The sequence below is a fragment of the Poromitra crassiceps genome (assembly GCF_964638095.1).
Source record: "Poromitra crassiceps genome assembly, chromosome: 1".
Lineage (NCBI taxonomy): Eukaryota > Metazoa > Chordata > Actinopteri > Beryciformes > Melamphaidae > Poromitra > Poromitra crassiceps.
This window is the reverse complement of record NC_139623.1, coordinates 96,845,589-96,917,677: the sequence shown is the minus strand read 5'-3', so window position 1 is coordinate 96,917,677 and position 72,089 is coordinate 96,845,589. Positions and strand designations below refer to the sequence as shown.

The 72,089-nt window shown below is 45.0% G+C and overlaps 2 protein-coding genes across 2 annotated transcripts; one reads left to right on the top strand and one right to left on the bottom strand.

Annotated features, from left to right (window-relative positions):
- Positions 1–5,081: 5,081 nt before the first annotated feature.
- LOC310774810 (organic solute transporter subunit alpha-like) lies at positions 5,082–12,447 on the top strand (the record flags this gene model as incomplete). Its single annotated transcript, XM_083634948.1, has 8 exons — positions 5,082–5,157; positions 5,608–5,759; positions 6,821–6,894; positions 10,466–10,624; positions 10,950–11,061; positions 11,200–11,346; positions 12,066–12,171; positions 12,281–12,447. The coding sequence occupies 8 exons, from the start codon at positions 5,082–5,084 to the stop codon at positions 12,445–12,447; spliced, it is 993 nt and encodes a 330-aa protein (XP_083491074.1).
- Positions 12,448–29,722: 17,275 nt separating this feature from the next.
- phldb2a (pleckstrin homology-like domain, family B, member 2a) lies at positions 29,723–69,884 on the bottom strand (the record flags this gene model as incomplete). The annotated part of the gene is made up of 16 exons (XM_083637279.1): positions 29,723–29,863; positions 30,100–30,185; positions 30,876–31,095; positions 36,716–36,862; positions 38,165–38,255; positions 38,613–38,808; positions 45,619–45,718; positions 46,828–46,965; positions 47,954–48,043; positions 48,134–48,244; positions 51,023–51,169; positions 53,761–53,898; positions 54,216–54,350; positions 57,233–57,571; positions 59,454–60,400; positions 69,830–69,884. The coding sequence occupies 16 exons, from the start codon at positions 69,882–69,884 to the stop codon at positions 29,723–29,725; spliced, it is 3,081 nt and encodes a 1,026-aa protein (XP_083493405.1).
- Between the last annotated feature and the right edge of the window lie 2,205 nt (positions 69,885–72,089).

Sequence of the window (72,089 nt, the reverse complement as noted above, 5' to 3'; positions counted from 1 at the left end):
CCTTCTCCCAAATGACATCAGTTATGACATCATAAATGACATCAGTTATGACATCATAAATGCCCTTCTCCTGGTACTATATAAAGCCCCCATCCTGCTCAACCCATTATCTCTGCATTCTGCTTAAACCTGTCAGCCCACGTCCCGAGAAGTCAGTCCACATCCTGACAACTTGCTCAACCCATTATCCCTGCATCCTGCTTAAACTTCAGTCAGCCCACGTCCTGACAAGTCAGCCAATGTCCCGACAATCTGCATAACCCATCATTCCGGCATTTGCATAAACCTCAATCAGCCCTTGGCCCCCTTTTCCTCATCTCTCCCCATCATCACATGACAGGATCCTGGTTCATCCTTCACTTCAAGACCACACTCCAGAAATGCAACATCCCTGCAGAGAACTATTCCAGTCACTCCTTCAGGATCGGAGCAGCCACATCAGCAGCCATGCAGGGGGCGTCCTCCGCCTCCCTTCAACAACTGGGGCGCTGGTCCTCATCCGCCTATGCATCTTTCATTCGACCAGAGCAAGACACCATATTATCAGCCCAAAGATCCCTCCTTCCATGACTAAAGAGGCAACAAGCACTTCGTTGGTGGTGATCAAACTCTCCTTTTCCTCATCAATGCGCCCATGCCCGGGCTATCCACATCCACGCCCTTGCAAACCCCGCTTTGCCTTAAAAAACCCCGGTCAGCCCCTCATCTCCCGACATGCCTAAATTCTCCCCCCGTCAGCCCACGACCTGACTAAAGCATACCCCAGGCGAGCTCCATGACCCCCGTTTTCACTCTCCCAGTTCCTGAAATAACTTTAAATTCCTTTGGGGGATGTCCTATCTCATACAGCACTGACGCCCCTCTCTCATAAGCAAGAGGAGCGTCACATCATGGAGTCATACGCCATACTCAAACTGTCTATTCTGATTCAATAAAGTTTGTTAAAATTATATTACGAGTCTCTCATGATTGAAGTGTAGTCGCAGACTGTAGTTCAATCATGGAAGACCAAATAAGGCATTAATAGAGCACCCCATGCTGTCATAACCCTAAATGACGTCACCATCTCCGACGTCACCTTCTCCATGACATCAGTTATGACATCATAAATGACATCATAAATGACATCAGTTATGACATCATAAATGCCCTTCTCCCAAATGACATCAGTTATGACATCATAAATGACATCAGTTATGACATCATAAATGCCCTTCTCCTGGTACTATATAAAGCCCCCATCACCACAGCTTAAATCACACTTGTGCAGTCATCACTCACCTTGTGTCAGCATCACGCATTCATCCAGCATCTCCAGAGCAAAAAGCTTCATCCCACCACCTCCCCAGATCACCACCAATGTCATGACTCCTGTTGGAAACAAATCCCCTTAGGGGGGATGTCCTATCTCATACAGCACTGACGCCCATCAGCCCAAAGATGCCTCCTTCCATGATTGGTAGGAAGTATTAATGCATTTCGTTGGTGGCGGTCTTCTCTCCCAATACCCGTTTGGTGCCCATGCCCGGGCAATTTGCATATAACCCCATAAGTGTCCTTGCCATTGCTTAACCTCAGTCAGCCCACGTCCTGACAATTTGCACAACCCATCATCCCTGCATTCTGCTTAAACATCAGTCAGCCCATGTCCTGACAAGTCAGCCCCCGTCCTGACAATTTGCTCAACCCATTATCTCTGCATTCTGCTTAAACCTGTCAGCCCACGTCCCGAGAAGTCAGTCCACATCCTGACAACTTGCTCAACCCATTATCCCTGCATCCTGCTTAAACTTCAGTCAGCCCACGTCCTGACAAGTCAGCCAATGTCCCGACAATCTGCATAACCCATCATTCCGGCATTTGCATAAACCTCAATCAGCCCTTGGCCCCCTTTTCCTCATCTCTCCCCATCATCACATGACAGGATCCTGGTTCATCCTTCACTTCAAGACCACACTCCAGAAATGCAACATCCCTGCAGAGAACTATTCCAGTCACTCCTTCAGGATCGGAGCAGCCACATCAGCAGCCATGCAGGGGGCGTCCTCCGCCTCCCTTCAACAACTGGGGCGCTGGTCCTCATCCGCCTATGCATCTTTCATTCGACCAGAGCAAGACACCATATTATCAGCCCAAAGATCCCTCCTTCCATGACTAAAGAGGCAACAAGCACTTCGTTGGTGGTGATCAAACTCTCCTTTTCCTCATCAATGCGCCCATGCCCGGGCTATCCACATCCACGCCCTTGCAACCCCGCTTTGCCTTAAAAAACCCCGGTCAGCCCCTCATCTCCCGACATGCCTAAATTCTCCCCCCGTCAGCCCACGACCTGACTAAAGCATACCCCAGGCGAGCTCCATGACCCCCGTTTTCACTCTCCCAGTTCCTGAAATAACTTTAAATTCCTTTGGGGGATGTCCTATCTCATACAGCACTGACGCCCCTCTCTCATAAGCAAGAGGAGCGTCACATCATGGAGTCATACGCCATACTCAAACTGTCTATTCTGATTCAATAAAGTTTGTTAAAATTATATTACGAGTCTCTCATGATTGAAGTGTAGTCGCAGACTGTAGTTCAATCATGGAAGACCAAATAAGGCATTAATAGAGCACCCCATGCTGTCATACCCCTCAGCCCAAATGACGTCACTAAATGACGTCACCATCTCCGACGTCACCTTCTCCATGACGTCCCAAATGACATCAGTTATGACATCATAAATGACATCATAAATGACATCAGTTATGACATCATAAATGCCCTTCTCCCAAATGACATCAGCTATGACATCATAAATGACATCAGTTATGACATCATAAATGCCCTTCTCCTGGTACTATATAAAGCCCCCATCACCACAGCTTAAATCACACTTGTGCAGTCATCACTCACCTTGTGTCAGCATCACGCATTCATCCAGCATCTCCAGAGCAAAAAGCTTCATCCCACCACCTCCCCAGATCACCACCAATGTCATGACTCCTGTTGGAAACAAATCCTTAGGGGGGATGTCCTATCTCATACAGCACTGACGCCCCTCTCTCATAAGCAAGAGGAGCGTCACATCATGGAGTCATACGCCATACTCAAACTGTCTATTCTGATTCAATAAAGTTTGTTAAAATTATATTACGAGTCTCTCATGATTGAAATAGGGCTAGGCCAAGTCCAATCAATGGACTTTTTATTTTATTTTTTACTTTGCAATAGTTCCCAGAAGTAAGGTTCTGGATTAAGCAGTGCAGTAGACTTGCAGCTGAATGGACCGTTTGTGATGTACTGTACTTTGAAACTAGGGTCTAAAGTATCAAATTGTGGATTATCTGCATTGTTTTATGCATTCAAACATACTTCCTGGATCTATTCCCAGCACACAGATAGTACGTGACTATCAAGCATTTTGGACTTCCGTTGGCACCACTCTCTCTTTAAATCACTCTGACTCACCCATCCCACAACCACTACTGTTAAGTGGTTCAAACCACAGCTGCTCCAAATTAAGGCAGTACTCCATAGCCACCAGTACAACACTGAGGTTTTACTGGGCAGTTTTCAAGTCAATAAGTATAACCTCCCTCTGTGCCCCCTAGTCCATTGCCAGCTTCTTAGGCTATGATTTAGTCTGGTTAAAATTTATAGTTGCTACTCTACTGCTGTGTGCAAATGAGCAAAGGCTCAAGTACCAAGTACCAACCAATATGTGGTGTATACAGTAGATGCAGTGAAACTGTAATATATAAGAAAAATACAAATTCCTCACTGTTTGACCATTTCATTATTTTTATTTTTTTATACTTAGTTTTTATTCAGTTTTTCCATTTTTAAATGCAAAGGAACAGACATACAAATACAGTACACAAGACAGAGACAGACATTAGTGGAAGGAACGATTACGAATTCAAATACAATACTAATAGGTCTTGAAGGAGCACATCCATCTTCCTCACATCTAGTTTACAGAATTGCTGAGTTGCTGTGGGTTGCATACAAGACTACAATCACATCCCATGGGGATTATCACATGGAGAGAACGGGAGAGGAAAAATTAAACAAAAACAAAAACAAAACAAAAAACACAATATACAGAGTATATGGATCAACTGTAGGTTACCCCTCACAGAGGTCCCTTGATCTACCCAGATACAGAGACCATCTCATCCAGTGGTTGACAAATTTGTCCATGCATAATCTCAAAGAAAAGGTCATACTTTCCATGTTATAAATTTCCTTTACAATCCCTATCCACTCTGATTTTGTTGGAGGTTCTACATTCAACCACTTCCTCGTTATAGCTTTTTTACTGGCTGCAAGCAGTATGTGGAGAAGGTATCTATCATGTGAATTGAGCTTGTGCGGTATATTACATAAGTAAATTGTACTAAAATCGTGATTAAGCCTTAGGCCCATTATTGTGTTTATCTCTGCTACTACTCCCAGCCAGTATGGTTGAATTACAGCACAGTCCCAAAAAGTATGAAAGTGGTCGGCCATGGTGTTGTTACATTTCCTCCAGCAGTGACCATGATCTATGTTGCCAATCTGTCTCTGTTTTATCTTTGGGGTGATAAAAAGACCATTTCATTATTATTAGTTTTATATTTGCTAGAAAGGAAAGAAACAACTCTGTCAGAGGTCATTTCCCCTGACACTCTGAAACCCCACTCTTGAGCTTTCAACCAAAATCCACACCTACACCTACCTCTGTCTGAATGAGTCTAAGATAATTCTGTGAATGAATGAGAGGCGGTTACTTGAAGAAGGGTAGGCTTAGTCATGTGCAGAGGTGCTTTCATAAACCTGGAAGCTCATCCTACTTTCATTCCTTGAGTCACTTGCAGGGTAAAGTGCACTAGCTGAAGAATACATTCACCTGCTACAGGAATCCACTTAAATATAGTGAAAGATAAAGTGGAAATAAATCATTCAAGCTTAAACTTTATATTTCTTTAAAACAAGCTACTGATCTGGTTTGATTTATACTTGGAAAGAAAAGTTAGTCAAGTTACGTTCAAACTTTCTAGACTATTCTTAAAGAAAGTGTCTTGTAGTCCAGGGTTCAGGAGGAATTTCTATATGCCATGGAGGAAGACTTCAACAGCACTATTGATCCTGCTTGTTTACAAGAACCCCCATTGGCTATGGAGGTGATAAAGCGTAAGTGACCCATATTACTTTATCTCACTTGCAGATAATGTTATCAATTGAGCTGACCTAAAAACACAAGGAATTCAATCAGTAGCTTCCTGTAGCCTACTACACGTCCAACTGAGTCTGAGGGTTGTACTTGTCAGAATTTAGATTAATGAATAATTGAATGAATGAGGAAAATATAATTTATTTAATTATTCATTTTAAACTATAGCTATGGTCAATGTAATTGCCCCTGGATACGAACAGGGAAGTTACACTTTATAAGGAATATTCCACAATAATAAATAATCTGATTGTAGAGCTGGCTTTCATCCAAGAAAATAATCAGGAGCCGATTAGCTTAATAATAAAGATAACAGAAGGTGGAGAAGATCATTTCAATGGAAATTGCCTTGTGATTGTCAGTTATGTTAACTAATCTGAACCCTTTGGCTTCCCCTCTTTCTGAACCAGAGTTAGATGTGTTTGGGGTTTGTCTCTACTCCATGCTCACCTTCATGTCCTCCGTGTCTCTGCTGCTGTACCTGGAGCAGTGCGTCTATGTGTACAGAAAACTGCCCCACCCCAAGAAGACCACCATTATTTGGATCAATGGTGCTGCACCAGTAAGCATTCAGGCCTCTTTCAATGTTATAATCAAATTAAACTACTAACAGACCTGGGACCTTAGAAAATTTGAATTTAAGTTTTGTCATGAAAAACTGTCAGAATTTTAAACCAAGTTAGGAATGTTTTGAGTCTACCAGATGTACTGTATCTGTTCAGACGCCAATTTGTTTCAATCACTTTTTTTGCTCCATGGTTAGACAGAAACTACCATGCCTGGAGTGAGAATGCGCTAGTTTCCATAAAAGACTTATACATAGATGGCATTTTGCATCATTTGTTTTACTGAAGAGGAAATTTGAGTGCCTGGCACAAACTGGCTCAGATTCCTGCAAATCAGAAATTATGTTCGATCCAAGATTCACACCTTTGAAGCACTCCCAAATGAACATGCTTTTTTGATGTTTTGCTGAGCCCTCCCTACTCCAAACACCTTTATCTCTAGATTTGTATATCTGTTTGACAACTGCAACACAGCCTCTACCGAGAGGATTAGAGAAGCGTGGCAGGGGGAACTTGGTATCTGACATTATATGAAAGGAGTCTGTCTGTGGTACAACTTTGCTCAGTGAATAGCAGACACCAGCTGATCCAATTTAAAGTCGCTCACCGTCTTCACTACTGCAAGCATAAATTGTACAAGATCTACCCTTCTGTCTCACCACTGTGTGACAGGTATCAGGTGTCAGAGGGCACACTATCTCATGCCTTCTGGTTCTGCCCTTCACTGACGGGGTTCTGGGCCAGAATATTTGACTGGTACTCTAAGGCCTACAAAATAGCCCTGCAACCGGAGGCAGAACTCGCCATCTTCGGCTGCTCAGAGTCCTCTCTGAAGTTCCCTACAGCTGTTCAACAATCTCTGACACTCGGGACAACTGTCGCCAAAAAACTCATTCTGAAGGAATGGAAGTCCGCCTCTTCACCCTCTTTTTTAACTACTAACACTAAAATGCCCTTGTTTAATGTGACTGATAAGTTGGCTAATTAACTAAGAGAATGCAGTGCTCTGTTTATATGGGAATAAATATAATAACCGTACTGTATGTCTTTGTTTCAGGTCATTGCCACCATGTCTTGTTTTGGGATGTGGATCCCCAGGGCCGTCATGTTCACAGACATGACTTCCAATTGGTATGTTTTCTCCAGCCCACCTCCCACCCCCATGTACACTAAAAATACTCATGTCCATACTCCCCAGTACAGGTACATCATATTCTCTATCTATGCAATAACAATTTAAATTGTTCTCGTGTCTCACTGAACAAGTATCTAAAAAAAATTATTCTTAAGATTTTACTGTTAGACAATCTTGAAGTTGCACAATACATTTTGTCAAGTGTCAAACACAAAACAGTGGGGCAAGAAGCCTGCTGTCTTTCCCTGTCCCATTCCCAAACAACAGTGACTCTGCACTTGAATAATTCTGCACAAGTATTTAGCTCCAGTATATGGTTTGATGACACCCTGTCCTCCCCATGTTTGGTTAAGGTGACTGTGACACTAGATGCCCTTTACTCTTGAAACAGCTATAGATGATACTGCGGTGTAGCACTAACTCTATTGCAGCGGATTGGGCGTGATCAACCATTCCGCAGGCAACGTTGCAGACAGAGTAGGAAGGCTGATCCGTGAGTGGCTCCTTCTGGGACGCGGGTCGGGGTTTTATCGGCCTCGGCTGGGTCTACTGGGCGTCGTGGGCGAGGGTGTATGATGTTGAGAGACCCAAAACACTTTACAACCCCAGCTAACATCACTGATGACGCGTCCCAGCGCATGCTGTAGTATTTATTTTAAATCTAGATCTATGACTCCACCCTTAGAGTTACCACACGTGCACCAATCCTAAAGACACACCACTGCAATTAGTATTCCACTAAAAACTGTCCAGATTCAAATACGTCGTAAAATTCACTGGCTGACACTCATTTACAAAACCTCTGAGCTTTAGTGCAAGCAACAGTGTGTCCTTGAGCAAGACACTAAATCACCCCATGCTAACCCATTGCAAACTGCGCACTGCAGGAATACATTCGCTAAGTTAACAAAATAAATTACAAAATGAGAACATGTCATAAGTTGCCCACGATATTTGTCTACTCAATGAATGATTATACACTCTCTGGGTGTGGGACAGGGCAAAGATCATACTACATCTTCAAGAATGTGCAAATGCAGGCAGTTTTTAGAGGATTGTGTCACATTATGCATGCAGCCAGTTTTCTGTGCTTTATGATTCATGTGATTTATATACATAAATCATGTGCAGCGGTGCTAGATGAAAGGAAATTAATACAATAATAGCGTAATTTAATTTAATAACAGCATAATTTTTAAAAGTTATGGTCCTTTGCTGTAAAAAGCAAAAAACAAGCAAACATAAACAACATAAACATTCTAAATTTACAACAACTTACAACTTACTTCCTGTTGGAGTGTTTGCTAATAAAATAACTGGCAGGACATAAGCTAGCTTCCAAACAGGTTTTACGAGTGAGAACAAGGATTCTCATATATATGCTGAAGCCTGCCCCAGCACCGCTGAACTGAATGCCTTTCTTTTTACCTCTGAAAAATACTTGTAAAACCACCGAGGTGCCCTGACGGCAGCCTGGCACACCTCAGCCGGTGATTGGCGCAGCCACCCACAACCGCCCACGTGTCTCTGACACGATCTGCGCAAACCGGCTGAGGATCGTCACTCCAAGACAACCCTAAGGTTTTACTTCGTTTAGAACTCGGATTCTCACATAATATGCTGATGTACAACCATCCTTGCTGCAAGGGAGCACCTCATGTGACCCTGAGACCTACCGATGGCAATGCGGGGCACATAGCCAGAGGTCATGGTAACCCGGACAGCACAGTGAGTGACCGCAAGGCGCTAACGCCTGGAGCCTGACAAGACAGCGTGCGTGAACGGCGCACTGGTCACATCCAGACTATAATACTTCACAAAGGTTTGGTGAGTGGACCATGATGCCGCAGCACACACGTCCTCCACCGACACACTGCGCAAAGGCACTCATGATACCGTGACACCTCTTGTGGAGTGGGCCTTAATATCCTCCGGGGGAACGTTTCTCGCGGCAGAGTAGGCCATGGCAATGGTCTCCACTATCCAGTGCAACAATCGCTCTTTGGACAGGGCCTTGCCCAGGGCCCGGAACCATACCAAGAGTTGGTTTGAGGTGCGCAGCGCGCGCGTCCCGTCCACATAGGCTAGGAGCACCCGCACAGGGCACAGCGCCTGCAACGGCTGCTCTTCCGTCGCGTCCGAAGAAGGAGGGCAAAATACCTTCAAGTCTATGACCATAGACCTGAATTGGCATTGATATTTTAGGCTGATAAGCAGGGTTAGGCCGAAGCGTGACCCTGCGTCTGTTATCAGAGAACATCATACAGGACTGTTGCACCGAGAGGGCAATCAAGTCACCAACCCTTTTACCTGAAGACAGGGCCAAGAGCAGCGCGGTCTTCAGTGATAGGTGTTTCAAATCAATGGTGTTGACAGGCTCGAAAGGAGGACCAGAGAGTCCCTCCAATACCGTGACCAAGTCCCATTTCGGAAAAATGCTCCGCGTCCGCGGGCGTAACATGCGAACACCCTTCATGAACCGAGAGATCAGGAAGAGGCTTCCCACCGACCTGCCAATTTCCATGTGACAGGCGGATATCGCAGCCATGTAAACCTTCAGGGACTGAGGGGACAGGCCTACAGCGTGCAGGCTCTGAAGGAAACAGAGAATGGGAATACACTGGGTCCACCTCCCGCTCCCGCCACTTATATGCGTACTGAGAGCGAGTAGAGGTAGCTCTAGCGCTCTGTATAGCGTGCACCACATTCAAGGTAGGCCTTGAGCTAGCAAGCGGTCCCGCTCAGGAACCAAGCTGGTAGCTTCCACCTGTGGAGGGAAGGGTGCAGTATCTCACACAGCGGGGCCACCAAAATTGCAGGCTCTGCTCCCTCCCTGTCCAGCACCTGCAGGATCAGAGGAATGGGGGGGGGGGTGGGGGGACGGACGCGTAGGCCCCTCCCCCGGCCAACGTGCGCCAGAGCGTCATGGCCCAGAGGGGGGCTGTACCCGTGGATGGAGAACCACAGGGGGCAGTGTGCCGTGCGAAGAGATCGACGCGCATGCGGCCAATCCTGGCCCAGATCTGCTCCACCACCTGACATGTGAAGGTTGTCCCTTACAACAGATCGGCACCGGCCGGAGATGACTCGAGGGCCAACGTTTCCCGCCCGCTGGTCTTGCGACGGTGGGTAGTGAGACGAACGTTGGCTAACGGAGCTAACGTTTGGAACGTTACAAGTGAGCTAATGCTAGGTCTCTCAGAGAAGAAAGTGCGACTAGTCATCGAGGCTGAATGCGCGCAAAGACGATCCTCAGGTGAGGTGTGCCAGGCTGCCGTCAGGGCACCTGGGTGGTTTTAAAGGTCTTTTTCAGAGGTAAAAAGAAAGGCATTCAGTTCAGCGCCACTGGGGTGGGCTGCAGCTTATGTGAGAATCCGAGTTTGAAACGAAGTAAAACCATTTATAGCATAGGCTTACTTATGTATAGAGAAAGAGAAAAACAATAAGTTGAATGCTCCACTAGTGCACCTAAAACCTATCACCTATAAACAAGTTTAAGTTGCCGGTGTCTCTCTCTGTAGTTACTTTGCAGTAGTGGTGTATAAAGAGCTGTGTTTCTCTCTGTAGTTACTTTGCAGTGGTGGTGTATAAAGTCTTGGTTCTGATGATAGAGGAGCAGGGGGGCAGCAGTGCGTTCCTCCAGCACTATTCTGGTGAGACCTTCAAGATCAGCACAGGACCCTGCTGCTGTTGCTGCCTCTGTTTACCCCGTGTGCCTCTGACACGGTATGCACCTCTTTAGTGCTGCTTATATTGTGTGCTGCATTCTGGGTAATGTTTTGTCAGAGCTGACACAAGCCTACTTTATCCTTGATTACTGTCTGTATATTTGACTTTCTATAATGATAATGATCATGATAATAATAATAATAATAAATAACTTCATTTACATAGCACTTTTGAAAACGGAGTTACAAAGTTACAAAGTGCTCTTTATTTTTTTTATAGACAATCTCTCTGTTCTATACTGTATCTGCTGTTATTGTGGGTTGGTTTTTAATGTACTTTTAACATACATTTCTGATGTGGATCTTTGGGATATTTCATTCAGGCGAATGATGTTCTTGTTGAAGCTGGGAGCTCTTCAGTATGCCATCTTAAAGACAGTGCTCTCAGTCCTCTCCATAATATTATGGACCAATGGATACTTTGATCTTTCTGATGTAAGTTTTTGAAAGGCTTCCCTTCTCCTCTAAATATCTGACTGTAGTACTGAATATTATTTGAACTTTACATCTAATGCTTTTGACATCCATCTCTGCAAGGCAAATTTAAATATTCCTTCACTTCTTCTTGTGCAGCTAGAGATCACTGGTACAGCTATTTGGATCAATCCCTTCATTGGTGTTCTGACCATCACCTCCCTCTGGCCAGTCGGCATCGTGTTCATGAATACCCGCCAATCGATGCGCAAGGTCAAGATGATCCCCAAGTACGCCATGTACCAAGTGAGTCAAGACAGCCACTATACAACCAATATTCCTTTACGGCAGTTTCTGGTCAGGTACCACAGTTACAATCTTAAAAGTATACCTGCATATTTTGAATGTTAGCTTGCAATTCTTCATCAGACAAATATTGCAATGTGTAAAGAGAAAAAGGTAAATCCTCATTGAAATGCATTGGTACCGCTAGCCGCAAGCTATCTAATTTCAGTGAGACATTTCTTCACTTTCACTTGATTCAATTGCAGGGTAGATTTCTTTCATGTAGCCCACAGTCTGTTAAAGTTTTAAAGGTGCTGTGTGTACTGTAACATTATAACAATAATATCTCACTACAACATGAATTCTGATGCATTACTGCAGTATAATTACTGTAAACATTCACCAAGAATATTGGCAGCCTCTATACTGCATTATACATCATGTGCCACCAGGAAAAATCACTTCCAACATGTTCGTCTTCAGTAAAGCGAAAGAGAAAACCCTTGACTGATGGAAGAAAAGTTGGTTATGAGAAATGTAGTCTTAATTAAGAAAAACAAACTAGCAATACCACTGGTGTGAGATAGAGGCTACTTGACCATTGATTCATTTGTTTATGCTAATAATACCAAGGCATTGCATTTAATTTGACAATGATATTTAAATATATCACTAAATATCACTACATTGATATTTAAAAATGCTACATGTAACTCATCTAGCATTGGCTGTCTCCATAGTTGGTGCTTGTACTGAGTCAGCTGCAGACATCCATCATTAACATCTTGGCCTTGGACGGAACCATTGCCTGTGCCCCTCCCTTCTCTTCCCAAGCTCGTGGATCTAGTAAGAACCATCTGAATACATGAAAAATAACTCAATCGAGTATCTCTCTGCATCGGCTGAAAGAGATTGAAACTGTCTCCAACTCTGTCTGTTTTTGTCTGTTCTGCAGTGTTGAGTCAGCAGCTGATGATCACGGAGATGTTCCTCATCACGCTGGTCACGCGCTTTCTGTACCGCCGTACGTACGAACCCCTACCCTCCGCTGCACATGAGGCTGACAATGACCAGAACGCCAAAACGTGGCTGCAGGCTGCTGAGGTGGAGCATGATGTGTGAGAGAGAGATAGAAAAGAAGGGAAAAAGAGGTTGAGAGGAAGAGTGACAAAGTGCAAACGCAAAATATTGCTCTATTGACGATAATGCTGTAATCTATCAGATTGTCTAAGTCAGGGGTTCCCAAACTTAAGAATGCCCACTTTGAAATGTGAAATTCTTGACAGAAGTGATGGGGGTGGTGGAAGATGCTTTTTACACGATGCCTCAATTTCAGTAAATAGTACACCTATTTATTTGTGTTACTGTGTGTGTGTGTGTGTGTGTGTGTGTGTGTGTGTGTGTGTGTGTGTGTGTGTGTGTGTGTGTGTGTGTGTGTGTGTGTGTGTGCGCGCCTGTGTGCATGTGTATGTTTGTGACTCATTGAGACTATGGTCATCACCATGAGAGTGATATTTTTGGCTAGTTGTTTGAGATTCTGAAACCTGTTTGATGTTTCTTGTTGTGAGACAAAATAAAATGTGGCATTAAATAATGATGACACCGCATACTTTAGGTATTCTTAGGTAGAAATACAGTTCAGTATGCAGGTCTATGCATCCCCCTATACTGTGTTAGCACCAAAAAAATAAACAAATGACATTAGCAATTGATCACCACTGTATTATGTCCACTTTGTAGCATTGACGTATCTGTGGTGCATGTTTTGCATGTGTGACTGTGTACAAAGTTATTAGGAAACAAAGATCTCAACAACTTCATGACACAGAAATGAAGGCTAGTGTTCGGATGGTTAGCCAAAATGTTAACACTCCTGTTGAAACACAAGCTTTTTGTCTAACCTAGAATCATGATGTGGGTCTTATGGTAATCTACATCATACTAGTAGTGTGAGTGCATCCTGTTACATCCACTGGAATCAATTAGTGTCCCTGAACACTGCCTCAAGGAAAAGCCAGAGAAGTCCATAGTCTCGCTGAATCGTTCTCTACTTACAGTATACTGTATGAATCATAGTCTAGCTGAGTAGTTCTCTACTTACAGTATACTGTATGAATCATAGTCTCGCTGAGTAGTTCTCTACTTACAGTATACTGTATGAATCATAGTCTCGCTGAGTAGTTCTCTACTTACAGTATACTGTATGAATCAGGGATATAGTCTAGCTGAGTAGTTCTCTACTTACAGTATACTGTATGAATCAGGGATATAGTCTCGCTGAGTAGTTCTCTACTTACAGTATACTGTATGAATCAGGGATATAGTCTAGCTGAGTAGTTCTCTACTTACAGTATACTGTATGAATCAGGGATATAGTCTCGCTGAGTAGTTCTCTACTTACAGTATACTGTATGAATCAGGGATATAGTCTAGCTGAGTAGTTCTCTACTTACAGTATACTGTATGAATCAGGGAACACAGGTGTTGGATGAGATAGCAGCTTTTCCAGACTCACAGCAGAAGCAACAGCTCAAAGTAAATTAGGCAGTTTCTTGAACTGCCACCAGAGGTCATGCTCACTCCATCCGCAAAAACCTCATTCACTATAACACTTCTGAAGACTTATAATGAAGAGCTTGCCCCGGTGCTGACCCACCTCTTTAATAGCTCTCTAAAAGAAAGTTACTTCCCCACACAATGGAAGGACTCCCTCGCCTAAGCGAAATAACCCCTCATTCCCTCAGAACTACCTCCAAATATCCCTTCTAAGCTGTATTGGAAAGGTGTATGAGGGGATCGTGAAGGACATACTACTACAGGAAACCGAGGGCAAAATACACATCTCACAGCATGGCTTCATGAAAAACAGATCTACTGTCTCAGCTCTGCTGCACATCATCCAAGGATCGCACGACGCTGTTGATGCCCACCCTAAATTAGACGTACATGCCTCCTTTATAGATTTCACTCGGGCATTTGACACCATCGACCATTGCCAACTCTTACAATCACTCAAAGGTCTTGGCATCTCACAGCACATCTGGCTCTCAGTCTCCAGCTACCTAGATCAGTGGTTCTCAAATGGGGGTCCGCGGACCCCCAGGGGTCGGTGGCACTTTGCCAGGGGGTCCGCGAAAAGTTTTCAGGTAAAATAAATAAATAAAAATTAAATTAAATAAAAAAATAAAATGCTACATGTTACTTATTCCTTCTCAAACTACTTCCTACATGGTGCTAGTCTATCAAAATATCTTGGCTGTCATTGATTGTGTTGCATAGTGGTTTTCTGTACTGTTGACAAATTGTGATATTGTAAGTCGCTTTGGACAAAACAAAAGCGTCTGCTAAATGACGTAATGTAAATGTAATGTAATAAAAAATATATACCGGTATATAATTTTTTTTTTGCAAAATCTTCATAGTTCAACGAAAATAGTTTATGCTTTAAATCTAAAATGGTTCATGGATTACATTCTAATATCAAACCTATCAAATTAAAAGTCAAGCACGTTACCGTGCAAACAATTAAGCTTAGCCCAAAATCACAAATCAGAATGAGGGGCTCCCCGGTATATTTTATATCTTGTAAGGGGTCCTTGGCTGAAAAACATTTGAGAACCTCTGACCTAGATGGCAGGCAGCAGGCTGTCAAGTGGGGTAACTTCCACTCAAAACCTGTGTATGAACTCTCTACAGTATGATGCCATGCAGCGTTGACCCTGTAAAACACGCTAACGACTTGACCCTCACTGAAAATCTCATGGGGTCTCTTCCTGGTCAGATGCAGGCAGCTGTGGATGGAGTGGCTGCATGGGGCCAGACCTGCCTGAAAGCCAATGCCCTGAAAACTAAGGACATGGTCATTAGCCTCAGGAAGCCTCAAAATCAACCAATCCCACCTCCTGTTGTTGTTGATGGCCACGCTGTGGAGCGAGTGCACACCTTTAAACTCCTCGGGGTGCAGCTCTCCTCTGACTTGTCATGGGAGTCCCATGTTAACTACATCATCAAAAAAGCCCAACCCCGAATACACTACCTGAGTGTCGCCAAGCGAGCTGGGCTCCCACCTGACGTCCTGTCCCAAATTTATGTGAGCTTCATCAGACCTGTCTTGGAGTATGCTTCTCCAGTCTGGGGAGGGCTGAACAAAAACCTAATTCAGGACCTGGAAAGTGTACAGCGGAGGTGTTGCCGTATTATGTGCCTACCAAGTGGAACGTTCCCCAGCCAGGTGAGAAGTAAGCAGTGCACTGCAGACATCATCAGCCTATCGGAGTCTGTCATAAATCACTGATGATGACATCACATTGCTTTAAGTGACTGACGCTGATGTCACAAAGTCTATGACATCACTCAAAATGTCACAATGTATATGACATCAGTGGGACATCGTCAGTCACCACTGGCCCACTCGATGATTGCAGGATGTGACATAATCAGTCACATCACTCGATGATTGTGGGGCATGACATCATCAATGGGTATGACATCATCAGTCGGGGGCGTTTGCATGCTCAGTTGATGGATTGTGTTTGTTTACTAATATATGACATCATCAGTTACCACTTGCCACCATTCGACAATGATGTCATCACTCTGGCCACCAATGAGGCCCACAGGACAGAGACAGACTGTGCCATAACGGACGGAAGGATGGAAGGACAGCCCCACCAATCGACGATTGTGGGGCTGGTGGAGCCCACAGGACAGATGGTTCATGCCATAATGCAGTGGTTCTCAAATGGGGGTCCGAGGACCCCCAGGGGTCCTTGAGGGGGGGTTCCAGGTGGTCCCCAGCCAAAAGGGGGGTCATTTATTTTCGCTATAATTCCATTCATAAGTAACACAATGACTATTTTGGTCAAGGGTTTTATACAGTTTCTGTAATAAAACATCTAAAAGCATCAATCTTATTATCATATGGGCGACCGTGGGACAAAATCCTATCAAATGGGGGTCCGTGGTCAAATTTTTGTCAGTTTAGGGGTCCTTCATGTGAAAGATTTTGAGAACCACTGCCATAATGGACAGAAGTATGGCCCGTGCATAACGGAAGGACGGACATACAAAGTCAGTTATAGAAGATAACTTTATCAAAATAAGCCCGAGTCCTCGTCTCCAACTTCCGAGTCTGAATGCATGAATGCGAGTCCAAGTACAAGTCTGAGTCATCAGTGTGTGTCCACGACTCAGAGTCGAGCCGAGTCGGACTCAACTACAACACTGCGTCTCAAATATGCTTTCTGTTTTTGTTAAAAAAAAAAAAGTATATAATCATCGAACAAAGCGCCCTTCGGGCGTTTCTACCTTCCCCCCTAACCTCTTCCTCCTGATCCTTCTGGCCCCTCACCATATAGCCCTCCCCACTGGCCCTTTACCCATGCCATGCTGTTGGCTGACCTTGCTCTACAAATGTGCCTCAAGGAGCCTTGAGGTCCACCTGGAAAGTTTTTGAGATATTTTGAAAGTTTTGGAAAACATATTTTTGACATCTCCTCCTAGCCCGCTTCACCGATCTCCACCAACATCGCTATGTAGCATCTATGGACCAAGCTCTACAAGTGGTCTTTTCAGATTTTTGAAATCTCCTTTCGTTTCAAAGATATTAAAAGTCAGGCAGCTTAACAAATGGATGTATAGATGCAAGCGGCCACGACAGGGGTTCAAGCCTTTTCTGAATGGTACTGAGGTGGCAAAAAAAATTCGGTGCTTCTCATGACATGGTCTACATATATCCTTTGATATATCTGCCAAGTTTCCTGATCATTGAACAGACAGATGTGGAGGTTATGACCTTTTTCTTTTAGGCCACCCACATTTTGTTGCACACAGTTTGCAGTGCCCCCTTTTGGTTGAAACGCACAAAATTAAGTACCAATGGTCTTTGATTATATCTCTAAACATGTTCCCAAATTCGATAATCGGTCATGAAATTATGACAATTTTGCTGACAGGCCACATACTCTCACAACTTTAAGAGTTAATATCTTCGAAATGAAAGATTTCAAAACTCCTAAAAGACAACTTGTAGGGGGCTTGGTCCATAGATTCCATAGCGATGGTGGTGGAGATTGGTCAAAGGGGCTAGGACGAAATGTCAAAAATGTGTTTTCCAAAACTTTCAAAATATCTCCAAAACTTTCTGGGTGGATCTCGAGGGTCCTTGGGGCAAATTTGTAGAGGAAGGTCAGCTGAACACGTGGAAAAAAGTTGCTTGCAAATCGGACAAACAGCGTGGAAGTTATGGCCTTTCAAAGTTTGAAAATTTAAATTTTAAATTTTTTGAAGTGGATCCTATCAAAAATGGAAAGCTATGGCTATGGGTAGCATTTGGGTAACATTTGGTGCTTTTGTCAGGAACGTCCACATCCAGCTCAAATCCAGTGCTAAGCCGCCTGACTGTGTGAAGTGTGTGTCAGACTTTTATTGTGAAGGGCTGTGAAGTGTGTGTCAGACTTTTATTGTGAAGGGCTGTGTGAAGTGTGTTGGACTTTCATTCTGAATGGCTGTGTCTGTAGTGTATGTTGGACTTTTATTCTGAAGGACTGTGTGAAGTGTCTGTGTTGGACTTTCATTGTGAAGGGCTGTGCGTGAAGTGTGTGTTGGACTTTTATTGTGAAGGGCTGTGTGAATGCAGAGTATACGTAAAATATTGCTGTAGCGCCCCCTATGGGCACACTTTGTGTGTGTGTGCGTGTGCAAACAAAATTATGCCAGCCCCCTGAACAGTGTTTTGGCAAATTTAGGGGTCGGTGGGAGCAATGGTGTGCCCCGCAACTCCGGACAGACATGCCACCAATTATAGTAGTAAGATTGCACTTATGTAATCATTCTCAATGGCTTGTTTGTCTTCAGGTCTGGTGTTGATGGTTAAGCTGAAAGGGTCAGGGTCTTGCCTGGTTTGCTCTGGCTCTCAAATTGATTTGATGATGACAATACAATAATAATCCACATTTACACTTTACTGGAAGCACTCCACACACATGCACGCAAAAATGAGTTAAACTCAGCTAAACATTGCTGTTTTACAAAATAGACAACATGCAAACTTCACAGGTAATCTGTAAAAATGAAACATGACTACAGTATATTTTATTGGCAGTCTGAAATCATATGCAGATGGCCAAATAAACTGAAAGATGGAGACATTAGATTAATTTCTACTGAATGTGACTGTTCCACTGTTGACTGTATTAACTGTTTATATCTGTGAGAAAAGTGTAATCATCTTTACCTTTTTTTTTATCAGACTGGGGAGAATTACGTTGCTCTAATATGGTAGATGTGAATGAGGTCATTTAATTTAGGATACAAGCAAATCCATTTTTATGAACAGATTATAGGCCTGCATATACAAATATAATACACTATTTATATGAAGCCAGTTCATTTGGAGGACATAATTGAGTCCTATTAATGGAGTATTTGTCTGTGCTGCTTATGTAAACATAGTCATCGGACAGAGAGGGAGAGAGGAAGAGAGAGAGAGAGGTAGGGAAAGCTGTGTTGGAGGGTAGGCTGATGATGACAGCCTCTGGCCCTGCATTGCTGACGAAAGCTGCTTAGCTCTTCAGTTGCTATGGCAACCGGTGAGAGCAGCCAGAGAAAAAGGGGAAAGGGGAGGGGCCTTCACAGGAGAAATAGAGGAGAAAGAGCTGGATGGGAAAGATAGACAGAGGGAGGGACAGAGACGACTGAAAGAGACGATCTGGAAGCAACAGAGGCAAAGTCAGTCTGAGGCACAGGGATACAAAGATAAAGGTGGGGGCATACATGCTCAGTCCACTGACTGGAGAATAATAAGTGCAGCGAGTGATAGGAGGACACAGAGAAAGGTGCAGTGAGAAAGGGGGAAACGGAGAGAAGATGGATGTACAAACAGAGAACAACGACCCCCCGCCGGGTGAATCCCAGCCAACTGGAAAAATACGAAAAGGATTCAAGCTGTTTGGCAAACGCAAGCCAGGTAACATATTTTCCATACGCAGCAAAGGCGATGGAAACAACAAGTCGCCTACTGCCAGGAGCAACACCCTAGAGGGATTAACGGAGACCACTGCGCCAGATCTGGAGCAGGAGCCGGAGAAGGGGACGGAACAAGAGGCGAGTCAAGGAGAGAGCGGGGAGGCAGAGGAGGAACCGCTAGGTGAAGATGGCCTTCTGGCTGCCGCTCCTCCTCGCGCCTCCATTTCCTCAACCACATCTGTCAAGTCCCTCAGCTTCCTGTCCTTACTGCGGGGCGGCCGGAGAGGAGGGGGCGATCGGCGGGTCCAAACAGTGTCCCAGCCGGTGGGGCGACAGCGTCGGGGGCTGAAGGGTCTCTTCGACAATGTCAAGTTTCGCCAGAAGGATAAGGACAGCAAGGAGGAAGGGCCGCCGAGCCCGCTTCTCATGTCGTCCCGCACGAACAGTGTGGAAATCATTAAAGAGGACCTCACCCTCACACCCAAAACCCAGCCTCGCACTCTGCAAAGCCCCGAGACTGAGAGGTCTGAGATGGAGAGGTCTGAGTCAGTCAAGAGTTTGACAACGCCAGCCAGCTCAGCCACGACCCCATCAGAGACAATAACTCCCCAGATGACAGCAGGCAATGTGAGTAATGAGCATGTGCCACTTTTCCCCAGTTCCCAGCCACCTATGGAGCCCGGTGAGACTAGTCTGAGCTGCTTGCTGGCAGACATCTCCTCTCTCCTCACCTTTGACTCAATCTCAGGGGGTGGAGACATCATGGCCGATGTAGAGGCAGAGTGGGGCAAAGCCAGCAGTGCCATCAGTGCAGTAGAGACCGAGGAGAAGCCTTCATCAACAACTCTCTCATCATTCAAACCTGTCCTCTCCTCTTCCCCGACTTCTACTCCCGCCATCAGCTCCACTGCAGCGAAGCCCTCTCCTTCAGCCGTCCGCACCACAGCCCTGACCCGACCCTTTACTCCCGCCACAAAGCCCACTCTAACCTCTTCTCCCATTTCCCAACCCACCTCCATCATCACCACTATTTCAACCAAATCTTCCACTTTCGCCACTCATTCAGTCAAATCAGGCTCAGATCTTACTCCAGCCCCTCAGCCTACTACTACCATTACAATCAAATCAACTCCACCTTTAACTTCCCCCATAATGTTAACAAGCTTTTCGACTCCACTGAGGTCTTCCCCTCTGGCAACAATGAAATCAACACCCTTCTCCACCTCTATTATTACCTCAGCTCCTCCTATCCCCCCAGCCACTGTAGTGAAGACTCCCTCCATCAGTGCAACATTTAACTCTATGGCTGCCAAACCAGCTCCAGAAACTACAGCAATGACTCAAAGCATTACTCCAGTGAGTAAACCTCTCCCTGTTGCCAGTCCACCTCCTGCTTCAACTAAACCAATGAATATAACCCCTGTTGCTTTTACCCATCCTCCGCCCGTTAAATCGGATACTGCTAATGTGTGGAACTTTCAAACCTCCTCCTCAAACCACAAACCGTGGGAAAGTTCAATCGCAGCTGAATCTAAAGCCCCACTGGCAGTATCAGTATCAGTATCAGCCGCCTGTAGCGTTCCACCCAAACTCTCCTCTCCTGCACCCGTCGTCTCATCCAAGATGCCGACGGTTCCCACGTCTCCTCCAGCCCCAGGCTCTCTGTCCATGACCGTTTCTGACAACACATGTCCGCCCAGCCCTGTGGCCTTAAATAAGGCTTCTCCCTCATTCGTAACTATCCCAGATTCCGTGCCTACACCTGCCCCAGCTCCTCCCCGAGTTTCTTTAGATAAGATCCCTCCCACTGCTACACCTGCTCTGGGATCAGTTTCCTTAAATAAGGCTCCTCCTATCCCAGATCCTGTGCCTACACCTGCCCCAGCTCCCATGCCTTCAGCTAAACCCCAAACTAGCCCAACACCTGCCCCAGCTCCCATGCCTTCAGCTAAACCCCAACCTAGCCCTACACCTGCCCCAGCTAAACCCCAGCATAGCCCTACACCTGCCCCAGCTAAACCCCAGCATAGCCCTACACCTGCCCCAGCTCCCATGCCTTCAGCTAAACCCCAGCATAGCCCTACACCTGCCCCAGCTAAACCCCAGCATAGCCCTACACCTGCCCCAGCTGAACCCCAGCATAGCCCTACACCTGCCCCAGCTCCCATACCTTCAGCTAAACCCCAAACTAGCCCTACACCTGCCCCAGCTCCCATACCTTCAGCTAAACCCCAGCATAGCCCTACACCTGTCCCAGCTCCCATGCCTTCAGCTAAACCCCAGCATAGCCCTACACCTGCCCCAGCTCCTACCCCAGTTTCTATAAATAAGATTCCTCCTGTGGCTACACCTACTCCTGCACCAGTTTCTTTAGATAAGATTCCTCCCGTTGCTACACCGACACCTGCGCCAGCTTCTCTAGATAAGGTGCCCCCTGCTCGTACATCAACTCCAGCTCTCACCTCTCATGCCGCTGTCCCCACTCCCACCCCATCCAGCACCCCCCCTGCCCCAGCTCCAATGCCAGTTTCTTTGTCTATAGCCCCTCCTGCTCCTACACCTGCACCACGTAGCATGGATGTCCAGGGACCCCGGGCCATACCGGTCAAAACAGAAGTGCAGAATGAGTCATGCAGCTCTCTCCAGGGCCCTGGCAGAGAAAGGAGGGCACCAGCAGCGAAGGCATCAGGACTTAGTAAAATACCTGTGGTTGGAGGGGGCAGAGCAGGGAAGCCACCTGTCCGGGACAACCATGATGAGGGGAGCTCAGACCCGCCTACTCCTGTACTGGAAGAGGAGAGGCCACATTTCCACTTACAACATGGAGGAAGCAAAGATCAACTCAGCGATGTTGAGGCTAGCGCACCCACCTCCAGACACACCCAGGAGGAGAGTCGGCAGCCTCACCAGTCTAAAGTCATCACCAGTTTGCCGCGTGACTCAAAGATCCCTGTAAAGCATGGAGCACAAGCTCACTCTGCATCTCAAATCCCTCAAGCTAAAGAACCCCCTCGCACCAAGATACCAGTGTCCAAGGTTCCTGTCCGCAGGATTGCTACTAAGCCTGCAGGTAGCAGCACCCAAATAAGAAAATGAAAACAATAAATGACACACATTATGGCTTTGAACGCAACCCCCCCCCACCTGCCCAATATAACTATGTCACCACCCTATGTTAATTCATCCATCTTTCTGGAATTTCTTGGCTCATGTCTCCGTCATTTCTTGGCTTCATTACACCATAAGCAGTGCAACGGGAAAAGAGTCAAGGAGGCTGACAGCACTCAAGCACAAAACATCTCCGCAGGGAGCCAAAGCAACAGGTCTGGCTCATTGGTGCTGGCTCAAGTGGACATGCACTCAGGTAAGGTTCAGGGCAGACCTGAACGCACAGCAGCAGGAATTCGCAAGAAAACATGGCACCGAAGTCACAAACACAACATGGGCAGGGGCCTTTTTAAGGGTGCTTTTCCTACAGACTATCCGAATAAAGTAAATCTTTTCTACAACACTTTGAACTTTTGTTACTCCCACTTTTTTGTAGAACCGTCAAACCCTTTTTGTCTTTCTTTCCACTTTTTGTAGAACCTTCAAACCTTTTGTCTTTCTTTCCAGCAAGCCTCTGTGATAACTACCAGTCCCTTTTTCCTTTATTATGTGCCAAGAGAACAGCATCTCAATAAAGAAATGCAACAACCAAATTCACATTCCATACCTATCTCTGGATGTACCTAATATGTAGCAGAAAATGTGCCATTATGAGCCAGAGGATTTGTCCTCCATCCCTATTTTGTTGTTGGATTTTTTGCACAATATGTGGAACTGTACTGCGTCTGTGTGTCCGTCCGCCTGCTCATAATCAAATCACACTAGTAGTTCACAGTAGACACTCTGAACTGTGCGAGATATTGTGGCTCAGATGAGGAAGAGAGATGACTCCTTCGGATGATATGGACAGTAGACGGCGGCCATTATGAATGGCAAAGTGGAATTTTGAGCGAGACTGAAAGGATGCTGAGATGAAATCTCCAGCTCTTACAGTGGCGCAGCCCTATCCTTATCCCGCTCATACTCAAGATGAGAACAAATACTGTATTTGTGTGTATATAGTCTCATCTATGTTGTCCTGTTTCCTATTTAATCAATAAAATGCTATGACTACTCCTTAGCAAGATGGGATCTGTTTTACTGCTGGATTGTACCTGTTGTTTTCAATATTGTGGTGAGAGAATAGCAAATTTGGAAAACTGCAGAGCTACACACACATACAAGGATTTACTGGCTTAAAATAAGTAGGGACAGACAGCATGTTGTGTTACTTAATTTCACGTGAAAGAGCATTATGTAATTCTGCCACCTTAAGGGGAGAGATGGGGAACAGAGGGAAGAGAAAAGAGAAACATTTTTGTGTTCACTGACAAATTCCCACAGCAGCTCACCATCTAGTGACCACGGCATGGGCTCGCATCAGTGTTCTCACAGCAACATCATCGCCATCGTCCATGCTCCAAGCTCACTGACCTGAACAGCAAGCACATTGAATGTCAGCAGAGCCTGGGCAATCAGCTGTGAGGGAAAACACTCAATGTGCACACATTATCAGGAAAAAGGCCTGTGAATGTGTGCCATGGCTATTCTTAGTGGGGCCAATGATTCCATTGAATGATTCCCCTGCAACTGGATGTATTGTCTTTTGTCATTTGGACATCTCAATGTTAACATGTTATATGTCGTCAAAATATATGTTCACTTTGAGAAGACTTCAGCCGTTTCATTCAATATAAAAGCTGGTATTGATATTACTGCTGCTCTAAAGTAGAAGGATGGTAGTTTGAAGAGAGAGGCAGAGTGAATTAAAGCCTCCCTATGTTGTTTAACGAAAGACAGACAATACAGAGAAAAAGCTTTTGGGAAAAAAAGGTAAATGCTCCACTGAATAAAATAAAATAAAATAAAAATAAAAGCGCAAACAGATCCTGGTGAGGGTGAAAGCCTCAGCTCGGGGTTTGGGGGTGGCTGATGTGAGTCATGGGGAAATGAGATGGGTGTTAGGACAGCATTGCGAAGAGGCGACACAAAAAGAACAGTGTTCTCCGTGTGAAGCCAGAGGCCGAGAAGCTGAGAAGAAGTATCATCATTTTCTCAAGAAAAACACGAGGATTTCACCACATTAGATAAGAACAATATCAGCCCTAGGCTCCATCTCAAGACAGGGCAGCTGCTTAGTAACAACACCTGCCATGTGGGACTAAACAGAGCTGATGTCGCTACCGAGTCAAATAGCAAATGTGATGCTTTCACTTTGTCTAACATATGTAGGCTAGATGTATAGAGAGGAGACTAGAATCCTGACTTCATGACTCCAGATATTAAGCTGTTTATCAGAGAGGGTTGTGTCACAAGTGTGCTAAATGACATTATGCTCTCCGTTGTGGGACCTACTGATATCAACATTATCTCTGCACAGCTTTAAGTGAAATATGCATATTCAATGAATGTTGCCTTTTGTCAGCAGTCATTCACATGATTTCACAGCGATGTTGCTTCCATGCTTATTACAGTGACAATAGCAAGCGCTTGTAGTAGGGAAGAGCTGAAATAAGTAATGGGGAACATGCTGCTGCAGGATATAGCCTACTCAGATTCCTGCTGTCCAGTCATTAGGGCCTACATGAGCTATTTCGGTTTCCTGCAAATACTTGCACTATTGTTGAGGCCAATCCCTTGGCCCAGATACGGTACACAGCACTCATATACACCGAGGCAATGCAGCCTGTGGTGTATGTGCTGGCCTGCATGTGTTTGTCTGCGTCTGCCTCTGGAGAGACGACTTGCCTCTCTCCAACCCAATTTAGCACGCTTCATTCTGCGTTTCCATGCCAACCCCACTAGGTCAACCAATGAATGGCTGTGAGCGTGGGAAGGAGGGGTTTAAATACATGAGGACCTTAATGAGTGCACCCATACAGTACACATGCAAATTAGATACTCACTGATTGTTTTACACACCATTTTATTTGAGTCATTAAATTACCTGACTTTTCTTTGTTTATTTTTTTATTTTTATACCCTATACATTTTCAATTTGTTTCCAAATCCAACCTGTGCACTGGCCAAGGCTGTACCAGCCCAGTAGGACAAATTCATCATTGCTGATGTCTCTATTTGAGGATGCAGTCAGTCACAAGTATATCCAAGGAGAAGTTTAAATCAATCTATTTAACAAAACACTCACCACACACTCATATTTGGTGACCAATTTTGAAAGAACTACTTTTAATGATTAGGCAAATATGCAGTATTAAAGTATTAAGTGCCACTTTTTACCATAATATATGTTAATACAGCATCAGAGGCGGCAGGTCATTCCTCTTAAGGCTCTTTAGAGTTTTATTATGTGATGAAGGCTATTTCTTTTTATAGCTTCAGTTGGTTGCTTAGCTGTTTCTATGACTGATGAAGTAGCATAAAATACCATAGTAATGCTATAGTATATATATATACTATTATTAATATATATATATACCATAGTAATGCCAAACAGTCTGGTCTGTGGTCTTAACTCTCACCAATGCAATAATGACAAACAAAAGTCAAAATCTTGGCATTATCCTTTAAGGATAACTTGTTGAAAATAAATTAAACTGCACCAGATATGAGGCCATCCATTCACATGAATAGAGGGATAGCATAACTATGAAAATAATGCTATGGTAGCCAACACCCTTGTGAAAGCAAATCATCTTTCCATAATGCTTCCTTTCAGCTCTACAACACACAAAGCAACACTACAGTAAAGCAAAAGTCCACAGTAAACTTGTATTTCCCCTATGACCTTGTTTTGTCAGCAGTGAAATAAAATGTGCATGTTGTGGTGTGACAAAGACAAAAACAAGTAACCATACTATTTTACAAACTTTATACTCAAAATTATTTATTCTTATTTGTACTGTAATGAAACATGGCACACATCAGTTATAAAAACTGTAGCCTAATGTCCATTAAAATTACCATTATTCATACAAAATATAAAATATAAAATTAAATCAAAATATATAAAAATGCGGTGGGTTATTTTGTTTCAAGGCTTGTGATAACACACAGGGAATTGCCTCATACTGGATGGCAGATAACTTGTCAGGCAGACAGAGGCAACAACACATCCACCATACTACTGTCTGAAACCTGATCTGCACTCTTGTCAAGTCAAACAACAACAGCAGGCGAGTGGAACAGCAAGCTGGTCACACCATGTTAACACAATCTTTCATCATCAATAAGTCAGACTGTTAAAGATAGGCAACAGTGAAGAATACACTTGGATTTGATAGCATTAAATTCATCGTTTTGTACACATTTTTGATCAGGCAGAACTCTTGATCAAAAACGAGGGCAGGATTAAAGCAAAGTGCTCATTGGACAGCAAGATTGTGTATACTGTTAGGAATGATTATATTTGAAAAGAATACGCATATGGATTCACTCACAAAAGTGCAACTGGAAATACTAAGAAGTAACACCACTATTCTTCGCCACGATTGTGTTTCCTTTAAAAGGGTAAGTAAATCTTTATCATCATCATCAAAATTGCCTAACGGTGTTAGTCACAATTTTGCGGTGTTAATCACGTTTTCTTTTATTATTATTCTTCTGTGGTGTTATTATGGAAGTTGGCATCCTTTATGTTGCATTACCGCCTCCTTCTGGATTTATCCATCCACTGTTTCCCTACATTCTGTCCCCCTTCCCTACTCAACTCCATGGCGTGAAAAAAATCTGCCTATGTGGGGGGCACTACAATCGATATTTTACATTTTTAGGCCCTCACAGAGCCATCATCAGTGACATCATCAGCATCCCTTCCCTGCTTCCCACTGATGATGCCATCAGTGATGATGTCATCAGTGATGTCACTCAAGGAATTGTGAAGTCATCAGTGAGTGATGTCACTCAAACAAGTTCGCTGCTCAGTTTTGCCTGTCCCTGATTTTGGGGACAGATTTCTCTCTGCTTTGTTCAGCTCAACAGTCATGGTCAACCCAGATAGGCCTTTGGTTTGAGCAGGAGGGCTACGCTCTAAACAGCCAATACCTGACAGAGACAAGGTCAGTGGGCAGCGGGGCAAGGGCCAACTGGAAAACACTGAGCGGCGTCAAGGAATGGATGATGCCATAGAGACAGTCCGCATGTCTGGGAACACCCACAAAATGTTAAACGGCTGGCGCACGAGTGGGGTAAAACCGCCGATATATCTCATGGGCTGACTCACCAAAAGACGGTGCTGCGGCTCTAAACTACAGGTTTGGGGGTTCTAGAACACAAGACGTCTGCTCAGATGTGCGTTTACTACGGTGGTTAAATCCCTGATCGTGTCTGCCTGGGCTGGGCTATCAGCTAAATTCTAACTTTGCTGAATGGATAGAACGGGGGTTTTTACCCCACCCTGACCACGCCCCCAGCGTCTATTGTGGGCGTTCCTAGAGCCTGTATGGGCGTTCTCAGACATGCGGACTGTCTCTATAACCACTGATGATGTCATGTCATGCCCCACAATCATCAAGTGATGTCATACCCATTGATGCTGTGGATGACGTGGCATGAGTTGACATGTTTGGTCACAATAAAAAAAAAATGCACCCATGGCGCATCGTTTCCAGTCTCCACCCTAGAAATTTCTACTATCTCTATTTTACTTATTTAGATTCTTTTAATGTACAGTAATCCATTTTGCATGTACTTTTACATGTTATCTTTTTCACTTTGTAATGTCTTTTACTTCTGTATTTTCTTTTCTTTCATCTATTTGATGCAAAGCACGTTGAATTGCCTCTATATATGAAATGTGCTATACAAGTCAACTTGCCTTGCCTTGCATTAACCCCCTGAAACATATTAATGTCTGTTTCACTTCCAAGAGGCTCATTGTTATGATTGACATGCATGCGCAGATATATGCACACATTTGATATATAACAATTAGTAAAAAGGGATTAAGGAATGGATGGATTATAAGGCTCTGCTCCTCTTCTTTCCAAGAGTAGTGTTCATTTACCCAGAGAGTATGAGCAGCCACGGCATTACGTCATTTAAATGAAATAACTCTTATCACTGAGGACCTCTGCTGGTAAAAAGATGTAATGGAAAGCTTTGCTATAGAGAACATGCTGTGTTGGAACTGTACACATCACTGCTGCACAACATGGCTTCCTCATGCTTGCAGTCTGTTTAGGCAGGTCTGTCATAGACAGCGCCGCTATAGACAGAGGCAGGTAATTACACACAGTTAGGTATGAAATCATTTTGATCGCGACAGTTTGCTTCATTTATGTGGAATGTTTTCTCCAACAATAGAAAATATTGTATAAAGGTAGGTTTAAAAAAAGTGCATAGTTATCTCTTCATAAATGGCTACATTTGTATATGTGGAAAAAATCCCTGTGAAGACTCTGGTGCTTTAGGATTCTCCTAAGTCACTATCATGCTTCTGAACAACACTGTAGGAACACATGAATAATATGCATCAACAAATAGTATAATGTATAAATGCCTGAGAGTTTATGAAGGCTTGGCACATGGGGGAAAAAATGCTGAAAAGAGACACGTAGTATCTGATTTGAGGAAATACTGATAAGTGGGCTTGTGTGGATCAAAGCCATGTGCTGGTAGACTATAATCAAAAGTGTGAGTTGCAAATGTATAATAATACTCATAATAATGACATTTGAATAAGTGACAATAGACATCTGAGGTAAGAAAGAAATGTGCATTCTCACAACCACTAATATAAAGTGGATGATCATATTATAGGAAAGGACAAGCAGGAAACTGTGACCCGATAATATGAACAGGAGTTCACAGGAAGTGGCTTCTTAGATATTTCAGTCAGGCTAAGATATGAGAGCCAATAAACGGGAACAGAGGAGGAGAGCTGGGATAGCTAAATTACAGATACTCTCGCTTTTACAGCTATCAAACAAACGAGACAGATGGAGAAAAGCATCCCAGTGTGTAGGCAATCTGTATGTGTGGCAGATGTTCAGTTTACTGACCAACCAGAAGCTTCCCCAATCAACTGCTGAGCAATCAGCAATCAGAAGCCAATCAGAACAGAGGTGGTTTTGTAGCCAGTTGCAAGTAAGTTGGAAAATTTGACAGATTCATCCACTTGTGGTAAATAAACGAATAAAAAACAAAACTAAATAGATACATATTTAATTATAACCCATAAATTCATTCTCATCTATTGATTACGTTATAAAGTGTGCTTTTGGACATGAATGGTACTGTGATTGATTGATTGATTGACATGAGATATGTACATAATCAAGTGCACTTCATGTTGACTGAATGAAGACCCACACTGGATCTAAACATTGCGTGTCTGTCGTCTTTTTAAATGTGTGGAAAAGGCAGCTGATAGTGTTGAAGTACATTACACCATGAAATGCATGTGTCCCTCAGCACCGGTGACGATGACGTCCATCCAGATGCGCATGGCCTCAGGAGAGGGAGCCACCATGTAGTACACGCGGTCGTGGGTCTTCACACTGAAGGTCAGCGAGGGGTTGGGGCTCTTGGGTGGCGGAGGCGATTGTAGTTAAGAGAAAAAGTGAAATAACAGAAAGTAGAAGAGGGAGAGTGAAGGAAACATTTCAGCAATAGTCCAAGAAAACAATCATGTAAGCTAGTTTAATAAAACAGACAGACAGACAGACAGACACACAGACAGACACACAGACACACACACACACACACACAACTGCCCGACTGACATCACTTCCGTCACAAATTGTGAGTAAGAAAACATACTTTATGTGCGCTCTTTAAATGGTCATAGTACACCTCCTCTATGGCTTGGAAGTATATGACTCCTTTCATCTTGGCCTCGTGTTTGTCTGCAGCACAGAATATAAACACAACTCTGTTTACAGACAGCAGAACAAAAAGCCTGTGATCAAAGCGTGTCCTCAGCATCCAAAGTATCCCAACGTAGCCCCAAAACCATGTCACTGTTGCAGTAGTCTCACTGGCCAGCCTCCCCTCCCTACCGTGAGAAGAGTCTGGCGGCGCAGGTCTCCATTGTGGGATTGCGATGGGCGGTGCTTGGTGGCAGTGCCCTTGGAAAATAGTTTCCAACAATCCAACTTGCCATTTTCAGCGTGTAGCAACGAGCTAGCGTGTAGGTTTCTGCCGTTAGCTTGCTAGCTAGTTAGCGTTGGTGTTTTCACTGAGGCGGCAGGGTACTGTTTACAGCGACACACAGGGAGGGAGCGGAAGCCGCTCTGATTGACATGGTCGGAGCCAATGACAGAGCTTGTAATAAGCGGGGAGCGGACATCCGGCAGCGACTGAAACAGTCGCTCCAATGGGGAGCAGCTGTAGAGCTAGGGAGGGCTTATCCCAGTAGCCTGTTTCCGTGCAGCCAGACGACTCTCACGGAAGGGAGGGGAGGCTGGCCAGCGAGACTACTGTTGCAGTAACTTTGTTGAAAATAATGCAGCTTAAAATGTGAGACAGGGGACTGAGAGAGGAGAGGAAGGGATACACTATACAAAGAAGGCATATAGAGGATATTATGCATTCACCTGCATAGTAGGTCAGGGTACGACGATTCTGATCAAAGACAAACCAGCGTTTCTTCCAGGTCTTGATCTTGCCACCCATTTTGACCAGGAATCCTCTACAGGTTTTATCGGTGATGGCCAGTTGGAAGCAGGTGTCTGGGCTGTGTCCAGCTGCCTCGATATGGCCATGAAGATCAAAGTCATCTTTCCTTACAGGCAGGTAGCGTGTCAGCAGCCGGGACTGTGGATGGAATGACAGATTGAAACATTGCATGCTACTTTGTTCAAAGAGACAAGAAACCAATCGAGCACGAGAGGCACTTGAGCTGCCTAATGTCCCGCAACAATCACCATGACATATTGAACATAACCAGCTATCCTAACTAATTAACTAATCAATTTATTTATTTTGCAAATACTTCAGTGTCAACATAACTTCACATAACACATGGTTGATATTAATATGACTAGAAATTGAGTGCACGTTTCTAGGGTGGAGAGTCTGGAGATGATGCGCCATGGGCGCAGTTATGGAAATATTTGTATGAGTACAGGATTACAGCAGCTCCTTATACAGTAGATGATGTTGTCTGTTAGTCCCTCCTGATCACCTTCAATAAGTAGTTTTATGCTGCTGGCTTGTTTCCTCTGGAGAAGGCTGTGTAAAGCTGGCCATGAGCAAACACTGGATGATGTAGGTAGATGCCCCAAGTCAGTCATTATTTTTTGCTTGACCTTTGTTGATGGTAAGTGAGAAAGCCAATCTGATTGGGAACTGCCCCAGGGGCGGTTTTAGCATCAGAGCTTTGGGTGGGCTCAGCCCACCCAAAGGTCATGGACCACTGAACCCCTAGGGGGGTCCGGGGGCATGCCCCCCCGGAAGAAAATTTTGTACAGTTTCAAGTAAAAATTTATCAAACTGGCGCACTTTGAGATCAAAATGAAGAGACTAGATCTATGAAGAACTACACACATCAAGATCTTCTTTACCGTTCTGTGGTTTTACAGCAATGAAAAAATAATTGTTTCCCTATATATACTATATATATTCTGCATACAGGTTACTATATGGTAGAATTATGCTTGCATAAATAATACCAAAATCACTTCAGGGGAGTTTCAAGTAAAGTAACATTTTGCTTTGTAGGCAAAACAAAAGTTAAATTAAATCAAAAGGGAACTTCCTAACTTATTGGCTGGAATAATATTCCGACAAGATAATAATATACTGTAAGCACTAAAGCAGGGGTTTGCAGTCAACTAGTTGAAATTAATATGTGGCAGTATTTGTGGGGGTCAAAATCTATGTAGGGTGTACCACCACAAATAGATCAGTGTATGGGAAACACTGACTATTAAATTGTGTGACTAGAAAGACACCAATAAATCTGAGAAAATGTACTTTAATTTTGAACAACAGCACTACAACGGTGGCATTACAAATGGTATTATGAAATTATTGTGTGAAAAAACAAGAATGCCACTTTTTTCATGAACTTTAAGCAGAAAATTAAAAAATAGTTTTAAAGCAAAAATAAATAATAAATAAAGATCATTTTAACATTGGCTCAACCAGCCCATCTTACTGACCACCAGGGGTCCTGGTCCTTAATCCCTTTTTATTACTCCCATGCCACTGGTACTGTACACAAACAAGGCTGTTTAAATATCTGCCTTGCACTCCCTTAGAGCAGGGGTGTCAGACTCATATTAGGTAGAGGGCCGGATTTGTTCAACTGAGACCTCATGGGGGCCGGATTTTTTTTTTACTAAAATCAATTCGACTCATTTACTGTACCCATTTACTTCACAAAAGAAATACTGCTCTTTCCATTTCTCTTGAAACTGCCTGCATTCCGTGTCAACCTTTCTCTTTTTCGACAGCATCTTGTTCAGGGGCGGACTGGGATCATAATTCAGGCCAGGCATTAGATACCATGCAGGCCAGGCTGATACGGGCCGACGCGCGTGCCGGCGTCAGAAAAATTTGGGCTGTTTAAAGCTCAATTTGGGCCGTTTGAAGCCAGATGTGGGCCGTTTGAAGCCCAATTTGGGTCGTTTAAAGCCAGATTTGGGCCGTTTGAAGCCCAATTTGGGCCAAGTCCAATTTTACAATGAGATGCACCCACTTTAATCCTGAATAAAGTAATAAAACCACTAGTAACCCAGTAGGCGGCGCCTGGCCTGCTGTTCAGTGAGTGGCCTGACTGCGGGCACAATTTTTTATTTTTATTTTTTTTTGCAGGCCAGGCCAGGCCAGGCCAGGCCACCGGGCATTTGCCCGACGTGCCCAATTATGCAGTCCGCGCCTGATCTTGTTGATTCTTTTGTTTTTTGGTAGGTAGCTGAATGCGCGATTCAATTCCAGCGTGGCATCATGGCGGCTTTGTTTACACCTGATGACCTACTGACATACTTCCTTGTAGTGCAGGTTAATTAACTTATGAATGAACTCTTAGCTTGCTTATTAGCCACACGTAGTTCATGATAATGGGGTGCGAATTTAATAATAATAATAATATATATATATATATTTTTTAATATTCCAAAACATCTCGCGGGCCGGATGAAACCTGCCCGTGGGCCGGATCCGGCCCGCGGGCCGTATCTCTGACATCCCTGCCATAGAGGGAAATAACAAGCCTGTAAGAACTTTTATTGAGATACTGAACTAACATCACAGCAAGACATAAGTGATGCCATGCACGCATGTTAAGCTATCGTCATCATCACATCAGACAGGCTGTGTAAAGCAGCCACTTGCGATTCTGAAGGGCTTAATTTCATTCAGATAACAAGGGACCCGTTTGAAAATGTTTGTCACTTATGCCCATATGTTTCTCAAAAAACATCACATCCATTTACACCCGCTTACTGCGAGCTAGCATGACATGGCTGGCTGGTGCCATGGTAGCCTACCTACCTTCCTCCAGTCCACCTGTTTGTCTGGCAGGCACAGCGACAAGTTCTTTTGTTTAGCCTACGACAACGTTACGTGCTAATTTGCATATCAATATGCGCTAATTAAGTAACTACTAACGACTCTGACTGCTCAATGCTCACCTCAGTTTCATTGATCATGAGTGGGGAGAACGATTGTGTGGACTGTGGAGGACCACTTCGCTGCTGTACTGTGTGTGACCTGTGTGAAGTGATGTGGGATTAGGCAGATAGATGGAGGAGGGAGCGCCTGCGCAGCCGCGGTTCTAGAAACTTTTCGGGTGGGCTGAACCCCCCTAAATTTTTGTCTCAGCCCACCCTAAGAACATAGAGGGGGGGGGGGAAACATGCACACAGCGCATTGAGTGTAGTCAGAAACTGCTACTAATGACCACCATGCAGGGTTCGAGTTATGGGGGGACCTATGGGGTCTTGGACCCCATAGCTAGAGTCTGGGACCCCATAGTCCAGAACACCTGTGGGACCCCCACAAATATAACTTTTTTATTTTTATTTATTTTTTCCTTTTTTGTGTTCCAAATAACACATTTTTCGATGGAAGAATTATTATTATTTATGTTAACTAGATAAACAGGCTAAATAAGAAACATGTTTTCAGTTTTCCCAAAACAACCGTTTGAATTGTGTGAAATAGGCTGCATTTCACCTCCAAGCCACCATGTGCCGCCCATGAGCGCGTGTTCTACTGCTACAACCGAGTTGCAGGGAGAAGAAGCCACAACATGCAACCATCACGTGACGTAAACAGCCGCCTGAGCCAACAAGATCTTATTAATCTTTAGTATAGCGTTATCATGCCACTGAAGAAAAGGCTGAAGCTGCCAACGGGGTGTACAAGCCTGGATAGCTTCGGTTTCAGAAAGAAACAAAGAACGACTTCAGACAAGGGACAACGACCTGTTAGTGCAACAGCTAGGTTGCTACTAGCTAGTAGGTAAGCTAACGTTATGGTCTGATGATGAGAGGAGAGGAGAGGAGTCTGAGATTTTTCATTTTGTAAGTATTACGCCTACAGTTGTTTTTGTTCTAACAAGATGCTGCTACTGTATCTGCTGAAATATGCTGCTGTTTGTTGCAATTTGTTTTTCATTCACAAGTTCTTGATTACCTGTGCACAAGGGGTTTGTTCGTAAGGTTAGCCTACTCTGGTAACTTCCGGTCTGTTGTTGCTATGCAACGGTAGCGTAGGGGATGGCTGCCCCATTCATCTGTTTTCTTCTTGTTGTTGTTTTTAGATAGCGTTTCTTGCTGAGTGCAGAGAACTGCTCGGAAAGCAAATTGTATGAGCATTATGTATTTATTTTTGTAGTTTTTGATTTATAAGTGCAGAGACAGAGTTAAATAAATGTTAATTTAAGTTAAGCAATTTTGTCTCATTTGTAAAATTAAATTGTTGTATTTTATCAGATGCAAGTGTAAGACTGAATAATAACATCATACAACAGTCTAAACCGAATGTTAATTTAAAATTAGATATTCCTCTAAATCTGGCTTCAAACGGCCACAATTTGAGGAAAAAACGGCCCAATTTTTTTTCGGCGACCCCCTCCGGGGGCCGCCGATTTAGGGGGACCCCATAGCTATCTGACTATAACTCGAACCCTGCCACCATGGATTTGGAGAGGGATTAAAAAAAAAAAAAAAAAAAAAAAAGTTTTTTTGCCTCTATTTTTTTGGGTGGGCTGAGACTATTTTTGGGTGGGCTAAAGCCCACCCAAAAACGGCCTAGAACCGCCCCACTGCCCTCTGACAAAGATGAAGGGAAGCTCATTATTTCTGTCATGCTGAAGAATTATTGGCACGAAGAACCTTTCACCTTGTTTGTCCTTACAGAAATCTCACATTCAACCACCTTGTCCATCATCTGCACCACCACCATCCGGGTGAGGTTCTTGAGAGTACGGTCAGGACCTGCTTGTAGGTTCGTAAGCAGCTCAGGGGAACGGTGGCGCAGTGGTAGCGCTGTCACCTCACAGCTTGAAGGTCCTGGGTTCGATTCCCGCCTGGGATGCTGCGGGTGCTGAGGATGTCCCCCGCCCCCATGTCCTCAGTGCCTACTGCCCAGGTTAAAGGGCCTTTCTGTTTGGAATTTGCATGTTCTCCCTGTGCTCCCCTAGGGTTCCTCCATACAACATCGGTATGGACCCCCCACTGAAAACATGCAAAAGATTGTCATCTGACCAGTGACGACAATGTTTGAGGATGTGCCACGGGCGCTGTACACAAGAAAGCTGCCTACTGCTCCTGGCCTGCACACTGGAGGTAGGACAATTATTAAAGAAAGATCAGAAAGATCAAATTAGGCTGATAGGGTGATCATGTCATCAATGACATCATTGAGGACATCATCAGTGGGAAGCAGGGAAGGAATGCTGATGATGGCACAATGGCTCTGTGAGTGTGAAGGCCTAAAAATGTAAAATATCACTGTAGTGCCCCCCATAGGAGTTTTTCGGTTTTGTTTTTGCACCAGATTCATTCCAGACCCCTGAAAAGTGTTTTGGCAATTTTTGGAGGCGATTGGAGCAACTCCGCACAAACAAACAAACAAAGAGACAGACAGCTCTCCAATTACAGATGTAAAATGTATTTTAAGCATTAAGACGTTATAGTAGTTTCAAGATTTTTTAATCCTCATTAATATGCAAATGTATGCAGCAAGGTGCTTCAAAATTGAATCAGACCATCTACCCTATAGGAGGAACCAGTGGTGTGTGTGAGTATGACATTTATATCATGTATTGTCCTTGAGTTACTGTGTTCATAACAATGTGTCTACAGACAGACAGACAGACAGACAGACGGATGGCACCATGACAACATAATATCCCATATCATGCACCATGGTAGAGGGACAAAATAAAAAGACAATCAGATTCCATCCTCTTCTCATCAGTCACCTGTGATCTCTGTTTCTCCCGTAGTTTCACCTCCCTCTCAATCAGTTTCTGCCTCCTGCTCGTCTCCTCCTGCAGTCGTTTCTCCAGATCCTCTCTTCTTCTCCGCTCCTCCTCCAGAGCCTGCCTGCGCATCTCCATCTCTTGCTCCTACACATTCCACATACAGGGGATTGGATACAGCATCAACACACATGCATATATACAGTACAGCCTTATACCTGTACCTAGCATCAACACACATGCATATATACAGTACAGCCTTATACCTGTACCTAGCATCAACACACATGCATATATACAGTACAGCCTTATACCTGTACCTAGCATCAACACACATGCATAGATACAGTACAGCCAAAGTACAGCCTTATACCTGTACCTAGCATCAACACACATGCATAGATACAGACAGTAGTACAGCCTTATACCTGTACCTAGCATCAACACACATGCATAGATACAGACAGTAGTACAGCCTTATACCTGTACCTAGCATCAACACACATGCATAGATACAGACAGTAGTACAGCCTTATAACCTGTACCTAGCATCAACACACATGCATAGATACAGTACAGCCAAAGTACAGCCTTATACCTGTACCTAGCATCAACACACATGCATAGATACAGACAGTAGTACAGCCTTATACCTGTACCTAGCATCAACACACATGCATAGATACAGACAGTAGTACAGCCTTATACCTGTACCTAGCATCAACACACATGCATAGATACAGACAGTAGTACAGCCTTATACCTGTACCTAGCATCAACACACATGCATAGATACAGACAGTAGTACAGCCTTTTAACCTGTACCTAGCATCAACACACATGCATAGATACAGTACAGCCAAAGTACAGCCTTATACCTGTACCTAGCATCAACACACACGCATAGATACAGTACAGCCAAAGTACAGCCTTATACCTGTACCTAGCATCAACACACATGCATAGATACAGACAGTAGTACAGCCTTATACCTGTACCTAGCATCAACACACATGCATAGATACAGACAGTAGTACAGCCTTATACCTGTACCTAGCATCAACACACACGCATAGATACAGTACAGCCAAAGTACAGCCTTATACCTGTACCTAGCATCAACACACATGCATAGATACAGACAGTAGTACAGCCTTATACCTGTACCTAGCATCAACACACATGCATAGATACAGACAGTAGTACAGCCTTATACCTGTACCTAGCATCAACACACACGCATAGATACAGTACAGCCAAAGTACAGCCTTATACCTGTACCTAGCCTTAACATGTGTCTTGGGTGACTGGATTGTGAAATTATTATGCAAACCGGCTCCGGATTACCAAAGAAAGTAGTGTAAATGCAACATGTTTTCAATCCAAAAGAGAAATCGAATCCCAATGTGGATGCAGGAGGGGGAGGGGGTGTTAGGTTCCAGACTTTACCCGATGTTCTAGGAGTCTCTGCTTCTCAGCCTGGGCCTCTCGGAGCAAACGTTCCATCTCCTCGAGCTTTGCCATATTGGATGTGCTGGCACTGTAGGAAACACAAGTTTAAATAACTAGGTCAAACACAGTAGATGAACTAGCTTTCTGGGATGAGGGAGACTGGCCTTCCCTTCCACCTATTTACCACTGGGGGGGACGTTCCAAAGACCATGATTGAAACGGTATGGTGTGTGAGCACTTGTGTGAGAAAGAGTGAAACTGATAGTGAGAAAGACAAATCATGTGCGTCACACCCCTCACTCTTGTGCTACCTTTATGCAGCAGCTACCTGAAACTCTATTTCTTCTGGCTCTGCCTCACAGCCTGAAGAGACATAGTTCACTTCTCTTGTGTGTGAACCTTTCAAACTGGACTTTCACCTATGTTAACATGGTGTTTGTCTGACCTGGAAATGTTGTCTGGGGAGCCGGCAGAGAAGCTGGTCTCCATGCTGTCGGAGCTGTCCACGCTGACGGTGTCCGAGGCCTGGCTGGTGTCCTGGTAGGAGAAGGGGTCCAGGAAGACATTGGACTCAGAGACGGCCCTGCTGCAGAAGTCACTCCGTCTCTGTCTGTCCTCATTCAGGTGTGCGTGGCCATTGCCTGTTGACAGAATAGAACAGGATTGGAAAGAATCAGAGACAACTTCAGCATGCATTATCAAATCTTCAAAAGAATCAAATCACAACCCGAGTTACCTGATAGCATCTCATAATAATCATAGACTTTTCTGCAACAAGGTCAAGTCACAGAAATGAAACGGTTATCCTCCAAGCAAGAGAAAAATGTACCGGTAGTTGAGAATAGACAGGCAGTTTAATGAAGCACTTTGGGAATAGATGAAAATAAGGCAGGTTCTCTTCAAGGTCTTAATAATGTTCTCTCATCACATCAGAGATGAGAGACAACCATACCTACCAAGAAAAGTACTTTTAGTCATTGTTTCTAAAGCTCACTAGTTTAGACAAATAAATTGACAATGGTTTTTTCGCTTCGATTTTGAAGACACAATTCATTACAACGCATGCTTATGTGAATGAGACTATACTAATATATTATTGTAGATAGTTTTAGATATAATTAATGTAAGTTGTTAATTAATGTAGTTGTTTGACACAATCATCCCCTTTGTCAGTGTATGATGATGCCTCACATCTGAACCATGTAACGATGCTGCTTGCATTGAACTGTAACCTAAAATAATGATATCACTTTTTCCTGATGAAAATCAAAGCATATGGCCAAGTAATAGGGAAATACAACAGTCCTATTCAGAATCTCCACATTGCTGCACTAACATACAGCATTTATATTCTTTATAAATAACATACTACATGCTGCTCCCTCTAGTGGTTCAGATCTTCCTTTATAATTTTGATGTACCGTAAATATGAAGCTGCTAATAGGCCTACTCTGTAGAGAAGACGTCATATGCGTGTGAGTCAGTGATAGTCTTTGAAAGTGAGTCATACGCGTGTGAGTCAGTGCTAGTCTTTGAAAGTGAGTCATATGCGTGTGAGTCAGTGATAGTCTTTGAAAGTGAGTCATACGCGTGTGAGTCAGTGCTAGTCTTTGAAAGTGAGTCATATGCGTGTGAGTCAGTGATAGTCTTTGAAAGTGAGTCATACGCGTGTGAGTCAGTGATAGTCTTTGAAAGTGAGTCATATGCGTGTGAGTCAGTGCTAGTCTTTGAAAGTGAGTCATATGCGTGTGAGTCAGTGATAGTCTTTGAAAGTGAGTCATACGCGTGTGAGTCAGTGCTAGTCTTTGAAAGTGAGTCATATGCGTGTGAGTCAGTGATAGTCTTTGAAAGTGAGTCATACGCGTGTGAGTCAGTGATAGTCTTTGAAAGTGAGTCATATGCGTGTGAGTCAGTGCTAGTCTTTGAAAGTGAGTCATATGCGTGTGAGTCAGTGATAGTCTTTGGAAGCGAGTCATACGCGTGTGAGGCAGTGATAGTCTTTGGAAGCGAGTCATACGCGTGTGAGGCAGTGATAGTCTTTGAAAGCGAGTCATACGCGTGTGAGTCAGTGATAGTCTTTGAAAGCGAGTCATACGCGTGTGAGTCAGTGATAGTCTTTGAAAGCGAGTCATACGCGTGTGAGTCAGTGATAGTCTTTGAAAGCGAGTCATACGCATGTGAGGCAGTGATAGTCTTTGAAAGCGAGTCATACGCGTGTGAGGCAGTGATAGTCTTTGGAAGCGAGTCATACGCGTGTGAGTCAGTGATAGTCTTTGGAAGCGAGTCATACGCGTGTGAGTCAGTGATAGTCTTTGGAAGCGAGTCATACGCGTGTGAGTCAGTGCTAGTCTTTGGAAGCGAGTCATACGCGTGTGAGTCAGTGATAGTCTTTGAAAGTGAGTCATACGCGTGTGAGTCAGTGATAGTCTTTGAAAGCGAGTCATACACGTGTGAGTCAGTGATAGTCTTTGAAAGCGAGTCATACACGTGTGAGTCAGTGATAGTCTTTGAAAGCGAGTCATACGCGTGTGAGGCAGTGATAGTCTTTGAAAGCGAGTCATACACGTGTGAGTCAGTGCTAGTCTTTGAAAGCGAGTCATACACGTGTGAGTCAGTGATAGTCTTTGAAAGTGAGTCATACACGTGTGAGTCAGTGATAGTCTTTGAAAGCGAGTCATACGCGTGTGAGTCAGTGATAGTGTTTGAAGGTGAGTCATACGCGTGTGAGTCAGTGATAGTCTTTGGAAGCGAGTCATACGCGTGTGAGTCAGTGCTAGTCTTTGGAAGCGAGTCATACGCGTGTGAGTCAGTGATAGTCTTTGAAAGCGAGTCATACGCGTGTGAGTCAGTGATAGTCTTTGAAAGTGAGTCATACGCGTGTGAGTCAGTGCTAGTCTTTGGAAGCGAGTCATACGCGTGTGAGTCAGTGATAGTCTTTGGAAGCGAGTCATACGCGTGTGAGTCAGTGCTAGTCTTTGGAAGCGAGTCATACGCGTGTGAGTCAGTGATAGTCTTTGAAAGTGAGTCATACGCGTGTGAGTCAGTGATAGTCTTTGGAAGCGAGTCATACGCATGTGAGTCAGTGATAGTCTTTGAAAGCGAGTCATACGCGTGTGAGGCAGTGATAGTCTTTGGAAGCGAGTCATACACGTGTGAGGCAGTGATAGTCTTTGGAAGCGAGTCATACGCATGTGAGTCAGTGATAGTCTTTGAAAGTGAGTCATACGCGTGTGAGGCAGTGATAGTCTTTGAAAGCGAGTCATACGCGTGTGAGTCAGTGATAGTCTTTGGAAGCGAGTCATACGCGTGTGAGGCAGTGATAGTCTTTGAAAGTGAGTCATACGCGTGTGAGTCAGTGATAGTCTTTGGAAGCGAGTCATACGCGTGTGAGTCAGTGATAGTCTTTGAAAGCGAGTCATACGCGTGTGAGGCAGTGATAGTCTTTGAAAGCGAGTCATACACGTGTGAGGCAGTGATAGTCTTTGGAAGCGAGTCATACGCGTGTGAGTCAGTGATAGTCTTTGGAAGCGAGTCATACGCATGTGAGTCAGTGATAGTCTTTGAAAGCGAGTCATACGCGTGTGAGGCAGTGATAGTCTTTGAAAGCGAGTCATACGCGTGTGAGTCAGTGATAGTCTTTGGAAGCGAGTCATACGCATGTGAGGCAGTGATAGTCTTTGAAAGCGAGTCATACACGTGTGAGGCAGTGATAGTCTTTGAAAGCGAGTCATACGCGTGTGAGGCAGTGATAGTCTTTGAAAGCGAGTCATACGCGTGTGAGTCAGTGATAGTCTTTGAAAGCGAGTCATACGCGTGTGAGTCAGTGATAGTCTTTGAAAGCGAGTCATACGCGTGTGAGGCAGTGATAGTCTTTGAAAGCGAGTCATACGCGTGTGAGTCAGTGATAGTCTTTGAAAGCGAGTCATACACGTGTGAGTCAGTGATAGTCTTTGAAAGCGAGTCATACGCGTGTGAGGCAGTGATAGTCTTTGGAAGCGAGACATACGCGTGTGAGGCAGTGATAGTCTTTGGAAGCGAGACATACGCGTGTGAGGCAGTGATAGTCTTTGAAAGCGAGTCATACGCATGTGAGGCAGTGATAGTCTTTGGAAGCGAGTCATACACGTGTGAGTCAGTGATAGTCTTTGAAAGCGAGTCATACACGTGTGAGTCAGTGATAGTCTTTGAAAGCGAGTCATACGCGTGTGAGGCAGTGATAGTCTTTGAAAGCGAGTCATACACGTGTGAGGCAGTGATAGTCTTTGAAAGCGAGTCATACACGTGTGAGGCAGTGATAGTCTTTGAAAGCGAGTCATACGCGTGTGAGTCAGTGATAGTCTTTGAAAGCGAGTCATACGCGTGTGAGGCAGTGATAGTCTTTGAAAGCGAGTCATACGCGTGTGAGGCAGTGATAGTCTTTGAAAGCGAGTCATACACGTGTGAGGCAGTGATAGTCTTTGAAAGCGAGTCATACACGTGTGAGGCAGTGATAGTCTTTGAAAGCGAGTCATACGCGTGTGAGTCAGTGATAGTCTTTGAAAGCGAGTCATACACGTGTGAGTCAGTGATAGTCTTTGAAAGCGAGTCATACACGTGTGAGTCAGTGATAGTCTTTGAAAGCGAGTCATACGCGTGTGAGTCAGTGATAGTCTTTGAAAGCGAGTCATACGCGTGTGAGTCAGTGATAGTCTTTGAAAGCGAGTCATACGCATGTGAGGCAGTGATAGTCTTTGAAAGCGAGTCATACGCGTGTGAGTCAGTGATAGTCTTTGAAAGCGAGTCATACGCGTGTGAGTCAGTGATAGTCTTTGAAAGCGAGTCATACGCGTGTGAGTCAGTGATAGTCTTTGAAAGCGAGTCATACGCATGTGAGGCAGTGATAGTCTTTGAAAGCGAGTCATACGCATGTGAGGCAGTGATAGTCTTTGAAAGCGAGTCATACGCGTGTGAGGCAGTGATAGTCTTTGAAAGCGAGTCATACGCGTGTGAGGCAGTGATAGTCTTTGAAAGCGAGTCATACGCGTGTGAGGCAGTGATAGTCTTTGAAAGCGAGTCATACGCGTGTGAGGCAGTGATAGTCTTTGAAAGCGAGTCATACGCGTGTGAGGCAGTGATAGTCTTTGAAAGCGAGTCATACGCGTGTGAGGCAGTGATAGTCTTTGAAAGCGAGTCATACACGTGTGAGGCAGTGATAGTCTTTGAAAGCGAGTCATACACGTGTGAGGCAGTGATAGTCTTTGAAAGCGAGTCATACGCGTGTGAGGCAGTGATAGTCTTTGAAAGCGAGTCATACGCATGTGAGGCAGTGATAGTCTTTGAAAGCGAGTCATACGCGTGTGAGTCAGTGATAGTCTGTGAAAGCGAGTCATACACGTGTGAGGCAGTGATAGTCTTTGAAAGCGAGTCATACACGTGTGAGTCAGTGATAGTCTGTGAAAGCGAGTCATACACGTGTGAGTCAGTGATAGTCTTTGAAAGCGAGTCATACGCATGTGAGGCAGTGATAGTCTTTGAAAGCGAGTCATACGCATGTGAGGCAGTGATAGTCTTTGAAAGCGAGTCATACGCATGTGAGGCAGTGATAGTCTTTGAAAGCGAGTCATACGCGTGTGAGTCAGTGATAGTCTTTGAAAGCGAGTCATACGCATGTGAGGCAGTGATAGTCTTTGAAAGCGAGTCATACGCATGTGAGGCAGTGATAGTCTTTGAAAGCGAGTCATACGCGTGTGAGTCAGTGATAGTCTTTGAAAGCGAGTCATACGCGTGTGAGTCAGTGATAGTCTTTGAAAGTGAGTCATACGCATGTGAGGCAGTGATAGTCTTTGAAAGTGAGTCATACGCGTGTGAGTCAGTGATAGTCTTTGAAAGTGAGTCATACGCATGTGAGGCAGTGATAGTCTTTGAAAGCGAGTCATACGCATGTGAGGCAGTGATAGTCTTTGAAAGCGAGTCATACGCGTGTGAGTCAGTGATAGTCTTTGAAAGCGAGTCATACGCATGTGAGGCAGTGATAGTCTTTGAAAGTGAGTCATACGCATGTGAGGCAGTGATAGTCTTTGAAAGCGAGTCATACGCATGTGAGGCAGTGATAGTCTTTGAAAGCGAGTCATACGCATGTGAGGCAGTGATAGTCTTTGAAAGCGAGTCATACGCATGTGAGGCAGTGATAGTCTTTGAAAGTGAGTCATACGCGTGTGAGTCAGTGATAGTCTTTGAAAGTGAGTCATACGCATGTGAGGCAGTGATAGTCTTTGAAAGCGAGTCATACGCATGTGAGGCAGTGATAGTCTTTGAAAGCGAGTCATACGCGTGTGAGTCAGTGATAGTCTTTGAAAGCGAGTCATACGCATGTGAGGCAGTGATAGTCTTTGAAAGTGAGTCATACGCATGTGAGGCAGTGATAGTCTTTGAAAGCGAGTCATACGCATGTGAGGCAGTGATAGTCTTTGAAAGCGAGTCATACGCGTGTGAGGCAGTGATAGTCTTTGAAAGCGAGTCATACGCATGTGAGGCAGTGATAGTCTTTGAAAGCGAGTCATACACGTGTGAGTCAGTGATAGTCTTTGAAAGCGAGCTCCCTGCTTTCCAATTTCCCTCATTTTGGCTCATACATATCAGTGGGAGTGGAGAACATTGCCAGCTGAAAGTATCATCATGCTTTAGATTGTTAATGCAGAAGCAGGTCGACCATCTGCTACTTCACTGTGTCTTGACCGCTCCTTTGTTATTTTCCAATAACATATCAGGTATATAATGCTAATTTAACATATATTTTTTGAACATTATACTATAGTCACAATACTAATTTAAGGTATTGTTTTTTTTACATTATGACTAGTCAAAATCCTAGAGGTATCAAACACAAGGCAGAATCCAGTTTGGGATGAGGTTGGGATATGATTGGCATGTTTAGTGATTGATAACATTGTGGTTTCGATAGTGAATGTCCCATAAAACAAACCAGCTGAATGAATGATGATGTGGCGTATGTTCTTGGCTGAGCACCAGGAGTCGGCTGTATAGCATTTAACAAAAATACAAGAGAATAATATAACCAATCCTGGATCTTGGTTTGGATGGTGAGCTACTCAAGGTTTATTTCAGGCTTTCAGGTGCACTCGTGGAGTTACAAAGTGTTATATTGTCATGGTTGCGTCTGAAGAAACAAGACGACATGGAACGTGTGCGCACCGCGACGCCTATGTCTAATATACATTATTTACTGTACGTTAAGACAAGCATTCATTTCAAAAAGTAACCATTGGTTTATACATTCTGACTAAATGTGGTGCTCCTTTTATATATTTATATAACGTACAGATTTATTTATAATAAAAGTCACAATTAATTACATAGCATTACCTCTCTAGTTGTACAACCTGACATTTTTATAGCCAGTCACACTGCATAGAGTTAAAGAGAAGAAGATACATAGTGGCATTCTGACTCACTCTTGAGCAGGCGACGGGTGTTCAGGTCCCTGGAGGAGAAGGTGAAGCCAGGTGGGATGACGCTCCCACAGCTGGAGCTCTGGGACAGAGGCAGGTGTGCCTGCACAGCAAGCAGACAGGGTGGTCAGGAACTGCTTTACGTAATATCTACTGTATCTTCTCTCACTCTAAAAAAAATCATACATAATCTAGATGGGTGCAGGGTCCGAATTAAGGGGGGGGCTGAAACCATGTTACGTTATTGGATAAAACGTAATAAAACGTAATAAAATGTGGCATAATACTGTATAAATCTACTCAAGTATTAGACATTTCCAACTGTCACTGAATGCAGCATAAATCTCCCAAGTTGCTAACAAGATGAACAAACCAGCAAACCTTCATAAATCATCAAATTGAGAGTTTCATGACTGGCAACCACCACTCCTCCCTGCCCATCCCTTTCTGGGTGGAACCCTCCAAGACTTGGGACGCAAACCCTGGATGGGCGTCACTCACCAGCCTCAAACTGACACTCACCAGCTTCAAACTGACACTCACCAGCCTCAAACTGACACTCACCATCCTCAAACTGACACTCACCAGCTTCAAACTGACACTCACCAGCTTCAAACTGACACTCACCAGCTTCAAACTGACACTCACCATCCCCAAACTGACACTCACCAGCTTCAAACTGACACTCACCAGCCTCAAGATGACACTCACCATCCTCAAACTGACACTCACCAGCTTCAAACTGACACTCACCAGCCTCAAACTGACACTCACCAGCTTCAAACTGACACTCACCAGCTTCAAACTGACACTCACCAGCCTCAAGCTGACACTCACCATCCCCAAACTGACACTCACCAGCTTCAAACTGACACTCACCAGCTTCAAACTGACACTCACCAGCTTCAAACTGACACTCACCAGCCTGAAACTGACACTCACCAGCCTGAAACTGACACTCACCATCCTCAAACTGACACTCACCAGCCTGAAACTGACACTCACCAGCTTCAAACTGACACTCACCATCCTCAAACTGACACTCACCATCCTCAAACTGACACTCACCAGCCTGAAACTGACACTCACCAGCTTCAAACTGACACTCACCAGCCTCAAACTGACACTCACCAGCCTCAAACTGACAAACTGACACTCACCAGCCTCAAACTGACACTCCCCGTTTGGATGATTTAGGCACATGGTGCTTACCTTAGGGGGCAAACTACGCCCCAGGGACCTGCCATAGGGACTGAGGAGCTGCTGGCTCCTCTTGTGAGGTAGGCTGTCACTGGGGTGGGAGGAGTTTTCTTTGCTGCTCCTCCTCCTTTCCTTCAGAGAGTGCAGGTGCTGCAGTGGTGACAACACAGAGAGAAACATGGACACTCCAGGGGACTTCACATTGTACACATTGGAAACTTCAGCCTTTAAAGTCGAGCTGAAATGAAAAATGACTTTTTTTCTGTTTTAGATCACAGTTATTTAGTGCAGCTATTCAACAATGTATGCAAAAACATATCACAAAAATCACATTTGTTTAGTTTTTCACATTTTTTCACATTAAGAGTTCATGTTTCAAGAGTTCCTTCATAACTTTCATCTACAGTTTGCTGACGTTAAGTAGTACTATCAAATTTCTACCCCATTTCAACCAATCATATCACAACATGTCAGCTGTCAATCAATCTTCATTGCGAGGAGATGATTCTGAGCAGGCAAGATGGCTGCCTAGTGCCTACATGGGCAGACTTTTCTAGCCCATAAATGTTAATACATTTGGCCAATAAGTATGTCACATACAAAATAAAACGAACAGTAATGTCTTCATTTAATGTAGAATGCAAAGTCCTGTAACTGGCTCATTAAACTCACATTCCAGGTATATCGTTATTTACCGCAGTCTTACCCCGGGCCCTCGGACATTTCAAGGCGGGCAGCAGCCCTCTGCCTCAGCTTTGAAACGGTAGTCCGCACGGAGGCAGCCAGCTGCCCGGTTTTCTGCGGATCTGCCCGGTTCTTTGCAGATCCCACTCGCAATGGGGGCAGAACACGCTGAATCCCCCTCCATTTGGGGGCAGAACACGCCATACAAGCGCCAGGACAAGGTCAACTCCACTCCCCAGAACGGTCAAATCAAATCATACACACGCTATGTCCCGCCTCTCTACCCTGTTCCAGTCAAATCAATGTTTGTTTTCAGTCGGATACGTCATCACAGACCCTGAGATGTCATTTCAGCTGGTCTTTAAATGTATGAGAGAGATATTTCCTTTTAAGGTGCAATACATTATACAATATGATATGAACTATGAGGTAGTGTGGGATAAGTGTTTCTTACCTCTTTGATGGTTATGGGGTTGTTAGCGAAGGCCTGCCCCTCAGACAACTCAGCATACTTTCCTTCCAAAGAGGCCAGTTTCTCTTTCTCCTGTAGACATCAGGACAGTCTCTCAAGTAAATGTGAAATACAGTACTTACAATAGGTAACACAAGTCATAGTTACTTTTTCTTTTTGTACCTTCTGAAGCATGAGGAGCAAATTGTTTTTCTCTTTCTGGAAATGCTCTCTTTCCTGCTGAGTCTGTAAGGTGATCTGTGTGGATTGTTTCTTCAGTGTCATGAGTCTTTCCTGTGAGAAATAAAACAGCATGATAACGCTAAGATAACACACAGCTTTCACAAACAAAGAGGATGTGTGCATGCAGCAAAGTAGAACCACCACACTGCATTAGAAACAGGAACTTTTAGCTTGAATTGTGGTTGCAGGCATGCAGAGGTGTTTTATTTTGAAGCAGCAGCCAAGTGGACAAGAGGAAATTCTAATTTTAGGAGCGGTAATTCTATTGTTTTGAGGACTTTTTTCCTTACACCTGTATTTCTGTATTAATATCAAATTAAACTAGTTTAGTATTTCTCTGAGCTGCTATCTTGTTTGGAAGACATTTATCTTAATGGGCTTTTCTGATGTGGGATAGAAACATTCTTATTTCCATTTTTGTCCTCTCTTGGCGTTGCATGTGAATGACAAAGGTATTCATTTCGTTGATCTTTATTACTATGCAAATAGTATAATGCTTACCATTGCTGGTATTGCTGGATCCTGTAATTAGTTCATGATTTGTGCTGCAATTCTCACAATTTTGCAGCTTTATTTTCATGCACAACCTATAGTCAAATTAATAACAACAAACCACATTATAATTGAAAAGTAAGCATATACACCAAAGGCCTAAAGGAAAGGAAATAAAAAATGATCACCACAAATGCTATCCAAAGGTTTTTTCGGTGCAGATCTGTAGTCATGTTTTCTGTATTCCAAACATCTGCTCACCAGGACTGAGCAGAGTGAGAGCAGATTCAATCTGAAGCAAAGAGCCAAATTCATTCTTGTAGACTAGTTAGCCTTTCCCTGATAGTAATCTGAACGCATCCACCTCTGCACTTTGTTTTGTTTTCACCACGTGCGGAGCACGCTGGTCTACATACTATAGTGTCAGTCAGTCATATGGAACGGAAAGGACGCTTTCCACTTTTGGGGACGCTGGATGAATTTCACTCTCGTTTCCCGAAGGGGTGGTGTGTTTCAATACGCCTGACCCCGCCCGCTTGGGATGCTGCCTTCATTTCGATGAGCACACACTGACTCACACACACACACACCTCCACACTGACTCACACACACACACACACACCTCCTCCTCCCAATGCAAATACCCTCAGCCCGTTTTACACACTCGCTATTTCGATATTATTTTGCTTCGACCCGTGCTAAAACGGTAAGTGGCGAACTACATTTTACAGACATGAACTCTGTGTCAGTGTCTCCTCGCGTTACAGCCAATGTTTTTATCACGTCAATTTGGTTGTCGCTGCAATCCCTTTGAAGTCCTTTCTGCGCATCCGCGAAGGGGAGGGATTGAGAGAGAGAGAAAGAGATCACACAAGCAGCGTCTCCCTAAAAGCAGTGGCGTCGTTAGGCCTGGCCTTTCGGGGCTACAGCCCCGGATCTTCTATGAAAAACTCTGGATCTCAAATATGACTTCTTTTTATTATTTTTACAAAAATTATAATAGCTGGCCCCCCTCTATTCATCTCTAATTCATGCTATAAAGTCCTAAAAAATAATAATAATGGTATTGGTGATCAGAAATTTTGAAAATACGGTTACTCTAGGTCTAGAGGAAGTTACACACACACACACACACACACACACACACACACACACACACACACACACACACACACACACACACACACACACACACACACACACACACAGTATTATAGGCTACTTCAATATTGGGGAGTAAAGTATCCTTTATCTCACCCTCTTGTATCTTTGCTTTCGTCATGACACTATACAAGAAGTAACACAAATTACATGGAATAACAATTGCCACGATTTCACGTCACTCCATCCGTGGCTGTACACCATCTAGCCACAACCCAGGGATGCCTGTCCCCGCCGTTGCCACATGCCGCACGTGGTCCAGGGCCGAATTTGCCCTTGTTTAGTATACTGAGAAGCAGCCCAGAGCTTAACAGGGAGGGAATAGTAGGCTACTCAATTTGGGATTCTGTTACGTCTTAAGACTGTCCCATAACAGCATGAATACTCCCTCGCGATGCCAGAAACCAGAGCAGCAAGAGAAAGAACCTGAACCTGTGATGCCATCAAGATTTAAAAAAATTATTAAAACTTTAGCTTTACTGTAAGGCTAGTTACAGAGAGAATCTTCTTTACTTTTTTACTCTCATTTTTGTGTTTTGTTCTTTTTTTGTTTTTAATCTACACTACTCAAACTAAAAATTCTTGTGGACAAACAGCATTTGTGGTTTAGCCTAGCACCATTTTTTGCGGGTATATTTACTTTTGTCCACTTTTCTCCATTCTCTATTTGGTGTGCAAAGCTAGCAGGTTTGCCTCTGCTATTTGGAGTTTGCAGGCTTGGTGAGTCGACCCAAAATATTCTTAAACTATTCAAGTTCTATAATTTATGAGCATCTTTTTATCCATTAGCATTGTAATTTCTACGTGTCCGTATCACCTGAGTGAATTAGTGTCATGTTAGAATGTTTTATTGACATTATTGCATAATTGTTATATTACTTTGAAAAATGTGACCGTTAATTACACATATACTGTATTTAATTTCATTCTAAGTGTAGAACAGATCCTAGAACTAAAGCACAATGCAAAGTTTTTGGACTGGTTTTTAAAATTCGTTTTGGCAAGGCAGCTGGCATAGTCTACTCGTCAAACTTTGAAAATGCCAGTAACCTATTTGGTTGACAGTTCTTACCGGAAATCACGCTTTCCTAAGTGATACAGTGCCAACACTAACTATAGCATTATACATGCACGACATGCTACATGCACACTCACAAAAACTCACACTCTCTGTACCTTGCGTGTGACAGTAATGCGCTGGCACTCAGCAATCTCTCTGAGAAGTTTCTGGGTCTGATTCTCTTTTTCCTCATCCCGATGAAATTCTCTCTCCAGCTGCTGGAACTCCAAGTCCTCAAAAGGCTTCGTCGGCACTGCAGCTTCCTAAAGAACAACACACACATAGACAAACCCAGAACACTCCATTTAAATTACAGTAAGTGAATGTGCAGCACAAACAGGCAGTGAGAATACAGTATCAATCAATCAAACAATACAAAGCTGTAGCCATGGAGTCAACATTGGGGGGGACCAAATCTGCTGGGAAGGGTCGGGTGTCTGTGGTCCCCCTCTTGATGTAAACTCTGTTTAGTTTACATCTGAGTTATATTTACATTATTGGCATGTAACTGATCACCTTATCCAGAGACAGCATTTTGGACAATTACAAAAATATTTTTTGTGTCAAATAAATAATCCAGTGCACATGCTCATACGTGCACCAGTGTATATGCAGCAGTACAGACATGGTTTCAATTTATTGTAGTTGTTATAATTCATTGTAGCTAGAGTATTATGTTAGTATAAAAACTATCTGAAGCACTTTGAAGCATATCTGAAGTCCTGAAAAGAAGTTGTCAACCTATTAAAATATAGCTTACAGCTGTGTTGACTTTGCTCTCTTGTGTATTATTTTCATGTTAGTGGATTTTGTTTTGACAATGACCACCACATTCACTTGGAAAAGGCCCAACTATTCATATTCAGTTCATTAGCGTTCATATTCAATTCCATGAAAAAGGATAGCACGTGCTTTTACAGTTAACTCTCCTTTAGTCACCACTGAAGATTGATTCATTCAGGAACAGTCTCTTCATAGATGGAACCATTTATTGCTACAGATGGTATACAGTTATGTTTGGCATTGATGGCTCCACTCTTTACAGAAGATGCTCCCTTAATTAGCCAAGTGCACGCTAAGCTAATCAGGGAGCACAATGCAGAATCCCCCATGAGCATACAAGAGTGAGCCCAAAGCAAGGCAATGAATACATGTTTAACCTTTGAAACATGAACTAATTTAAAGGTGGAGGCTGGGGTGGTGGAGGCAAAGCAGCAGCAGCAGCGATGTGTGTGGCAGCATTAGAGTAGCAAAGAACAGTGTAGAAGGGATCTGTCCTGGTAGCTCACCTGGTAGCACGTGTACCACAGAGGCTCGGTCCTTCGCACGGCCGACATGGGTTCGAATCCGACCTGAGGTCCTTTGCTACATGTCATCCCCTCTCTCTCTCCCTGCCTTTCCTGTCTGCCTACTATCCCATCTAATAAAGGCAAAAATGCCCCCCCCCCCCCCCCCCCCAAAGAAAAAGGGATCCATATTTAAATGGACTGCCTTGTTGTGAGAATGGTTGAGTAAACACTGATCACAGCTGACTAAAGCTGGGGCGTAGCATATGACTACCATGTCCTGCATGAACTAACGCGATCAAATTCAGTTGGTTCAGCTTCCATTGCTCCCCATTAAATTCCCTGGCTTTTTATTTATTTTTTATTTTCCCTCACAGCAGCTCTTCCTGAAGCCAAGACATTGTGACCATGACAAAGAAACTTGCTAAATAGCATATTTGTTATATTTGTTAACATCCTCTATGTGCATGTCGAGCTCTACACTCCGAATCTAACTGGAAAAAGTGCAGCCAAACTCATTCGCATAAAATGTCTTAGTAGATGTTTGTTGTCCACAGAGTTGATTATTTTTTTGCACATGGTAATGATTGGGGCCTCTGAGGCACAGGAGGGCCACAAGAGGAGCTGTCAGTATGAGACAGGAAGCAAAAGTGCAGGGCCTAAAGGGCAGTGGTGGCCTAAAGGTTAGAGAAGCGAGCATGTGACGGGAAGGTCATCGGTTCAATCCCCTGGACCGACAGGATAAATCTGGGTGGGGAAAGTGACAGGCCCCTCCCTCATTACCACCACTGAGGTGCCCTTGAGCAAGGCCCTTAACCCCAGCCGCTCCAGTGGAGCTGATCAGTGGCCAGCAGATCAGACTGTGCTTGTACTGGTCAGCTTCCAGGTGTGAATGTGAACAGAGTGCTCCTGAAAAAGAGAGCATTGCTCTCAGTGAGACTCCCCCTGTATAAATAAGGGGAAAAATAAATAAATAAATAAATAAAGGGAACAAATAAAAAATAAAGAGTGATTTTTAGGTTTTAGCTCTTAGGTTTTCTGGGCTTTCTGCTGGTCCACATTTGGACAGTTTTAGTTATGACAAGTGTCTTAGGCTTTTCAAGTTGCTTTGGAGGTCCTGGATGTGATGAACCCCTTTGTCTGGTATAGTAGGTGGTTTGAGGGTCTTTTTTCTAAGTTCCCTTTTGGAATGATAATTTGGTTGGTTTCAAAGGGAATGTAAGTGAACCCAGTTTGGAGGAAGCTGCGGTTATGTCGAACTGATCCTGGTTGAGCTGCGGTTTTAGTGCCTTGGGACCCGTGTCCATAAGTCTGGACGCCATGAGTCTGGACGCACTCCCCTTCCTCACCTCTGGCCACTCTCAGCTCTACTCTTTACTACTAATGGAGGCCAGTTTAGGAAAGCTGCCAGGTCATTTTGGATTGTTGGTTGTGTTGCCAACTTGCTTCAATGACTGATATTGAGACATCTAATTGCTGACAAAAAAAACACTGTACAGTTGCCTTGTCAAGTCCCTCCTGGAACAGATTCATCACATGCGATTTGGGAACATTTCACTCATTGTTACCTTTGACTTCTCAGTGAGGCTCATCTTTTCAATGCTGTGCATCTTTTCATTGAGCTGCTCCAGAAGCTCCTTCTCCCTCTGCAGCTGAGCCATCTCAGAGTCCTGTTCCCCCTCCAGGAGAGCACACTCCACCTCCATCTGCAACAGTGTAGAAGATATATAAATTCTCGTTCCAGCTGAATATTTTCTGGTTTCTTTAGTTTTCTATGACAGCAACACCTTTGGGTTGTGGACTGTTGAACAGGACAAGATAAGACATTTGAGGATGTCATCTTGAGCTTTAGGGAAAAAGTAATTGTGACATTTTATAGACCAAAAGACTAATCGATTAGTTGAGAAAATAATCAACAGATTAATTGATGATGAAAATAGTCGTTAGTTGCAGCCCTACTTTTTACATTTAGAACCCAGGCTTTACACAGATTTGGATTTGATGTTTAGTTACTCTACCGTACCTCTCTGATGGACTCCTCCATCTGATTGTCCAGGTCTTTGATCTTCTGCTCCAGCTCATCTATGTTGTTCAGGACTTGAATCCTCTCCTCCTCTATATGCGTTACTTCCTGTTTCAGCTGCACACTCTCCAAGGCCTGCAGTCACACAATATGATACAATGAGGGTGTGTGATTATGGCATAGCCGCATAGCTATGAGAGACTTCATTCAGACTTTGTTTGTGCGTGCGAGCGAGTGCACGCACACGCACACACACACACACACACACACACACACACACACACACACACACACACACACAAATATATGACATGTGCATACATGCTGCACATAAGCTATTCTAGGCAATCTCTGTTGCCATTATAGAGTTTATTGGCAGCAGGGTCTCTTGGTGATTATATACTCAATGGAAATTTCAGCCAAGTCCTCATAAACTGAGGAACTTCTTATTTCAGAAACTACTTTTACTGATTATGCCGAATTAGACTAACGCAAGTGCTGTTTAAACTTACACGACACTGGTTCACCCACCACGTCTACGACATGATTACTTTACACTTTGTCTAATGGAAATCTCTATCAGTGCTTTTCACTGCCAGCCACGCTACAGTAGGAGAACACCCACATAATGGCATCTGCTCCTAATATCATCACACACACTGGCTCACACACTGATATTTAGGCACATTTAAGGCTCGTCTTCCTCACAGGAGCCAAGAGAGGAGTGAAGCTGTGTGGCTGCAGCCTCATGTGCTGCTGAGCAGCTCGAGGATTTATAGGTAGTTTCCCAGGCGGTATGCGAGTGCTGCTTCCTGCACACTGGTGCTGGGAGGAATGCAAAGAAGGTACTGGGAGTCTCAACAGGGACCGGTGTCTGTAAACTTCTGTCAGAGCAGATGCATAGCACAAATTATGCTCGCCACTTCAAAATATGATTCATAAACACAATAGGGGAAAAGTGTATCCTTAACACCTCATTATAAAAGCTGGCAGAATGATCTGTGTTGGTGCACAAAATTACCATTTTATAAGATCCATCAGTTAAGCTTCAGTACAAAGCGCAAAACATCTGGAAAAATGCATGTCCTTGCCACGCATTTACACTAGAGCTCTTCGACTCTCCCACTTCCACACACACACACACACCCATACACATTTGGGCATGTGCACAGACACACATGCACACACTTATTCTCCGGGGGATAAAGTCATTTCCTGTTCCCCCCTCTTGAAGAGTTTGAATGGCTGACTGCTGCACCAAAACTATTCCAAGGAGAGCGTCTTCATTAAAACCAGACACACCATTAGGTTGTTCCTGCTGTTGAGTGGGAAAATGCCACATTTAACAGAGACTGTAACTCGGAGGTATGAGACTGAGACAGTAGGCTATGGAAGCGGGCTGGGCTCCTCCAAAAGTCGAGGCAGCTACACACAGTATATGAGATATTCCCACTGTCATTTAATCAGATGAATACAATTAAGTTACAGTGTGAAAGGTCAAACCATGGTTAAACAGCAACACCACGACTGAGAGACACTTGGACAACTGTGATGCCATTGTTCATGTGTCTTACCCACACACACAAACAGGAAAGGTACAAATTGCCGTCTGTGTGTAAAAGAGTAAACACGTTTAGCGTGTTTTCTCACTGGCACCCCGGTACCGTTCCCGAGGACTCTTGTCCCCAAATTGACCCCCAGTTTCGGGAACATTTGATGCGTGTGAACGTTGCGTTCCGTTGTGCGCCCGGTTGCGCAACGGGGAACCGTGACAGGATCCACTTGAAAAGATGGTCTGGGGAACGCTTTGGCATGCCCGGGAACAGAACACTTGCGAATGTGAACGGCAACCGTTCCGAACCACATAGACAACACAGGGACACGGGTGAGGATACACTCCAGGCATAGTTGACGACACAAGTGCACTCGGTTCCGTTCCCAAGTGCGGAAGAAATGTTGTAATGTGAAAGCTGACCAGCCGGGGAGGCGGGGCAATCGTGCCCGGGCGCGGAACAGAACGGAACGGAACGGAACGGAACGAAAGCAATCGTTCCCAGTGAGAAAGCAGCCTAGACATTTGCTTCTCACTTGCCTATGATTTTCATACACTCTCAGCTGCAGCATGTGACTCATTTTTTATCAAATTGAATACTGAATGCCTTTTTCATAAACTGCAATGTGTAGATTTACAACCCCCACTAGTAAATGTGAATTGATTGAGGTAAATTAATTTAGCATGGGTTCAGCATTGAACAAGGACTTGTGCCTGGAAGAAGCTATAGTCCTTCCCTGGTAACATGACTACATAGGTTAAAGTATTTGCCCTGACAACAGAATTGTCAAACACAAATAGAAACAGGCTACAGTATCAGATCTCTGAGAATGATTATCCGGTATGTCTGATCATTTATGATATAAGTGAATTTGGAAAAGGAGTTTACTATACTGGATGCAAGAACATGTTGTGGCAAATGCTTCCAGTAACTGAATTTTGAACAAAAAATAACTTGAGTTGATTGAATTGACTTCATTCCTCATTCCTCAAAATCCATCGTAATTTAATTTCACTCTCCCAAAGCGGTGCTGGTCAGAGAGGCTGATGGAGGAGAAGGGTCTTACTTTGGGACATCTGGGTAAACACAGGTCAAAGAAGCACTCGCCTACCACCGCCATGACCCGGTTCAATTCCTGGTCAGACATTCCTACAGACACAATTGGCCGGTGGGGTATGAGTCCTGCACCAGTGCCTCCTCTGGTCGGTTGGGGTGCCTGTTCAGGGGGGAGGGGAACTGGGGGGAATAGCGCGCTCCTCCCACACGCTACGTCGTGCCAGTGAAACTCCTCACTGTTAGGAGACAGGAAGCGGCTGAGACTGCACACGTACAGCAGAAAGCATGTGCTAGTCTACAGCTCTCCCCAGATCAGCAGAGGAGGTGGAGCAAAGACCGGACAACAGAGGGAATTGGCCGAGTACAATTGGGGAGATAATGGGAGAAAAAAAGCGTGATCAGTCTTACCTTGACTCTGTGGTGGGAGGAAGGTGAGGGGGCGCTGCTGTTCAGGCTGACAGCAGGAGAGTGGGACCTGGCCTCTCTGTAGCTGCTCTGCTGACGCTGGCAGACCTGCTGCTCCTCAGCCAGTTGGTACCCCCTCTCCCTGGCTTTGGCCCCAAAACTGCTGTCCGGGGCGGCACTGCCTGGAGAGTCAGAGAACACAGACTCATCGTCCGACACCTGCAGCTTCTCCAGCTCCTTGTTGATCTTCTGCAGGTCGGACACGGCCGAGCCCGCCGGCTCTCTCTCCACCTGGTCAAACTCAGTGCAGAGGTTCATGATGGTCTCCAGACGCTGGCACTCCTGGAGAGAGGGAGGATGAGAGCACACTCACAAACCGATGGTTTACAAAACATGATCATGATGGAATTGTTATTAAAGACCACGCAAAAAGTGTTAACATCCAACATTCCAACTTTTTTTTTTCCATTTCCATGTTTCAAAAGAGTTCCTCAGCAAGAAACCAGGTTACCTTTTATAACTCCTAAGTTAAAAGGTTTACAGATGGGTGATCTGGGAAGGAGTCTATGTTGGAGGAAGTGCGGAGAACAACTGGCAGACCACTTCCATATATTTTGGAGTTGCCCCTCCATCCAGACATACTGGCAGGAGGTATCACAAGCAATAAAGGATATCTTTGGTAAAGAAACTGATTGCTCTTTCCCTACAATCTACCTGGGTAACATTGCAACCGATTTGATGTCACAGGACAGATATCTCTTAACACATTCACTGCCAGCCGTTTTTTCAATACTGTAGGTAGGTTCTGCCAAGGTTTTTTTTTGAGGATTCTGGCTCATCTTTCAAGAGCCGAGGATTCTTTTCTGCTAAGATTTTGTGAACACAAATTATCTCAAAAGAACTAATAGAATGTGTGCTTTCTCTGTCTAAAAGAGTTAGTTTGTAGAGTTAGTAGTTATGTAGGCATTAGCAGTAGAATACAGCATGGTTTCAGCGTCTGAAAATTTATGCTGAGATAAATGGCTTTTTGTGAAATTCGATAGAACAGTCACTTTAACCATTTATTTTTGGCGTAAGACGTCAGACATCTAAACAATAGTTTTGAACAGTAATTTCCTCCATAGCAGCAGGAAACCCCCCTCTCCTTCAAACTCCTCCCTCCGTGGCGAGGCTCTGCCTGTCTGTGCTGCCTTGCTGCTGGCGGCTGCTCTTTGGGCGAGTCTGCATGAGTCGTTTCGGTTGTGAGCTCAGCTGGAATGAAGCTGCGTGCGATTGTGGGCTTTCTGCCGGTGTTTCAAAGTGTGTTGCACGCATAATCTATTATGCAAATTTGCAATCCCCCACCGCCAGCTCCCAGCGCGATAATGCGCGAAAGCGAAAGCGTTTTCGCCAATCCATTTTACAGTATGAGAATGGATTCCTCGCGCGTTCCCCTGCAGTTTTGGCTCAGCTTTTTCTAGTCTGGAGAGCACTGTCGCCACTTAGTGGGTCGGTGGAATGGGTTGTACACGTTCGGTGGCTCCCATATTTTTATAGGAGACGTGGGGGGGCGTTGATCCACGTCCCACCGTCAATTTTTTTTTTTTTTTTTTTTTTTGACGACTTGACTCGTCAATGGCAGTCAACCGTTGGATTTTTTTTGACGAGTCAACTCGCCAATGGCAGTGAACGTGTTAAAAATACTGCTGGCAGCCAGCAAAAAAGCTTTAACAAGAAAGTGGCTGCAATCTGATCCTCCAACAAAGACTGACGGGACAGAAATAGTGACCAACATACAGAGTATGGAGAGAATTACCTTCTCTTTGAACCTACAGCTTGACAAGTACTCTAAGTACTGGGAGAAATGGATTGTGTTTACATGTACGAACTGAGTTGAATCCCCCACTAGTAAGTCTATGTATGTAAAGGTGACCAACTGTCTGTTTTGTTTTGTTTTGTTTTTGTTTTGTTTTGTTTTGTTTGTTTTCCAGTATGTTCTACTTGTGCTTTGTTTCATGAAAATTTACAAAAATAAAGTATAAAAAAATAATAAAAAAAAAAACGGGTTACCATATGGCAACAAAACCAGGACAAGAAACCAAACAAGCCGTTTACGGGCAAACTTTCCATCACATTTCCTCACACTTAAATGAAAAGTGATGGAAGTGAGAAAAATATTCATTAAATTTGAAACCATCATTTAAGGACACATGGATTCACTGTCGAGGAACGGAAAGAAACTCACCAGTCTCTGCACTTTCTGCTCCCTGAGTCGTTCATCTCTCTGGTGCTGGTGGTAGTCTCTCAGCTCCTCCTTCCCATTCAGAGAACTGATGCTGCCCATCCTCTGGCCTGGACCCAGCCCGGCCTTCCCAAACGACAGCCTCCTCTCTCCCAAGCCCAGGTCTAAACAGGTCCCCTCACACTCCATGTCAAAGCCCAGGGAGCTCAAAGAGGCCATGCTGGCCCTCCTGGGCGTACTGGGCACGCTGGCCGGCACCGTCACATCAGGCGGTTGCTCCAGAGAGGACAGACTGCGGCGTTGTCGCTGCCCACTCGCCACCGAGTGGCGAGTGGGCAGCGACAACGCGGGGGGGTCTGCCGCTCGGTGGAGGCGGGGCAGAGAGCGGCTGTGCATTCCCAGGCTGTTGAGGGAGCCCGTGGAGTATTTCCTCTGGCGGGTGTCTGCTGCTTTGCCCTGAGAGTAGAGCCTGCGGCCCATGCGAGGGCTGGAGGGCATGCTGGCCGCTCCGCTCTTGACCCTGGGAGAGCGAGGCAGGGGCTCCCCATAGGAGGAGAGCAGACAGCTTCCATCAGCTACGTTGGAGAGGAGCAGGCTGTCTTGTGACAGGTGGCGAGAGCGGCCGTGACGGAGCACGCAGTTAAGCTGGCGTTCGCCCTGGCGTGGCGAGGGGGGCACACTGCTGCTGTTCATGTAGGACAAGCTTCTGGAGGCGGAGGGCGGGCGCTCGCTGTTGCCGAGCATGGAGAGGGGACCCTGCAGGAGAGGTCTGCTGGCCTGGGGCCCAGCAGGAGCAGGCACACTGAGGTAGTTGTCTCTCAGGCTGGCCTCCAGTGCACTCTTCCTGCGCTGCAGTGTCTCCATCAGCTCCTGCAGCTCTGCCTTGGAGCGGGAGCCTCTCAGCAACGTGCCGCTGCTGTCTGTAGAAGACACAACTTCATTTACAAAGCCTGTCATCCTGTCTCTGAGCAGACAGCACTATAGAGTCTCTGAGCAGACAGCACTATAGAGTCATCCTGTCTCTGAGCAGACAGCACTATAGAGTCATCCTGTCTCTGAGCAGACAGTACTATAGAGTCATCCTGTCTCTGAGCAGACAGTACTATAGAGTCTCTGAGCAGACAGCACTATAGTCTCTGAGCAGACAGCACTATAGTCATCCTGTCTCTGAGCAGACAGTACTATAGAGTCTCTGAGCAGACAGCACTATAGAGTCAGCTTACATGTACCTTCTTTCATCAATACCAGTTCATCTGAAAGAAGAGCCATCAAACGTGCTGACTAAGAGGGGGAAACCAGAAAAGAATGTGCGCTCATACACTTCTGAGCCCAATACAAACATTGGCTCAGCAGCTCCTTCTAAAAATGGAAGAATGCTGGTGAACCAAGACAGAGCAGAATGCCATCATACTCTCTACTGTAAGAGAAAGCCAAGACCCTGAGAGCACCCTCTACCCCAGCACCCGTCCCATAAGACCCTGAGAGCACCCTCTACCTCAGCACCCGTCCCATAAGACCCGGAGAGCACCCTCTACCTCAGCACCCGTCCCATAAGACCCGGAGAGCACCCTCTACCTCAGCACCCGTCCCACAAGATCCTGAGAGTACCCTCTACCCCAGCACCCATCCCATAAGACCTGGAGAGCACCCTCTACCTCAGCACCCGTCCCATAAGACCCTGAGAGCACCCTCTACCCCAGCACCCGTCCCACAAGACCCTGAGAGTACCCTCTACCCCAGCACCCGTCCCATAAGACCCTGAGAGCACCCTCTACCCCAGCACCCATCCCATAAGACCTGGAGAGCACCCTCTACCCCAGCACCCGTCCCATAAGACCCTGAGAGCACCCTCTACCCCAGCACCCGTCCCATAAGACCCTGAGAGCACCCTCTACCCCAGCACCCATCCCATAAGACCTGGAGAGCACCCTCTACCCCAGCACCCGTCCCATAAGACCCTGAGAGCACCCTCTACCCCAGCACCCGTCCCATAAGACCCTGAGAGCACCCTCTACCCCAGCACCCGTCCCACAAGACCCTGAGAGTACACTCTACCCCAGCACCCGTCCCATAAGACCCTGAGAGTACCCTCTACCCCAGCACCCATCCCATAAGACCCTGAGAGCACCCTCTACCCCAGCACCCATCCCATAAGACCTGGAGAGCACCCTCTACCCCAGCACCCGTCCCATAAGACCCGGAGAGCACCCTCTACCCCAGCACCTGTCCCGTATCTTAAGCATGCACTGTACGGATGGTGCTCTAAGTCAGGGTGTCTGGAGTCTCCGGACGGCACGGTGGCTCAGTGGTTAGTACTGTTGCCTCACAGCAAGAAGGTCCCGGGTTCGAACCCCGGTCTGTCCCAGGTCCTTTCTGTGTGGAGTTTGCATGTTCTCCCTGTGTTTGTGTGGGTTTTCTCCGGGTGCTCCAGTTTCCTCCCACCACCTAAAGACATGTATGTTAGGGTTAAGACTCCTGTCAGTGTTCCTGACCAAGGCACTGGCAAAAAGAACTGGAGTTGGTCCCCGGACGCTGCACTGCGGCTGCCCACTGCTCCTAGCTCTAGGAAGGTTCCTAGTAGAGGATGGGTCAAATGCAGAGGATGAATTTCCCCATGGGGATAAATAAAGGATAACTTAACTTAACCTAACTTAGAATTGGTTGGGGTAATTGGGGTAGAATTGGGGTAGAATTGGTTAACTTCTTTGGTGACTTAGATAGGCAGCTTAAATGGTTTTATAACTTGTAGTGCAGAGCAGTTTTATAACCAAATCTACGTAAAGCTATTCTGCCAAATATACAAAACTTTATAGTAGTCAATTCAACCAAGACGAAATTCTAATGTCGTTACCATACTAACAGTCATTCCAGATAGATATTTATTTGAATGACTTCATATTTAACAACTCCCAGATGGCAGATATTTCCACATCTAAAATTTCAAACGCAGGATTGAGATTCACAATGTTCTGAACGGATTGTAGGTAATGTTACTGTGTGCAATTTCCATCAGTGCTTTACAGGTACCAAACTCCTCTTCTATGTATTCTGACTCTTGGAATGGATTTTTCTGAGAAAGCCAAGGCATGGGAGTAACTACAATGTATGTTGTTACTGATAGTGGTAATGCTAAATTAATGTGAATCAGAGGGTTCCTGAATGCTTGTCACAATTTCCTTTGAGTGATATTTGACATTGGTAGAATATTTCAGTTTTGAACATACTGTAGCGATGTGGGGTTGTCAGTAAACATGGGATTGTCTGAGGGTTGGGTTGGTTCGCTGGGGGTGTTGTAGAGGGTGTCCCACAGCACTTGAACGCGGCTGGGAATGGGGTGACGCACCTGAAGGGGACATGGAGTCAGGTGGGGTTGCTAGCTCGCTGGGGATTGGTTGAGCGGGAGGCGGCCATTTTGTCGGCGGGAAAGTGTGTGTGTTGTGAGTCTGAAGATACGAGGGGACTAGACGGGTGTGTTAGCTAGGAGCTGTGTGTGTTAGCTAGGAGTGTAGCCAAGTGTGGCTAAGCGCTGGAAGCTGTGCGTGTGAACGGTGAATAAAATCTGAGACCAAGTATCGCCTCTTCTGCTCATTCCTTAATGATCCTGGAAGCGGATTATTACATTGGTGTCAGAAGTGGTAACTGCGAACTTTGCCGCTCGCCTCGCGCGGTAACACCAGAGAGAAAAAAAAAAAAAAAAAGAGAGGAACGGAGAAACGGACTGTTGCTGCTCGCCGCGGAGGTTCCAGCCAGCTGCAAGCTAATCGGGCTGGATTTCCCTCAAGTAGGTCGGCTGGAGTGCTACAGTGGGCGGGTGAAGAGGCAGCGTGGAGAGAAGGGGAACGGGACAGAGTGAAAAGTAACGCCTTGGAGGATCGGCCAGGCGTGGGCGGCTAGCTGTGTCTGCTAGCTGCTAAAAGGTTAGCTGTGTCTGCTAACTGCTAAGAGGTTAGCTGTGTCTGCTAACTGGTACGAGACTAGCTGTGTCTGCTAGCTGATACGAGGTTAGCTGTGTCTGCTAACACTACAAACACCACGTGGCATGGCGCGCGTTGGTGGACCTTCGTCGTTGGACGCGGGGGAAAAGGAGCTACCGACTCCGGAGTTCAGCTCGGTACTGGCCGGCATGGAGGCCCGCCTGGAGCAGAAGTTCAGCGCGGTGCTTGCCGGCGTGGAGGCCCGCCTGATGCAGGGGATCAGACGGCTGTTGGAGGCGACGCCTGCCTGGGCAGAGGTGCTTATGAAGCTACTGAGGGGGGCCACGCAGCGCGGAGAACGGCAGACGGAGGAGCCGCAGAGACTGTGTTGGAGTTGTGGAGCACAGGGTCATCTGGCGACGTGGTGTCACAGCATTCCTTCGGGGCAAACCAGGTACGCGGAGCAACGGTACTGGGGGCGCCCGGGGGTCTGCTGGTCATGTGGTGCGTTTGGACATCTAGCCAGGGAGTGTCAAGAGGCTGTCGGAGACCGGCGGACAGCGGGAGAGGAGAGACGTGCCGGCGGCGGGCAGGTGAGACTCTGTTGGAGTTGCCGTTCACCTGAGCACTTAGCCAGAGAGTGCACTGAGACTTTGGGGGATGGAGGAGACACACAGCCGGGGGAGCAGCCAGAGCAACAGGCAGCGGAGCAGCGGAGCAGTGCAGAGCCGGTTATTCAGGTCAGGAGAGTGTGGGCTGTGTGTCCAGATGGGCGGGTGTTGCTAACGCCGGAGGAGCCTAGTCGCTCTGCACCCCCCACGGTGGAGAGAGACATCTGCAGCGCTGTTACAGTCGGGAGAGTAACGCTCATGTCTCCGGGTGAGCGAGAGGGGTTACCGCCGGAGGAGCCGGCCCAGCCTAGCTGCTACACACCCCCCACGGTTGCTGCGCAGAGAGCCGAGGTGGAGATCGCTGCCGGTGGGGTTCTCCCTGCTGCCCTGAACACGCCGCCCCCTGGGGGAGGAGGACGGGAGGACGAGCGAGTGCAAGAGCGGAGGAAGAGGAGTACTGTTCAGATGTGGACCTGACAGACGACGACATGACCATCATGGATGTCGACGTGGGTGAGTGGAGACGCAGGCAGGCGGAGGACGCGGATATCGGTCCGGTGCTCGCGTGGGTAGCGGCCGGACGCCGGCCCCCTGCGGGGGAGATTCACAAGTGTTCCGGTGCCACGAAGGGACTGTGGAACATGTTTACGGACCTGCGTCTGTGTGAGGATGGGCTTTTGGGGAGGACAGGGCGCGGGATAAAGGGGTTCCAGAGGATTGTACCCAGCTACCTGCGGGGATTGGTGCTACGGTGGGGACACAGGGCCCCCAGATCCGGTCCCCCCAGATCCGGTCATTTCGGGCCTGAAGAGACACTCCGCCGTGTTCATGCACTGTTCCATTGGGGGAAACACAAGGAGGATGTGCGGAGCTACTGCCGTGTTTGTGTTCTCTGTGGGGGGCACAGGGGGGAGTAGTGTGTTTCTGGTGGTGGTTGAAATGTGTGGAAAAAACGGAAAAAAAAAACGTGTAATGTTGATGTTGTTGTGCATGTTTACTGTGCCACTTGGGACAAGTGTTTGTGTAAAAGGGGGGGCTGTGTAGCGATGTGGGGTTGTCAGTAAACATGGGATTGTCTGAGGGTTGGGTTGGTTCGCTGGGGGTGTTGTAGAGGGTGTCCCACAGCACTTGAACGCGGCTGGGAATGGGGTGACGCACCTGAAGGGGACATGGAGTCAGGTGGGGTTGCTAGCTCGCTGGGGATTGGTTGAGCGGGAGGCGGCCATTTTGTCGGCGGGAAAGTGTGTGTGTTGTGAGTCTGAAGATACGAGGGGACTAGACGGGTGTGTTAGCTAGGAGCTGTGTGTGTTAGCTAGGAGTGTAGCCAAGTGTGGCTAAGCGCTGGAAGCTGTGCGTGTGAACGGTGAATAAAACCTGAGACCAAGTATCGCCTCTTCTGCTCATTCCTTAATGATCCTGGAAGCGGATTATTACAATACATAACACGTAGGGGTTCATGAATTGCCAGCAACCAAAATTGTCTCTGTGGAACCCATAGCTAGCACTTTATTTTAATTTTCAAATGGTATACTCCAACACATTTAGAAACAACTCTGTTGCTAACTATTGATGTTGAGAGCTGCCTGTATAGGAACAAATCCTGAAAGCCAGCAGGGAGTGTAGGACAGCTGTTGCTGAAGATCCACTGATCATGGACCTGCTTAAAATGATCTAAGGGGAAATATCACCTGAAAAAAGCCAACTAAAATACATCCTTGTATACAAATTCTGGATGATTTCCCCCCCAAAAAACGCGTTACCATAGAGACACTGCATGAAATAGGCCACGGCCATGACGGGGGAAAGCTCTCCATTCACTTCCATACACCAGCGTCATTTTCCTTGAATTAAACCTAGCTAAAAGCTGTTGTGTGATGGGCTGCACAGACAACAAATGTAAACAATTAAACTTTTTTTGTACTCCAGAGCAAAACAAGCAAGCCATTGAGAAGGAAAATGAGAAGGAAAATGTGGATCTAGCTGTCAAGGAAGTAAGTTGGAGTGTTCATCTTCCGTATACCGTAAATTCCGGACTATAAGCCGCGGCTTTTTCCCCGTTTTTTGGCCCCTGCGGCTTATATAACGGTGCGGCTTATCTATGGATTTTTTCAGCAAACGGCCACTCGGTGACCTCCAAAATCGATGGATTTTACAGGTTACACAGCTTCATCTGCACATTTTATGTGCATTGCTTTGCTGCTTGTTTTTTCGATAATTTTTTTGTAAAGCACCTTGAATTGCCTTTGTGTATGAAAGGTGCTATATAAATAAAATTTGACTTGACTTGACTTGACATCATTTGGCGGAAATCAACCGGCATCACGGTGAACATGGCGCTCAGCTAGACAGCTGCTACACCAGACCAAACAATATGTTTTAGCGATCTGATCTAAAATGAATAAGGTGACCAGAACCAACTGAATAACTTTAAAGAGTGGGGCGAATGTCTGCTGGAAGAAGCACAAGACTGAAAACCAGTAAGCAGAAAGAAAAGAGACGAAGCAATCACCGCCATGAATGAGGAAATGACTCACCTGCTGGAGGCTGGAGATACACGGCTTGGGCTTAACTTTTACTCCGTGAAACACTATCGATTAAGTCCGACATCGCTCAGAGGTTTTGAGCAGCTTGAAAACAAGTTTGAAAACGTGCAGAAGTCCATCCACTCACTCACTAAAGAAAATAAGGCAACCGTGAACAGAGTTTCTAATGCGGAAAAGCGCATCAGCGCACTGGAGGACAAAAACAACACAGTGAGTCCGAAAATGGATAAAATACAAAAACAAATCGAAACCCTGCACACGCAGGTTGATGACTTAATCAGCAGGAGTAAAAGAAATTACATTCGCCTGATCAATGTAAAAGAGGAGCTGAGATTGGTGACATGGACGCTTTCCTTGGCAAAATCCTGTGTTACATCCTGGACCTGAAGGAAGGCGAGAAACCACAGTGGACAGGGCACACCGGGCGCCTCGGCCACGTCCAGACCCCGGCCTGACACCGAGGGCCATCTTCATCCGCCTACTCCGCTGGCCCGACCGTCAACTCATCCTCCAGGCTGCGGGGAAGAAGCCTCTTCCCCGCAGAAGGGTACGCGCTTTTTCGTCCGGCAGGACCTCTCCGCGTTGGTGCAACAGAAACGCGCAACATACAACAGCATCATCGAAAAGGTTAAAGTCAATGGATATCGCTTTGGCGTACTGTACCCAGCGAGACTCGTCATAACCATTGATGGACAGCGGCGGAACAAGAGCTCAAAGTGAAACTGCCGAATATCTTTTGAGTTGGACTGGTCAATAGTACTGTGAGTAACTAAAATAAAAAAATAAAAAACGGAATTCTCTCTTCTTTAGCACTCTTTCTAACTATAAATCCACTTCTGTTTTAATTTCCTCTCTTGCCCTCTTTTCACCACACCGCGGACACTGTGTGCACTGTAAAAAAAAACATAGGTGGTGTTGTGTTATGTTGTTTTGTTGAAATGTTAATAAATGGGAGCTTCCTCAAACAGCCATCTCTTTCCCGACAATCCCCTCTGTGCACGAACCCTTACATATGGTAATTAAACATTAAAACACAATAAAAAAAAAAAAAAAACATTAAAACACCTGCGGCTTATAGTCCGGTGCGGCTTATACTCCGGTGCGGCTTATAACCCGGAAATTACGGTATATGATCTTTGTGTCCAACATGTGACATAGGAGAATGCCAGGATTGGGGGGGTTGTTTTCCCCCATTTTGGGCATGGTTTCTGAATGATGACACGCTCCGCAGTGTCTCTATAGTAGGGTTGTCAAAAGTATCGATAGTATCAATACTGGAAATTTGAATCGGATACAATACTCATTTGCAACAGGTATCGATAGTATCGAAATTATCAATACTAAAAAAAATGTTTTTATACAATACTCATTTGGAACAGTTTTGATACCATCAGTGCTTTGCTTTCTTTTAAGGAAGAATCACAGATTTCTCCCTCCCTATCATTGGGTATCTGTTGCTTCAACAAGCTAAACGTGTCCTGATGGCTAGAGCAGGGCTAATCTGCTGTCTAAGTTCAAAGTTTGATCAGGCCTAGATTATGGAGAAGTGTGTGTCTGTCCATCTGTCTAACTTTATTTTTATGCCTCTTGATGTGTCGTCATCCTCATCCCCCCTTCCCGTGGTATCGAAAATGGTATCGAGTATTGATATTTTCCTGGGTATCGGTATCAAAGTAGAAATTCTAGTATCGTGACATCCCTACTCTATAGTTGAATTTGTTGATGTGCATATGGCTCTTAGAGCCAAACCATGCATTCCAGCTTTCGTCCGGTTCTTTGATGTCTATTAGAGCAGTGATTCTCAACCTTTTTCATATTAAGGATGGCTAATTTAGTCCACATTGGGGCCACAGTCCCACATTTGATGAGATGTTGTCTCTCAGAGCTAAATCTAAGATCATTTTATTATATGATTTGATCCAGAATCCAGAAGAGAGGCAGAGAAACTATGATCTAAACAGCCATTCTTCTACATTCTCTAATTCTGTCTACTTCTTGTAAATGAAACAATGTTGAAGTTTAACAATTCATCAATTTGCAGGACCCTCTGGAACCTCCTCAAGGACTGCTCACATTGGATCCTGGATTTCTTGCAGGGGAAGAAGCAGGTAGTCAAAAGTTGGTCATAAGTCCTCCAACTCTCTGATTGTTAACACTGGTGTCCCACAGGGATGCATTTAGTCTCCATTGGTATATTCTCTCTACACAAATGACTGTATTTCACACTCCTTGTCTAAGATGTTAAGATGTTTAAGTTTTCCGATGATACCACATTGATAGGACTAATCTCTAACAACAATGAAACAGTTTACAGAAATTGATTAGGTTTCATCCTTAACACATTCACTGCCAGCCGTTTTTTCAATACTGTAGGTAGGTTCTGCCAAGTTTTTTTTTTGAGGATTCTGGCTCATCTTTCAAGAGCCGAGGATTCTTTTCTGCTAAGATTTTGTGAACACAAATGATCTCAAAAGAACTAATAGAATGTGTGCTTTCTCTGTCTAAAAGAGTTAGTTTGTAGAGTTAGTAGTTATGTAGGCATTAGCAGTAGAATACAGCATGGTTTCAGCATCTGAAAATTTATTCTGAGATAAATGGCTTTTTGTGAAATTCGATAGAACAGTCACTTTAACCATTTATTTTTGGCGTAAGACGTCAGACATCTAAACAATAGTTTTGAACAGTAATTTCCTCCATAGCAGCAGGAAACCCCCCTCTCCTTCAAACTCCTCCCTCCGTGGGTGTGTCTCTGGTGGCTTTGCAGCGTTTGTCACAAGCGAGGCTCTGTGCTGCCTGGCTGCTGGCGGCTGCTCTTTGGGCGAGTCTGCATGAGTCGTTTCGGTTGTGAGCTCAGCTGCAATGAAGCTGCGTGCGATTGTGGGCTTTCTGCCGGTGTTTCAAAGTGTGTTGCACGCATAATCTATTATGCAAATTTGCAATCCCCCACCGCCAGCTCCCAGCGCGATAATGCGCGAAAGCGAAAGCGTTTTCGCCAATCCATTTTACAGTATGAGAGAATGGTTTCCTCGCGCGTTCCCCTGCAGTTTTGGCTCGGCTTTTTCTAGTCTGGAGAGCACTGTTGCCACTTAGTGGGTCGGTGGAATGGGTTGTACACGTTCGGTGGCTCCAATATTTTTATAGGAGACGTGGGGGGCGTTGATCCACGTCCCACCGTCAAAATAGCAGTCTTTTTTTTAAGACGAGATATCTCGTCATTGGCAGTCAACCGTTGGATTTTTTAAGACGAGATATCTCGTCAATGGCAGTGAACGTGTTAACAAAGATCAGCTGAAAACAAGAGCTTTTCTTACCTGAGCCATAGCCCAATGTGGCCACAGGACTCCTTTGAGGCAGCATGCTCTTCATTTGACCGGCTTCCTTTCTGTGATGAAGAAGCAGGACTCTCCTGGGCCCTATGCCTTTGTTCCCTGGGGTAAACAATAGATTGACATATCTGATCACTGATCAGATATAATATAATAAGATATAATAGATTGACATATCTGCGTGAAAATGATGAACAAAAATAAACATTTGTACGGTGCAATGGGAGCAGGATTGTGTGAGAATCTTTGTGCCTTATGCATATGCATAGTATGAGTGTTTGTATCTCTGGATACATCTGACTGACACTTGTCTGAAGGTTGTATTTGATGTTGACTGTTGCTTTATGTCTTTTGTCTCAGGAGAGTGCTCTAGAGATAGCAAGAGAAAATCTGTTTTGCTTGTGTTTTGTAAAGGGTTTTTTAAGAAGTTGGCATGGCTTGTTGAACCTTAACTGTCTTTAATCCAATAACCAAAAATTTCAGCAAAATAAAGTAGTGAACTTCTGATTGCCTAATACCTATTTCTAGACAAGAGAAGAGCAGTGGTATTATAAGATTCCAACAGAAAAATCGGGGGTACACTACAGTTTGTTGTTGTTGTCGTCATCTGCATCTTCTCCACATTTTTTGGTTCAACAGCCGATGCATGCACTTGTTCTGACTGCAGCAGTAGACTATAGTTGAAAAGGATAGTTCCCTTCAAACGAATGGCTGACTGCACTATTTATGGCTTTATAAGAGTGGGGGGGGAACTGATTCCTACCAGTGTTACCTATTGAAACAAATATATAACACAAATAAATAAATGATTCACACATTAACTTTCCATTAACATTAACATTCCCTACCTATGCGCTGCAGCAGCATTCTTGCGCCCACACAAACATCAGCATGTTGTCATGAAAGAAAGACTTGAAAGCACATATGGTAAGTCACATCTATTCCCTGCGGCCCCTCAACTTATGCTTCAAAAAATCTGCAACAATACTCCAATTCAATCTTTCTGGATGTAAGCACTTAAAGGGGGAAGAAAAAAACTTTCCTAAAGTCTAAGTAGGAAAACAGATCCAGAGGAAAGTATTTAGGCTCTTATACTGCTGGCTAGGACAGAACAAATTCCAGCTCAGTGTTATTAAAACCCACGTCTGAAAAGCAGCTCTCTGTCCCTTAATTGATCGTGTCGTCTCAAACCCATGACCTAACCTTGAAGGTATTCCCTCAGACTGAGCCCCAGACTCACGGAGGTACCAGTAGCCTATAGAGTCTATAGTCTATAGTCTATAGGCATAGAGGTTGGAGAGGCTGAGAACTCCTGGCTGGGGAAAACCTGGATTGGGTGCTCTTAAATATGGACCTGAACTTTCTTCCAGCAGAGACGCTCCGCATCTAAAAGCAGAAGACAGTGAGTGTGACTCTACTCGCATCTTGAACACTTTTCAGGCCTTGTCTTACTTTAGCTTGACTGCCATGTATTTTTGAGTTTATCAAGTGATGTTTGAAAGCCTTTCAAAAGTCCAAGTCTCGAAGGATTATCTCAACTGATAGAGGAGCATGGACTCTTTCAGCTGACATGAAAATCACCAAAATTGGAGTTACAAGGTTTTCACAGTCCAACAGCAAATATATGAGTGTGAAGAAAGGCACTGCAGATAAATAGCAAGTGGTGAAAGTTGAAATAACCAAAAAAAAAACTAGAATGACCACACCGCGGATATACACCTCCGCCAACAAGTGAGCATTGAGCAGTTGACATCCATGTCTGTCCAGACTTTGACGTTTGAACAAAATGTGAAGAAATCCGTCAAGGCTTTACTGAGGTATGGCGTTAGCGAGCTTGAAAATGGCATTCGTGAGGTCACAGTGACTTTGACCTTTGACCACCAAAATGTAATCAGTTCATCCTTGATTCCAAGTGGACGTTTGAGCCAAATGTGGCGAAATTCCGTCAAAGCGTTCCTGAGAACACGAGTTAACAAGCTAGAAAATGGCGTTCGTGAGGTCACAGTGACCTTGAACTTTGGCTTTTGACCACCAAAATGTGCAGGCTCACCTGCTCTTATGACATCATTGATGATCACTGATGATGTCACAACTTCGCATCACTGATGAGTCATCACATTTGCTCTTATGGCATCACTGATGATATTACAATGCCACGGCCGAGCCCACCCTGCAGCTCGACCACTGTGCGGGCTCTCTGCTCTTATGTCATCACTGATGAATGACATCACTGATGATGTCACAA